The sequence below is a fragment of the Sinohyriopsis cumingii genome, chromosome 3, assembly GCF_028554795.1.
Source record: "Sinohyriopsis cumingii isolate HCF-2022 chromosome 3, ASM2855479v2, whole genome shotgun sequence".
Lineage (NCBI taxonomy): Eukaryota > Metazoa > Mollusca > Bivalvia > Unionida > Unionidae > Sinohyriopsis > Sinohyriopsis cumingii.
Window position 1 is genome coordinate 13,785,324 of NC_142963.1, and position 72,089 is coordinate 13,857,412.

Genomic DNA, 72,089 nt, shown 5'->3' on the forward strand with positions numbered 1-72,089 from the left:
GCTTCTTGGAATCCTGTCGTCTGTGCTAAAGATGAACTCCCTCATCGCCAACCTAAAGACCATCAAGCTTACGTGATCAACACGGACGACAGTCATCTCCCAGGAACCCACTGGGTAGCCGTCTACTTTCCTCAAGAAGGATGTGTGGAATATTTCGAATCGTACTGATTGTCCCCTTTTGAAGACGATATCATTGACTTTATGAGAAGAAATGCTCAGACCACCCGATTCAATAATGTGAAATTACAAGGCACAGATTCCTTGGTGTGTGGACAGTACTGTGTGTATTTTCTGCATCATCGCAGCCTTGGCTATTCCTTAGAACATTTAGTGACTCATGTTGATCCTCGTTCTTCTTCAAGAAAAGATGTGAAAGTAGATAGATGGTTTTGTGACCATTATGCTTATCTTTTGTCTCAAGCTAGGAAACGTAGTGTCCATCAATGGCCTAATGACTTCCAACAGTGGAAATCACAATTTCATTCACAACGTTGTCAGCCCTGTTTAAGGTAGATTGTCAATTGAGAAAAAAATGTTTGTCATTTGAAGAAAAAATGGTTTGATGTTATGATGTTGGATTATTGTTTAAAAAGTTGTTGTTTAGTGTTAAGTGATTTTTGAATAAAAAATGTTGTGTTTTGAAAAAAATGCCTTTGTCTTTTGTTTAGGTATAAGAATGTTTGATTGATGCTCTTTGACTTCTTACTATCCCTCTCATGACACTCATTGAACGTTGCGACTCGAAAACCGTGAAGGGGATGTTTTCCTTCACGTCCACGCTTTGACTTTAAGAACCGGGGTTGTTTCCAGTCTTAACTTCCATTGTCGACTCATCCTCCTACGAAGATGTGCTCCAAACTAGCTAAGCTCAACGAAGCCTACGTGAATTTGTATAGGGTCAGACACAGTCTGATACCGAAGCCAGAAGAAATAGAGAATGTGAGAATGTTATAAATCACGGAAGACCTGATAGAAGAGCTCTTCAGAGAAGAAGTGAACAGTGAAAAAGAAGAATGGACAGAGAAGTACAGACTTCAGAGACAGCAGCAACAGCAGCAGCAGCAGCAACAACAACAACAACAGCAGCAACAATCTGAACCTGACAGAGGCTTTGTCGATTGTCGTATCGACACCAAAGAGTTCTTCTTCTCTTTCCGAAGAAGCAGACCTATCGCCAGAAAGTCTATCCTCAGAGGACATCGCATTCTTAGAAACTAAAAAAGATTGCCATAGCAAACAAAAAAAAAAAAACCAGCCCTTTTCAGGGCTAGCCAATACTCTAGAAAAGAAATAACGATCCATTTGCCAATGTGTGTAGGTAGAGTAGTGTGAAAATAAACACTAACTCTTTTTTAAAAAAAATGTGAGGGTATGTGTTTGTGAATAAGATTGTGTGTTTGTAAGTGCTCACGTAAGTTGGTGTGGATAGTAGATTAAGATGATGTTAATTTTTTTTTTTTTTGCTGTTTGAGGTTTGGGGAGAGTAGATTTGGGGGTTTGATTTTATTGCTTTGCGTATGTGAATAGTCTATTGAAGTGATTCATGAAAAAAAATTTTTAGAATAGTGATGAGCAGTATAAAAAAAGTGAGTGTTTCTTTTAGGTCTGCGCGTTGTTTTTTGGTCATGATCTAGGTAAGATCAATTCTATGTTTTTAGGGGGATGTTTTCCTTAACGTCCGCACTTTTAGTATAAATTGAAACTCGTTCGGCAGTCCAGCTACCCTTGTTGATTGATCAGCACCAAAATGAACACGAGACTGGCGAAACTGTTGGAACTTCATGTGCATCTGGAATATGCCAGGCGCCTGTTGAATGAACTGGCCGCGGAAGCCATTGTGGAAGACGGAAGGATGAGAGAGGAGGAAAGAAGAAACAAAGAAGAGGAGGAAAGAAAATACAAAGAAGAGGAGAGAAGAAACAAAGAAGAGGAGGAGGAGGAAAAGGATAGAAGAAGAAGAAATTTCAGAATCCCAAAGAGAGAAAATTGGGATTCTGAAGCCACATATCCTGCCTCTGCTCTATCCCCCCAAAAGGTAAAAAGTAACTGGGGGACAAGATGTGTATGCGGCGCCAGGCCTGGAAGGTGCCCCCATTAACCAGGTGTCCATGAAGTTCCGAACAAAAAAACAGCCCTTTTCAGGGCTACCCCAATACTCTAGAAAAGAAATAACGATCCATTTGCCAATGTGTGTAGGTAGAGTAGTGTGAATATAAACACTAACTCTTTATTCATAGTGTGAGTGTATGTGTTTGTGTGTTTGTTTGTAACGGCTCGCGTACGTTTGTGTGAATGGTAGATTATGGGTTTTTTAACTGTTTCTTAGCGTATGTGGAGAGTATAGTTAGGGTTTTATTATATGAAATGAGAAAGTGGGGGATGTTTTCCTTCACGTCCGCGCGTTGCTTGGTCATGATCTAGGTAAGATCAATTTTATGTTTTAGGGGAATGTTTTCCATCACGTCCGCGCTTTCACTAGAAGAACCACGTTCGTCGTTGGAACCATTCTACGGAATAAAGACAAGGAAGATGGTAGCTGTAACAGAATTGTTTAACCAGTTGTAAGACATTTGGTATTGGATGATGGATGGAGCTTATGCAGTGGAAAGGATTGAACGAGAATGGAAACATGAACTTACCCGAGATTTTGTCAGAAGACAAGTGACCAACCTGAAATTAGCTATGGATCTGGTGAAAGAGATGATAGAAGAAGAAGTAAAAAGACTAAGAGGCTTTACAGATCCAGAGTATGTAAAGATTGGTCACTTAAAGGAAGCCATGGATAATGTGATAGAAGTCAGGTGCTTTTTGGAAGACGTAATGGAATGGACAGAGTGGTCCTTTGTCAAAAAAGGTCTAGACCAACTTAAGAAATCGGAACAACTTATGAGAAAAGTAATGGAGGAAGAAGTGAAAAAGATCAAAGACAAGTAGAATAAAGAACGAAAGGATAAGGAAAACTTAAAGAAAAAAGAGGCCTTTGACAAATTCAACAACAATTGGATCAAGATACAAGAGAAGTTCAGGGCTATGGGTCACCCAGACTGGTTACCTGAAAAAGAAAAAAGGAAGAACAAAGGAATTTGGGGAAAGATTAGGGGATGGATGAGGAAATGGAGGAAATAGAAGAAGAAGAAGCAGAAGAAAGCCAAAGGCCCTTTTCAGGGCCAGCCATATTTCTCGAAAAGAGAATGACTTTTCAATTGCCTACCCCTTTTTTTTAATTTAAATTTAATTTTTTTTTTTAAAAAAAAATCCCATATTCAATTTCCCTTGTCGCTAGAGTGACCCAACAATTTTCCCCATGTTAATTTCCCTTGTCGCTAGACAGACCCACGATTTATTCCCATGTTAATTTCCCTTGTCGCTAAAGTGACCCACGATTTTTCTCCATGTTAAATTTCCATTGTCGCTAAAGTGACCGGGGGGGGGGTCTGTAATGCTAATTCCCATTGTCGCTAAAGTGACCCCTTTCACTACTAACGGCCGTATGCGCCAGTCCCGAGTTTGGAATGTTTTCGTCCTAGCCCTTCCGCTCCGGCGGCCCAAGTGGTTAGAGGTCCGCCTCGGATGTGTGAGGTCTCGGGTTCGAATCTAGGTCTAATCATGCCAAAGACTTATAAAAGTATCGCACTAACATCTGCCTTGTTAGGTACTCAGGATTAAGAGGTTAGTGTTAGGACTGGTCGGCCTGGTGTCAGGATAATGTGAATGGGTGGGACATGATGCTACATGTCTGCGGCATGATGGCTCAGTGCTAGACATCACGATAATCTGCCAGGATGCAGATATTGTAGCAATATGACTGAAACATTGCTAAAGCTACGTTAAAACCACACACACACACACACACAGACACACACACACACACACACACACACAAACTCGTCCTAGCCCATCTAAACTACTTAGCTACTGCCACATGCGATCATCCAGTTTGTCAAATGTCTAGGCATTGTTGCGCTCGTTTGCATCACTGTTGCTTTCAAATTCATTCATTAGGATTCCATATTCTTTAGAATTGTTTTAAACAGTAGAAGTCCACATGCCAAATGTTTCATCTAATTTCTACTAGGTAGATTCTGGCATAATTTCATACTCACTAATTAGATCAATTTTATCCTGTACGGATGGTCATTCGGACTACTACATAAATACATGTATATAATATAGATCAGGTTACATGTTAATAATGGTGGTACTTAGACCAGGTTACTTGTTAAGTATGGTGGTACTTAGATCAGGTTACATCTTTGGTATGGTGGTACCTAGATGAGGTTACATGTTAAGTATGGTGATACTTAGCTCATGTTACATGTTAAGAATGGTGATACTTAGATCAGGTTACATGTTAAGTATGGTGGTACTTATATCAGGTTACATTTTAAATATGGTAATACTTAGCTCAGGTTACATCTTAACTATGGTGGTACTTAGATCAGGTTACATCTTTAGTATGGTGGCACCTAGATCAGGTTACATGTTACTTAGTATGGTGATACTTAGCTCATGTTACATGTTAAGTATGGTGGTACCTAGATCAGGTTACATTTTAAGTATGGTGATACTTAGATCAGGTTACATTTTGAGTATGGTGATACTTAGCTCAGGTTACATCTTTGGTATGGTGGTGCTTAAATCAGGCTACATGTTAAGTATGGTGGTGCTTAGATCAGGTTACATGTTAAGTATGGTGGTGCTTAGATCAGGTCACATTTTAAGTATGGCGGTGCTTAGATCAGGTTACATGTTAAGAATGGTGATTCTTAGATCAGGTTACATGTTAAGTATGGTGGTACTTATATCAGGTTGCATTTTAAGTATGGTGATACTTAGCTCAGGTTACATCTTTGGTATGGTGGTGCTTAGATCAGGTTACATGTTAAGAATGGTGATACTTAGATCAGGTTACATGTTAAGTATGGTGGTGCTTAGATCAGGTTACATGGTAAGAATGGTGATACTTAGATAAGGTTACATGTTAAGTATGGTGGTACTTAGATCATGTTACATGTTAAGTATGGTAGTGCTTAGATCATGTTACATGTTAAGAATGGTGATACTTAGATCAGGTTACATGTTAAGTATGGTGGTACTTATATCAGGTTACATTTTAAGTATGGTGATACTTAGCTCAGGTTACATCTTAACTATGGTGGTACTTAGATCAGGTTACATGTTAAGTATGGTGGTACTTAGATCAGGTTACATATTTGGTATGGTGGTACCTAGATCAGGTTACATTTTGAGTATGGTGATACTTAGCTCAGGTTACATCTTAACTATGGTGGTAGTTAGATCAGGTTACATGTTAAGTATGGTGGTACTTAGATCAGGTTAAATGTTAAGTATGGTGGTACTTAGATCAGATTACATTTTAAGTATGGTGATACTTAGATCAGGTTACATTTTGAGTATGGTGATACTTAGCTCAGGTTACATCTTAACTATGGTGGTACTTAGATCAGGTTACATGTTAAGTATGGTGGTACTTAGATCAGGTTACATTTTTGGTATGGTGGTACCTAGATCAGGTTACATGTTAAGTATGGTGATACTTAGCTCATGTTACATGTTAAGTATGGTGGTACTTAGATCAGGTTACATTTTGAGTATGGTGATACTTAGCTCAGGTTACATCTTTGGTATGGTGGTGCTTAGATCAGGTTACATTTTAAGTATGGTGGTGCTTAGATCAGGTTACATTTTAAGTATGGTGGTACTTAGAACAGGTTACATCTTAGGTATGGTGGAACTTAGATCAGGTTACATCTTAAGTATGGTGGTACTTAGAACATGTTGCATGTTAAGTATGGTGGTACTTAGATCAGGTTACGTTTTAAGTATGGTGGAACTTAGATCAGGTTACATCTTAAGTATGGTGGTACTTAGAACATGTTGCATGTTAAGTATGGTGGTACTTAGATCAGGTTACATTTTAAGTATTGTGGAACTTTGATCAGGTTAGTTTTAGTCAAGCTCAACAATTCATTGCTAACATTCTTGCATATTCCAGACAAAATTAAAGAATGTCTGATAATTACCGCTTTTAAAGATGGAATTTTAAAAAATGATATTAGAACAAGTATTAGGTATTAGGCGATGAACTTCCTCCAGTTATTTATAACCTTTGTGAAAAGATTTTTGAAAGGTCACATACTAATTTAAAATATTCTAAATTATTCAATTAATTTATGAGGGATGGGAGTAACTTTCAGAAGGATCTGGGTTACAAATATTATTGGTTTTCGAATTAGTAATGATAACCAAAGCGAATTGAACGGCGTTTTTCTTGATAATGAGAAAGCTTGTGACACTGTGTGGCATAATGGCATATTATTTAATTTAGTTTCGATCTGTATTGAACGGCGCTTTTCTTGATAATGAGAAAGCTTGTGACACTGTGTGGCATAACGGCATATTATTTAATTTAGTTTCGATCCGTATTGAACGGCGCTTTTCTTGATAATGAGAAAGCTTGTGACACTGTGTGGCATAACGGTATATTATTTAATTTAGTTTCGATCCGTATTGAACGGCGCTTTTCTTGATAATGAGAAAGCTTGTGACACTGTGTGGCATAACGGTATATTATTTAATTTAGTTTAGATCTGTATTGAACGGCGTTTTTCTTGATAATGAGAAAGCTTGTGACACTGTGTGGCATCACGGTATATTATTTAATTTAGTTTCGATCCGTATTGAACGGGGCTTTTCTTGATAATGAGAAAGCTCGTAACACTGTATGGCATAACGGTATATTATTTAATTTAGTTTCGATCCGTATTGAACGGAGCTTTTCTTGATAATGAGAAAGCTTGTGACACTGTGTGGCATAACGGTATATTATTTAATTTAGTTTCGATCCGTATTGAACGGCGCTTTTCTTGATAATGAGAAAACTTGTGACACTGTGTGGCATAACGGTATATTATTTAATTTAGTTTCGATCCGTATTGAACGGCGCTTTTCTTGATAATGAGAAAACTTGTGACACTGTGTGGCATAACGGCATATTATTTAATTTAGTTTCGATCTGTATCAACTACAGAACATTATAATGAAAAATGTATCTAAATGAGTTTATAGGATCGTCCATACTTCAATGTTGATTCTCAGTCACAAACCCTGGAAATGGATTGTTAAATGCGTTATCCGATATCCGTACATTAAAATACTTAGAAATGTAGATTTACTGAAGACGCATCATTTAATTGATTTCAAAGTTACTGCTTCATGGCAGTTTGATTCTCTCTGTACTATGAGAATCAGCTAAACGATTTCCACCCTGTCTTGGTTCATATCTAATCAGTAATGTAATTAAATCTGTTTTATCTGTGGATGATGTTTATTTTGTATTTATCAAACAGTTTATATATCTATCTTTGATCATTTCATTGCTGTATGTGGTTTTCTTACACCAGACCGTGACAAGTTTTGGTACCATGTTAGTGATGAATTCCGTGTGCATGTTTACACGAACTATTTTTTACACCATACCGTGACATGGTTTGGTGCCATATTGTAATAAATCTAGGGTACGCCCCGTTTATACATACATCACCATTTTACAGATTTATTAGATTGTAGTGATTAGTTATTTGATTATGGAGAGTCGATGTTGCGGAAAATATTTCTCACCTCTAGTAAATAGCCATTTTCTAGTGGCAAACGTCACAGAGTGCAGTATTGACGAGATGTTATGATAGCATGGTTTAGTTTCGTATTTCAGTTCATGTCAGAGCCAGATCAACGGGCCATTAGCCAAGTCGCTCCTATTCAAATTTAAAGGTGTTGATTGGCCATGTGTTTCCATGTGAACATTTGTGATAGGGACTGATACTTTGTACAATGGATTAATTGAGAAGCGGTTGTTTTTATTGTTGGCTTGGTGGTAAATGGTGTGTAAAGCCACATGTAAAATGAGACTCAAAATCATTGAGGTTCGGCTGAACCGGGATAGAGTAAGAAAATAGTTAACTGTATTGGGTGTTTGAGTTGTAGTTGTCTTTTGATGATGTGAAGTGTTGGCTGTATGCTACGGAATCCTGTCAAGGAGAAGCCATGCTATTGAGAAGTGATATTAGTGGTCAGTGATTGATGAGAGGGTAATTATTTATCGACTTGGCGCGTTATGAGAACGTCCAGTTGAAAACGACTGTTGTCTTGATAAAAGGGGGCAACGAACTTCGAGTAAAACTTTATTTATTGTTTGATATAGATTTTGTCACTTTTGGGAATGACGACCCGTGATTTGCTAGTTTTTATTAGTAATTAATGGTACTCTGTATTGGAAGTTTGATATTACTAATATTTGTACTCTTCAACTCTTCATTATATATATATATATATATATATATATATATATATATATATATATATATATATATATATATATATATATATATATATATAGAGAGAGAGAGAGAGAGAGAGAGAGAGAGAGAGAGAGAGAGAGAGACTTTCGTCACATCTCCATGCCACAGGCACAGTTTCTACCTCATGACCAACGTACCGGTGACCTAGTGGTTAGAGCGTCCACCTCGGAAGCGGAAGATCGTGGGTTCGAATCCTGGCCGAGTCATCCAAAGACTTACAAAAATGGTACTAACAGCTGCCTCGCTAGGCGCTCAGCTTTAAGAGGCTCGTGTTAGGACTGGTCGGCCTGGTGTCAGGATAATGTGACTGGATAAAACATCATGCTACGTGTCTGCAGCATGATGCCCCAGTCTAGACATCACTATAAACTGCCACAATGCAGATATCGTAGTGATAAGACTGAAAAACTGTTAAAGCTATGTTAAAAATCCTAATCACACACACACACTCTACCTCATGACCCATCCATCCAACCAGAACTTTCTCAAACCTCATAGACAGGATTATTGTTGTAAACACTTATTTATAGCTTATTTATAGCTTGTTGCCATTTATAAGCAGGACTAATTTAGATATGATCTTGTATTTTCTTTTCCTACCAAGGATTTATATTTCTTAACCATGATTTTGAAAATTATAGTATTGCCTAACGTCCGATTAATTATTTTGCTGTGACTTAGTTTAAAATATTATAAAGTTCCTGATGGCCGTGATATAAGACTTCTAGATAAAGAAGGTGTTACGAGTCTGTGATCTTCAAGTTAAAAATGCGAAACTAACAAGTGAAGTTAAATTCAACGAACAATTTATTTCCCTATAATACAAAGTGAAACTTTAAACAGAACTTACAGCAATGTGAATTAAATCCAAAATAATCGTAAAAGATCTATCGCATGTACAAAAGTATAGAGTGTTCCGAATGAATTCCGGCATTGAACGTGCTGAACTTCTAGTAGCCTTGAATGTATCGAGCTGCTAACAGTCATGTTGAATCACAATAACATAATCCAGAAAGTCTTTCAATGAGTTCACAATTTTCCCAATATGGTGATTAAGTACAAAAGTCAGTAAACACTTTGTAATTCCAATGAATAATTTAAATAAATTGATCCTCTCAAATTATAACTGATCACAACAAAAATTGATTGCGCAAAAGCTGATTTTAAAATAGGAATGAACACTTTTGATGATCACAACAATAATATATAAAATAGACAATAAAACAACCAGGCTGTGAGCAATTTTTCCATCAAATTTCTAAGCAAGTCCGCTTCTAGTACATTCTAAATTTCTAAAAAGAAACTAAACCTTAAACCAAACATCAGTAAACAACCTATTTATAGTTTACAAGGAAGACAAAAGCCAGGCACACCTTCTAGAATCTTCTGCAGTCAAAAGTCCGTGTGAATAAATTCCGGCATTGAACGTGCTGAACTGCTAGTAGCCTTGAATGTATCGAGGTGCTAACAGTCTTGATGAATCACAATAACATAATCCAGAAAGTCTTTCAGTGAGTTCACAATTTTCCCAATATGGTGACTTAGTACAAAAGTCAATAAACACTTCGTAATTGGAATGAATAATTTAAATAAATGGATCCTCTCAAATAATAACTGATCACAACAGAAATTGATTGCGCAAAAGGATGATGTTAAGATAAGAATGAATAATTTTGATGATCACAACAATAATATATAAAATAGACAATAAAACAACCAGGATGTGAGCAATTTTCCCATCAATTTCTAAGCAAGGCCGCTTCTAGTACATTCCAAATTTCTAAAAGGAAACTAAACCTTAAACCAACATCAGTAAGCAACCTGTTTATAACTTACAATGAAGACCAAAGGCAGACACACCTTCTAGACCCTTCTGCAGTCAAAAGGCCATGTCAACATATTTACAATATATTTACGTACAATCTACAATTCAAACAAGGACACAATTTAGCTATGTAATATGCTGTTTACACAATATTGAGATACATAGCAAATGAGAATCCCCAGTCACTACGATAGAGTGGCACACTAATGAATCGTTTCCACCCAATCAGTACTCTAGAATGACACACTACTGACATTTTTTGCACCCACTCAGTACGCTAGAATGACACATTATTGAATGGTTTCCACCCACTCAATACGCTAGATTGGCATAATATTGAATGGTTCGTACCCACTCAGTACATTTGAATGAAATACTATTGAATGGTTTCTACGCAGTCAGTACACTTTAATGACACACTTTTCAATGGTTTTCAGTGGAAATCCTGCTTACTTTCGAATCAAGTGTTTTCACACCAATCCATTTCATACTTGTAACTGGTGGCGATTTTGTTGGAAGTCTTGTAGAAAGTTTCCTCTCGAGTTATTGGCTGATGTTCTTTTTGAAAGCCTATTCGTCTATAGGTACTGGTATCTTACAGCTGCATACCCATGGTTGTTTCTGCTCCTTGCAGGATCGAGTTTAGCTGATTTAATGGATGTTGTAAACAGGGCAAGGAAGATTTGTCTCTTTGGTATTGACTCGATGACTTTGAACTCGAAGGCATTTGAGCAAGAATTGAAACTTGCCGGGGCTGCATACTTTGAACTCTTTCCTTGCTCTGTCTTCTATTAATTGTGTCTCTTATAACTTCAGTGGTCAACAGCAGTACGACTCCAACCACAATAGTAACCGGTCCTATGACACGGAAGGTTTGCTGCTCTTTCCAGAACACTGTACCCTCCCCTAGTCCTCTGATTGTGCTACAGAACGTGATGGAAACTCCAACTAACCAAACTATCACTGTTAGGACACGGAGAAAACGAAAAAATCTGGGCTTTTTCCGGCGTAGCTTTCGATTTAGTTTTTTCCTTAGGCGTCTGGACGCGTATTCCTTCTCCTTTCGAATCTCCTCTTCAATTTGAAATAGAATGTACTGGTTTAATCTTTCCTTCTTTGCTTTAGCTTTGATTTTGTTGCTTTTTCTCTTCGTATACCAGCAGTCACTCTTTTCGACACCACGATGTTTCTCACACCTTGAAAAATAATAATAATAATAATAATAATAATAATAATAATTTATTTGAAGCGGCTCCCCAAAATGTCGTTGATGAACAACACTACTGCTAGAACAAACCGCCTGACCCCGGGGTCAGTCTTGTGTTCATTTGGTATCAGTTTGACAGTTGCGTTCAATTTGGACGAGATAAATATTCAGATACACAGACCGGATGGCTCATTTTGCTTATAGTGCCATATGTCGTACTTCTTATTATTTTTCAAAATCCTCTTTGTGTCAAAGGACTAAATTCCCGAAATGGCGTCTTGCATCAATCAATGTAAGGTGTCGGTACCGTTTGGAGAGAAATATTGTTTAAAGTGCATCTTTGGTAAGTTATATTTTTTGGTTCACATTAATTGAAAAGGGAGGGCGGACTCTTCCGACGGTAACGGATAGGACGACACTATTGATAGTTTATATAAGGTAATGCAAACAATTATTCATTTCCTTGTGGTTCAATATCTTTTAACTGATTCAATTTATATTATTATATTTTTGTCTCTATAGAATGACGACAAATCACACTTGTTCACCCGTCTAGAGAGAGAGAGAGAGAAAGGGCACATTCTTTGTACATTTTTGACACAAGGTTTGTTATCGAAAGTTGCCAAGTGCATTAATGGAGAAGAAAATTCTAGCCGTGTGTTTCAATCTCACTCACCCCACCTACCCATTATTCCGGACTAAATCAGTTCCATTCAGATTAATTTGTATATGCTGCATGTGCAGTCTTGTTCTCAAAACTGAATACAACATGAATATGTACAACACAGACAACACTAAGGATGCAGATACAACGTACAAAATGCGGTCCAAATATGCAGCTGCCTGCTTGTAAATAGAAGGTTTGCTCATTTGCCACTTTAATGTTTGTATTTTTAATAAATGTTTTAGTCAAGAAACTTTACAATCATTTTGGTCGCTGGCAAAGTAAGTACTTCAGTTTCACTCGATGTATTTTAGAGGCACTTTACTTCAGTCTGACTCACTGTGTTTCAGAGGCATTTTACTTCAGTCTGACTCAGTGTGTTTTAGAGGCACTTTACTTCAGTCTGACTCAATGTGTTTTATAGGCACCTTACTTCAGTCTGACTCATTGTGTTTTAGAGGCATTTTTCTTCAGTCTGACTCACTGTGTTTTAGAAGCACTTTACTTGAGTCTGACTCATTGTTTCAGAGGCATTTTACTTCAGTCTGACTCACTGTGTTTTAGAGGCATTTTACATCAGTCTGACTCACTGTGTTTTAGAGGCATTTTGCTTTAGTCTGACTCATTGTGTTTTAAAGGCACTTTACTTCAGTCTGACTCACTGTGATTTAGAAGCATTTTACTTTGGTCTGACTCACTGTGTTTTAGAGGCACTTTACTTCAGTCTGACTCACTGTGTTTTAGAGGCATTTTACTTCAGTCTGACTCATTGTCTTTTAGAGGCACTTTACTTCAGTTTGACTCATTGTGTTTTAGAGGCATTTTACTTTAGTCTGACTCATTGTGTTTTAAAGGCACTTTACTTCAGTCTGACTCGTTGTGTTTTAGAGGCATTTTACTTTAGTCTGACTCACTGTGTTTTAGAGGCATTTTACTTCAGTCTGACACTGTGTTTTAGAGGCATTTTACTTCAGTCTGACTCATTGTGTTTTAGAGGCATTTTACCTCAGTCTGACTCATTGTATTTTAGAGGCACTTTATTTCAGACTGACTCACTGTGTTTTAGAGGCATTTTACATCGGTCTGATTCACTGAGTTTTAGAGGAACTTCGCTTCAGTCTGACTTATTGTGTTTTAGAGGCACTTTACTTCAGTCTGACTCAATGTGTTTTAGAGGCACCTTACTTCAGTCTGACTCACTGTGTTTTAGAGGCATTTTACTTCAGTCTGACTCATTGTGTTTTAGAGGCACTTTACTTCAGTCTGACTCATTGTGTTTTAGAGGCACTTTACTTCAGTCTGACTCACTGTGTTTTAGAGGCATTTTACTTCAGTCTGACTCACTGTGTTTCAGAGGCATTTTACTTCCGTCTGACTCACTGTGTTTTAGAGGCATTTTACTTCAGTCTGACTCATTGTGTTTTAGAGGCACTTTACTTCAGTCTGACTCATTTTGTTTCAGAGGCATTTTACTTTAGTCTGACTCATTGTGTTTTAGAGGCACTTTACTTCAGTCTGACTCATTGTGTTTTAGAGGCATTTTACTTTAGTCTGACTCATTGTGTTTTAAAGGCACTTTACTTCAGTCTGACTCGTTGTGTTTTAGAGGCATTTTACTTTAGTCTGACTCACTGTGTTTTAGAGGCATTTTACTTCAGTCTGACTCACTGTGTTTTAGAGGCATTTACTTCAGTCTGACTCATTGTGTTCTAGAGGCACTTTACTTCAGTCTGACTCATTGTGTTTTAGAGGCATTTTACTTCAGTCTGACTCATTGTCTTTTAGAGGCACTTTACTTCAGTCTGACTCATTGTGTTTTAGAGGCATTTTACTTTAGTCTGACTCATTGTGTTTTAAAGGCACTTTACTTCAGTCTGACTCGTTGTGTTTTAGAGGCATTTTACTTTAGTCTGACTCACTGTGTTTTAGAGGCATTTTACTTCAGTCTGACTCACTGTGTTTTAGAGGCATTTACTTCAGTCTGACTCATTGTGTTCTAGAGGCACTTTACTTCAGTCTGACTCATTGTGTTTTAGAGGCATTTTACTTCAGTCTGACTCATTGTGTTTTAGAGGTATTTTGCTTCAGTCTGACTCATTGTGTTTTAGAGGCACTTTACTTCAGTTCTGACTCATTGTGTTTTAGAGGCATTTTACTTTAGTCTGACTCACTGTGTTTTAGAGGCATTTTACTTCAGTCAGACTCACTGTGTTTTAGAGGCATTTTACTTCAGTCTGACTCATTGTATTTTAGAGGCACTTTACTTCAGTCTGACTCACTGTGTTTTAGAGGCATTTTACTTCAGTCTGACTCATTGTGTTTTAGAGGCACTTTACTTCAGTCTGACTCATTTTGTTTTAGAGGCATTTTACTTTAGTCTAACTCATTGTGTTTTAGAGGCATTTTACTTCCGTCTGACTCACTGTGTTTTAGAGGCATTTTACTTCAGTCTGACTCACTGTGTTTTAGAGGCATTTTACTTCAGTCTGACTCATTGTGCTTTAGAGGCACTTTACTTCAGTCTGACTCATTGTGTTTTAGAGGCATTTTACTTCAGTCTGACTCATTGTGTTTTAGAGGCATTTTGCTTCAGTCTGACTCATTGTGTTTTAGAGGCACTTTACTTCAGTCTGACTCATTGTGTTTTAGAGGCATTTTACTTTAGTCTGACTCATTGTGTTTTAAAGGCATTTTACTTTAGTCTGACTCATTGTGTTTTAGAGGCATTTTACTTCAGTCTGACTCACTGTGTTTTAGAGGCATTCTACTTTAGTCTGACTCACTGTGTTTTAGAGGCATTTTACTTCAGTCTGACTCACTGTGTTTTAGAGGCATTTTACTTCAGTCTGACTCATTGTGTTTTAGAGGCACTTTACTTCAGGATGACTCACTGTGTTTTATAGGCACTTTACTTCAGTCTGACTCATTGTGTTTTAGTGGCACTTTTCTTCAGTCTGACTCACTGTGTTTTAGAGGCACTTTACATGAGTCTGACTCATTGTTTTAGAGGCATTTTACTTCAGTCTGACTCACTGTGTTTTAGAGGCACTTTACTTCAGTCTGACTCATTGTGTTTTAGATGCATTTACTGCAGTCTGACTCACTGTGTTTTAGAGGCACTTTACTTCAGTCTGACTCACTGTGTTTTAGAGGCAATTTACTTCAGCCAGATTCAATGTGTCTTAGAGGCACTTTATTTCAGTCTGACTCAATGTGTTGTAGAGGCGCTTTACTTCAGTCTGACTCATTGTGTTGTAGAGGCATTTTACTTCAGTCTGACACACTGTGTTTTAGAGGCACTTTACTTCAGTCTGACTCAATGTGTTTTAGAGGTATTTTACTTCAGTCTGACCCACTATGTTTTAGAGGCATTTTACATCAGTCTGACTTAATGTGTTTTAGAGGCATTTTACTTCAGTCTGACTCATTGTGTTTTAGAGGCATTTTACTTTAGTCTCACTCATTGTGTTTTAAAGGCACTTTACTTCAGTCTGACTCATTGTGTTTTAGAGGCATTTTACTTTAGTCTGACTCACTGTGTTTTAGAGGCATTTTACTTCAGTCTGTCTCACTGTGTTTTAGAGGCATTTTACTTCAGTCTGACTCATTGTCTTTTAGAGGCACTTTACTTCAGTGTGACTCATTGTGTTTTAGAGGCACTTTACTTCAGTCTGACTCATTGTGTTTTAGAGGCATTTTACTTCAGTCTGACTCATTGTGTTTTAGAGGCACTTTACTTCAGTCTGACTCATTGTGTTTTAGAGGCAATTTACTTCAGTCTGACTCATTGTGTTTTAGAGGCATTTTAATTTAGTCTGACTCATTGTGTTTTAGAGGCGCTTTACTTCAGTCTGACTCATTGTGTTTTAGAGGCATTTTACTTCAGTCTGACTCACTGTGTTTTAGATGCATTTCACTTCAGTCTGACTCATTGTGTTTTAGAGGCATTTACTTCAGTCTGACTCACTGTGTTTTAGAGGCACTTTACTTCAGTCTGACTCACTGTGTTTTAGAGGCATTTTACTTTAGTCTGACTCATTGTGTTCTAGAGGCATTTTACTTCAGTCTGACTCCTAGTGTTTTAAAGGCACTTTACTTCAGTCTGACTCACTGTGTTTTAAGGGCACTTTACTTCAGTCTGACTCATTGTGTTTTAGAGGCACTTTACTGCAGTCTGACTCATTGTGTTTTAGAGGCATTTTACTTCATTCTGACTCACTGTGTTTTAGAGGCATTTTTGTTTAGTCTGACCCATTGTGTTTTAGAGGCATTCTACTTCAGCCTGACTCACTGTGTTTTAGAGGCATTTCCTTCAGTCTGACTCATTGTGTTTTAGAGGCATTTTACCTCAGTCTGACTCATTGTGTTTTAGAGGCACTTTACTTCAGTTTGACTCATTGTGTTTTAGAGGCACTTTACTTCAGTCTGACTCACTGTGTTTTAGAGGCATTTTACTTCAGTCTGACTCACTGTGTTTCAAAGGCATTTTACTTCCGTCTGACTCACTGTGTTTTAGAGGCATTGTACTTCAGTCTGACTCATTGTGTTCTAGAGGCACTTTACTTCAGTCTGACTCATTGTGTTTTAGAGGCATTTAACCTCAGTCTGACTCATTGTATTTTAGAGGCACTTTACTTCAGACTGACTCACTGTGTTTTAGAGGCATTTTAGATCAGTCTGATTCACTGTGTTTTAGAGGAACTTCGCTTCAGTCTGACTCATTGTGTTTTAGAGGCACTTTACTTCAGTCTGACTCATTGTGTTTTAGAGGCACTTTACTTCAGTCTGACTCACTGTGTTTTAGAGGCACTTTACTTCAGTCTGACTCAATGTGTTGTAGAGGCGCTTTACTTCAGTCTGACTCATTGTGTTTTAGAGGCATTTTACTTTAGTCTGACTCATTGTGTTTTAGAGGCATTTTACTTCAGTCTGACTCACTGTGTTTTAGAGGCATTCTACTTTAGTCTGACTCACTGTGTTTTAGAGGCATTTTACTTCAGTCTGACTCACCGTGTTTTAGAGGCATTTTACTTCAGTCTGACTCATTGTGTTTTAGAGGCACTTTACTTCAGGATGACTCACTGTGTTTTATAGGCACTTTTCTTCAGTCTGACTCATTGTGTTTTAGTGGCATTTTTCTTCAGTCTGACTCACTGTGTTTTAGAGGCACTTTACATGAGTCTGGCTCATTGTTTTAGAGGCATTTTACTTCAGTCTGACTCACTGTGTTTTAGAGGCACTTTACTTCAGTCTGACGCACTGTGTTTTAGAGGCAATTTACTTCAGCCAGATTCAATGTGTCTTAGAGGCACTTTACTTCAGTCTGACTCAATGTGTTGTAGAGGCGCTTTACTTCAGTCTGACTCATTGTGTTGTAGAGGCATTTTACTTCAGTCTGACGCACTGTGTTTTAGAGGCAATTTACTTCAGTCTGACTCAATGTGTTTTAGAGGTATTTTACTTCAGTCTGACCCACTATGTTTTAGAGGCATTTTACATCAGTCTGACTTACTGTGTTTTAGAGGCATTTTACTTTAGTATGACTCATTGTGTTTTAGAGGCATTTTACTTTAGTCTTACTCATTGTGTTTTAAAGGCACTTTACTTCAGTCTGACTCATTGTGTTTTAGAGGCATTTTACTTTAGTCTGACTCACTGTGTTTTAGAGGCATTTTACTTCAGTCTGACTCACTGTGTTTTAGAGGCATTTTACTTCAGTCTGACTCATTGTGTTTTAGAGGCACTTTACTTCAGTCTGACTCATTGTGTTTTAGAGGCACTTTACTTCAGTCTGACTCACTGTGTTTTAGAGGCATTTTACTTCAGTCTGACTCATTGTGTTTTAGAGGCACTTTACTTCAGTCTGACTCATTGTGTTTTAGAGGCAATTTACTTCAGTCTGACTCATTGTGTTTTAGAGGCATTTTACTTCAGTCTGACTCATTGTGTTTTAGAGGCGCTTTACTTCAGTCTGACTCATTGTGTTTTAGAGGCATTTTACTTCAGTCTCACTCACTGTGTTTTAGATGCATTTTACTTCAGTCTGACTCAATGTGTTTTAGAGGCATTTACTTCAGTCTGACTCACTGTGTTTTAGAGGCACTTTACTTCAGTCTGACTCACTGTGTTTTAGAGGCATTTTACTTTAGGCTGACTCATTGTGTTCTAGAGGCATTTTACTTCAGTCTGACTCCTAGTGTTTTAAAGGCACTTTACTTCAGTCTGACTCACTGTGTTTTAGAGGCATTTTACTTTAGTCTGACTCACTGTGTTTTAACGGCACTTTACTTCAGTCTGACTCAGTGTGTTTAAGAGGCACTTTACTGCAGTCTGACTCATTGTGTTTAAGAGGCATTTTACTTCATTCTGACTCACTGTGTTTTAGAGGCATTTTTGTTTAGTCTGACCCATTGTGTTTTAGAGGCATTTTACTTCAGCCTGACTCACTGTGTTTTAGAGGCATTTTACTTTAGTCTGACTCATTGTGTTTTAGAAGCATTTTACTTCAGTCTGACTCATTGTGTTTTAGAGGCACTTTACTTCAGTTTGACTCATTGTGTTTTAGAGGCACTTTACTTCAGTCTGACTCACTGTGTTTTAGAGGCATTTTACTTCAGTCTGACTCACTGTGTTTCAAAGGCATTTTACTTCCGTCTGACTCATTGTGTTCTAGAGGCACTTTACTTCAGTCTGACTCATTGTGTTTTAGAGGCATTTTACCTCAGTCTGACTCATTGTATTTTAGAGGCACTTTACTTCAGACTGACTCACTGTGTTTTAGAGGCATTTTAGATCAGTCTGATTCACTGTGTTTTAGAGGAACTTCGCTTCAGTCTGACTCAATGTGTTTTAGAGGCACTTTACTTCAGTCTGACTCACTGTGTTTTAGAGGCACTTTACTTCTGTCTGACTCAATGTGTTGTAGAGGCGCTTTGCTTCAGTCTGACTCATTGTGTTTTAGAGGCATTTTACATCAGTCTGACTCACTGTGTTTTAGAGGCATTTTGCTTTAGTCTGACTGATTGTGTTTTAGAGGCACTTTACTTCAGTCTGACTCACCGTGTTTTAGAGGCATTTTACTTCAGTCTGACTCACTGTGTTTTAGAGGCATTTTACTTCAGTCTGACTCACTGTGTTTTAGAGGCATTTTACTTCAGTCTGACTCATTGTCTTTTAGAGGCACTTTACTTCAGTGTGACTCATTGTGTTTTAGAGGCACTTTACTTCAGTCTGACTCATTGTGTTTTAGAGGCATTTTACTTCAGTCTGACTCATTGTGTTTTAGAGGCACTTTACTTCAGTCTGACTCATTGTGTTTTAGAGGCAATTTACTTCAGTCTGACTCATTGTGTTTTAGAGGCATTTTAATTTAGTCTGACTCATTGTGTTTTAGAGGCGCTTTACTTCAGTCTGACTCATTGTGTTTTAGAGGCATTTTACTTCAGTCTGACTCACTGTGTTTTAGATGCATTTCACTTCAGTCTGACTCATTGTGTTTTAGAGGCATTTACTTCAGTCTGACTCACTGTGTTTTAGAGGCACTTTACTTCAGTCTGACTCACTGTGTTTTAGAGGCATTTTACTTTAGTCTGACTCATTGTGTTCTAGAGGCATTTTACTTCAGTCTGACTCCTAGTGTTTTAAAGGCACTTTACTTCAGTCTGACTCACTGTGTTTTAAGGGCACTTTACTTCAGTCTGACTCATTGTGTTTTAGAGGCACTTTACTGCAGTCTGACTCATTGTGTTTTAGAGGCATTTTACTTCATTCTGACTCACTGTGTTTTAGAGGCATTTTTGTTTAGTCTGACCCATTGTGTTTTAGAGGCATTTTACTTCAGCCTGACTCACTGTGTTTTAGAGGCATTTCCTTCAGTCTGACTCATTGTGTTTTAGAGGCATTTTACCTCAGTCTGACTCATTGTGTTTTAGAGGCACTTTACTTCAGTTTGACTCATTGTGTTTTAGAGGCACTTTACTTCAGTCTGACTCACTGTGTTTTAGAGGCATTTTACTTCAGTCTGACTCACTGTGTTTCAAAGGCATTTTACTTCCGTCTGACTCACTGTGTTTTAGAGGCATTGTACTTCAGTCTGACTCATTGTGTTCTAGAGGCACTTTACTTCAGTCTGACTCATTGTGTTTTAGAGGCATTTTACCTCAGTCTGACTCATTGTATTTTAGAGGCACTTTACTTCAGACTGACTCACTGTGTTTTAGAGGCATTTTAGATCAGTCTGATTCACTGTGTTTTAGAGGAACTTCGCTTCAGTCTGACTCATTGTGTTTTAGAGGCACTTTACTTCAGTCTGACTCATTGTGTTTTAGAGGCACTTTACTTCAGTCTGACTCACTGTGTTTTAGAGGCACTTTACTTCAGTCTGACTCAATGTGTTGTAGAGGCGCTTTACTTCAGTCTGACTCATTGTGTTTTAGAGGCATTTTACTTTAGTCTGACTCATTGTGTTTTAGAGGCATTTTACTTCAGTCTGACTCACTGTGTTTTAGAGGCATTCTACTTTAGTCTGACTCACTGTGTTTTAGAGGCATTTTACTTCAGTCTGACTCACCGTGTTTTAGAGGCATTTTACTTCAGTCTGACTCATTGTGTTTTAGAGGCACTTTACTTCAGGATGACTCACTGTGTTTTATAGGCACTTTTCTTCAGTCTGACTCATTGTGTTTTAGTGGCATTTTTCTTCAGTCTGACTCACTGTGTTTTAGAGGCACTTTACATGAGTCTGGCTCATTGTTTTAGAGGCATTTTACTTCAGTCTGACTCACTGTGTTTTAGAGGCACTTTACTTCAGTCTGACGCACTGTGTTTTAGAGGCAATTTACTTCAGCCAGATTCAATGTGTCTTAGAGGCACTTTACTTCAGTCTGACTCAATGTGTTGTAGAGGCGCTTTACTTCAGTCTGACTCATTGTGTTGTAGAGGCATTTTACTTCAGTCTGACGCACTGTGTTTTAGAGGCAATTTACTTCAGTCTGACTCAATGTGTTTTAGAGGTATTTTACTTCAGTCTGACCCACTATGTTTTAGAGGCATTTTACATCAGTCTGACTTACTGTGTTTTAGAGGCATTTTACTTTAGTATGACTCATTGTGTTTTAGAGGCATTTTACTTTAGTCTTACTCATTGTGTTTTAAAGGCACTTTACTTCAGTCTGACTCATTGTGTTTTAGAGGCATTTTACTTTAGTCTGACTCACTGTGTTTTAGAGGCATTTTACTTCAGTCTGACTCACTGTGTTTTAGAGGCATTTTACTTCAGTCTGACTCATTGTGTTTTAGAGGCACTTTACTTCAGTCTGACTCATTGTGTTTTAGAGGCACTTTACTTCAGTCTGACTCACTGTGTTTTAGAGGCATTTTACTTCAGTCTGACTCATTGTGTTTTAGAGGCACTTTACTTCAGTCTGACTCATTGTGTTTTAGAGGCAATTTACTTCAGTCTGACTCATTGTGTTTTAGAGGCATTTTACTTCAGTCTGACTCATTGTGTTTTAGAGGCGCTTTACTTCAGTCTGACTCATTGTGTTTTAGAGGCATTTTACTTCAGTCTCACTCACTGTGTTTTAGATGCATTTTACTTCAGTCTGACTGAATGTGTTTTAGAGGCATTTACTTCAGTCTGACTCACTGTGTTTTAGAGGCACTTTACTTCAGTCTGACTCACTGTGTTTTAGAGGCATTTTACTTTAGGCTGACTCATTGTGTTCTAGAGGCATTTTACTTCAGTCTGACTCCTAGTGTTTTAAAGGCACTTTACTTCAGTCTGACTCACTGTGTTTTAGAGGCATTTTACTTTAGTCTGACTCACTGTGTTTTAACGGCACTTTACTTCAGTCTGACTCAGTGTGTTTAAGAGGCACTTTACTGCAGTCTGACTCATTGTGTTTAAGAGGCATTTTACTTCATTCTGACTCACTGTGTTTTAGAGGCATTTTTGTTTAGTCTGACCCATTGTGTTTTAGAGGCATTTTACTTCAGCCTGACTCACTGTGTTTTAGAGGCATTTTACTTTAGTCTGACTCATTGTGTTTTAGAAGCATTTTACTTCAGTCTGACTCATTGTGTTTTAGAGGCACTTTACTTCAGTTTGACTCATTGTGTTTTAGAGGCACTTTACTTCAGTCTGACTCACTGTGTTTTAGAGGCATTTTACTTCAGTCTGACTCACTGTGTTTCAAAGGCATTTTACTTCCGTCTGACTCATTGTGTTCTAGAGGCACTTTACTTCAGTCTGACTCATTGTGTTTTAGAGGCATTTTACCTCAGTCTGACTCATTGTATTTTAGAGGCACTTTACTTCAGACTGACTCACTGTGTTTTAGAGGCATTTTAGATCAGTCTGATTCACTGTGTTTTAGAGGAACTTCGCTTCAGTCTGACTCAATGTGTTTTAGAGGCACTTTACTTCAGTCTGACTCACTGTGTTTTAGAGGCACTTTACTTCTGTCTGACTCAATGTGTTGTAGAGGCGCTTTGCTTCAGTCTGACTCATTGTGTTTTAGAGGCATTTTACATCAGTCTGACTCACTGTGTTTTAGAGGCATTTTGCTTTAGTCTGACTGATTGTGTTTTAGAGGCACTTTACTTCAGTCTGACTCACCGTGTTTTAGAGGCATTTTACTTCAGTCTGACTCACTGTGTTTTAGAGGCATTTTACTTCATTCTGACTCACTGTGTTTTAGAGGCATTTTACTTCAGTCTGACTCATTGTCTTTTAGAGGCACTTTACTTCAGTGTGACTCATTGTGTTTTAGAGGCACTTTACTTCAGTCTGACTCATTGTGTTTTAGAGGCATTTTACTTCAGTCTGACTCATTGTGTTTTAGAGGCACTTTACTTCAGTCTGACTCATTGTGTTTTAGAGGCAATTTACTTCAGTCTGACTCATTGTGTTTTAGAGGCATTTTAATTTAGTCTGACTCATTGTGTTTTAGAGGCGCTTTACTTCAGTCTGACTCATTGTGTTTTAGAGGCATTTTACTTCAGTCTGACTCACTGTGTTTTAGATGCATTTCACTTCAGTCTGACTCATTGTGTTTTAGAGGCATTTACTTCAGTCTGACTCACTGTGTTTTAGAGGCACTTTACTTCAGTCTGACTCACTGTGTTTTAGAGGCATTTTACTTTAGTCTGACTCATTGTGTTCTAGAGGCATTTTACTTCAGTCTGACTCCTAGTGTTTTAAAGGCACTTTACTTCAGTCTGACTCACTGTGTTTTAAGGGCACTTTACTTCAGTCTGACTCATTGTGTTTTAGAGGCACTTTACTGCAGTCTGACTCATTGTGTTTTAGAGGCATTTTACTTCATTCTGACTCACTGTGTTTTAGAGGCATTTTTGTTTAGTCTGACCCATTGTGTTTTAGAGGCATTTTACTTCAGCCTGACTCACTGTGTTTTAGAGGCATTTCCTTCAGTCTGACTCATTGTGTTTTAGAGGCATTTTACCTCAGTCTGACTCATTGTGTTTTAGAGGCACTTTACTTCAGTTTGACTCATTGTGTTTTAGAGGCACTTTACTTCAGTCTGACTCACTGTGTTTTAGAGGCATTTTACTTCAGTCTGACTCACTGTGTTTCAAAGGCATTTTACTTCCGTCTGACTCACTGTGTTTTAGAGGCATTGTACTTCAGTCTGACTCATTGTGTTCTAGAGGCACTTTACTTCAGTCTGACTCATTGTGTTTTAGAGGCATTTTACCTCAGTCTGACTCATTGTATTTTAGAGGCACTTTACTTCAGACTGACTCACTGTGTTTTAGAGGCATTTTAGATCAGTCTGATTCACTGTGTTTTAGAGGAACTTCGCTTCAGTCTGACTCATTGTGTTTTAGAGGCACTTTACTTCAGTCTGACTCATTGTGTTTTAGAGGCACTTTACTTCAGTCTGACTCACTGTGTTTTAGAGGCACTTTACTTCAGTCTGACTCAATGTGTTGTAGAGGCGCTTTACTTCAGTCTGACTCATTGTGTTTTAGAGGCATTTTACTTTAGTCTGACTCATTGTGTTTTAGAGGCATTTTACTTCAGTCTGACTCACTGTGTTTTAGAGGCATTCTACTTTAGTCTGACTCACTGTGTTTTAGAGGCATTTTACTTCAGTCTGACTCACCGTGTTTTAGAGGCATTTTACTTCAGTCTGACTCATTGTGTTTTAGAGGCACTTTACTTCAGGATGACTCACTGTGTTTTATAGGCACTTTTCTTCAGTCTGACTCATTGTGTTTTAGTGGCATTTTTCTTCAGTCTGACTCACTGTGTTTTAGAGGCACTTTACATGAGTCTGGCTCATTGTTTTAGAGGCATTTTACTTCAGTCTGACTCACTGTGTTTTAGAGGCACTTTACTTCAGTCTGACGCACTGTGTTTTAGAGGCAATTTACTTCAGCCAGATTCAATGTGTCTTAGAGGCACTTTACTTCAGTCTGACTCAATGTGTTGTAGAGGCGCTTTACTTCAGTCTGACTCATTGTGTTGTAGAGGCATTTTACTTCAATCTGACGCACTGTGTTTTAGAGGCAATTTACTTCAGTCTGACTCAATGTGTTTTAGAGGTATTTTACTTCAGTCTGACCCACTATGTTTTAGAGGCATTTTACATCAGTCTGACTTACTGTGTTTTAGAGGCATTTTACTTTATATGACTCATTGTGTTTTAGAGGCATTTTACTTTAGTCTTACTCATTGTGTTTTAAAGGCACTTTACTTCAGTCTGACTCATTGTGTTTTAGAGGCATTTTACTTTAGTCTGACTCACTGTGTTTTAGAGGCATTTTACTTCAGTCTGACTCACTGTGTTTTAGAGGCATTTTACTGCAGTCTGACTCATTGTGTTTTAGAGGCACTTTACTTCAGTCTGACTCATTGTGTTTTAGAGGCACTTTACTTCAGTCTGACTCACTGTGTTTTAGAGGCATTTTACTTCAGTCTGACTCATTGTGTTTTAGAGGCACTTTACTTCAGTCTGACTCATTGTGTTTTAGAGGCAATTTACTTCAGTCTGACTCATTGTGTTTTAGAGGCATTTTACTTCAGTCTGACTCATTGTGTTTTAGAGGCGCTTTACTTCAGTCTGACTCATTGTGTTTTAGAGGCATTTTACTTCAGTCTCACTCACTGTGTTTTAGATGCATTTTACTTCAGTCTGACTCAATGTGTTTTAGAGGCATTTACTTCAGTCTGACTCACTGTGTTTTAGAGGCACTTTACTTCAGTCTGACTCACTGTGTTTTAGAGGCATTTTACTTTAGGCTGACTCATTGTGTTCTAGAGGCATTTTACTTCAGTCTGACTCCTAGTGTTTTAAAGGCACTTTACTTCAGTCTGACTCACTGTGTTTTAGAGGCATTTTACTTTAGTCTGACTCACTGTGTTTTAACGGCACTTTACTTCAGTCTGACTCAGTGTGTTTAAGAGGCACTTTACTGCAGTCTGACTCATTGTGTTTAAGAGGCATTTTACTTCATTCTGACTCACTGTGTTTTAGAGGCATTTTTGTTTAGTCTGACCCATTGTGTTTTAGAGGCATTTTACTTCAGCCTGACTCACTGTGTTTTAGAGGCATTTTACTTTAGTCTGACTCATTGTGTTTTAGAAGCATTTTACTTCAGTCTGACTCATTGTGTTTTAGAGGCACTTTACTTCAGTTTGACTCATTGTGTTTTAGAGGCACTTTACTTCAGTCTGACTCACTGTGTTTTAGAGGCATTTTACTTCAGTCTGACTCACTGTGTTTCAAAGGCATTTTACTTCCGTCTGACTCATTGTGTTCTAGAGGCACTTTACTTCAGTCTGACTCATTGTGTTTTAGAGGCATTTTACCTCAGTCTGACTCATTGTATTTTAGAGGCACTTTACTTCAGACTGACTCACTGTGTTTTAGAGGCATTTTAGATCAGTCTGATTCACTGTGTTTTAGAGGAACTTCGCTTCAGTCTGACTCAATGTGTTTTAGAGGCACTTTACTTCAGTCTGACTCACTGTGTTTTAGAGGCACTTTACTTCTGTCTGACTCAATGTGTTGTAGAGGCGCTTTGCTTCAGTCTGACTCATTGTGTTTTAGAGGCATTTTACATCAGTCTGACTCACTGTGTTTTAGAGGCATTTTGCTTTAGTCTGACTGATTGTGTTTTAGAGGCACTTTACTTCAGTCTGACTCACCGTGTTTTAGAGGCATTTTACTTCAGTCTGACTCACTGTGTTTTAGAGGCATTTTACTTCAGTCTGACTCATTGTGTTTTAGAGGCACTTTACTTTAGTCTGACTCATTGTGTTTTAGAGGCACTCTATTTCAGTCTGACTCACTGTGTTTTAGAGGCATTTTACTTCAGTCTGACTCACTGTGTTTTAGAGGCACTTTACTTCTGTCTGACTCAATGTGTTGTAGAGGCGCTTTACTTCAGTCTGAGTCATTGTGTTTTAGAGGCATTTTACATCAGTCTGACTCACTGTGTTTTAGAGGCATTTTGCTTTAGTCTGACTGATTGTGTTTTAGAGGCACTTTACTTCAGTCTGACTCACCGTGCTTTAGAGGCATTTTACTTCAGTCTGACTCACTGTGTTTTAGAGGCATTTTACTTCAGTCTGACTCATTGTGTTTTAGAGGCACTTTACTTTAGTCTGACTCATTGTGTTTTAGAGGCACTCTACTTCAGTCTGACTCACTGTGTTTTAGAGGCATTTTACTTCAGTCTAACTCACTGTGTTTTAGAGTCATTTTACTTCAGTCTGACTCATTGTGCTTTAGAGGCACTTTACTTCAGTCGGACTCATTATGTTTCAGAGGCATTTTACTTTAGTCTGACTCATTGTGTTTTAAAGGCACTTTACTTCAGTCTGACTCATTGTGTTTTAGAGGCATTTTACTTCAGTCTGACTCATTGTGTTTTAGAGGCACTTTACTTCAGTCTGACTCATTGTGTTTTAGAGGCATTTTACTTTAGTCTCACTCATTGTGTTTTAAAGGCACTTTACTTCAGTCTGACTCGTTGTGTTTTAGAGGCATTTTACTTTAGTCTGACTCACTGTGTTTTAGAGGCATTTTACTTCAGTCTGACTCATTGTATTTTAGAGGCACTTTACTTCAGTCTGACTCACTGTGTTTTAGAGGCATTTTACTTCAGTCTGACTCATTGTGTTTTAGAGGCACTTTACTTCAGTCTGAATCATTTTGTTTTAGAGGCATTTTACTTTCGTCTAACTCATTGTGTTTTAGAGGCACTTTACTTCAGTCTGACTCATTGTGTTTTAGAGGCATTTTACGTCAGTCTGACTCACTGTGTTTTAGAGGCATTTTACTTCAGTCTGACTCACTGTCTTTTAGAGGCATTTTACTTCGGTCTGACTCATTGTGCTTTAGAGGCACTTTACTTCAGTCTGACTCATTGTGTTTTAGTGGCATTTTTCTTCAGTCTGACTCATTGTGTTTTAGAGGCACTTTACTTCAGTCTGACTCATTGTGTTTTAGAGGCATTTTACTTTAGTCTGACTCATTGTGTTTTAGAGGCATTTTACTTCAGTCTGACTCACTGTGTTTTAGAGGCATTCTACTTTAGTCTGACTCACTGTTTTACAGGCATTTTACTTCAGTCTGACTCACTGTGTTTTAGAGGCATTTTACTTCAGTCTGACTCATTGTGTTTAAGAGGCACTTTACTTCAGGATGACTCAATGTGTTTTATAGGCACTTTACTTCAGTCTGACTCATTGTGTATTAGTGGCATTTTTCTTCAGTCTGACTCACTGTGTTTTAGAGGCACTTTACATGAGTCTGACTCATTGTTTTAGAGGCATTTTACTTCAGTCTGACTCACTGTGTTTTAGAGGCACTTTACTTCAGTCTGACTCATTGTGTTTTAGATGCCTTTACTTCAGTCTGACTCACTGTGTTTTAGAGGGAATTTACTTCAGGCATATTCAATGTGTTTTAGAGGCACTTTACTTCAGTCTGATTCAATGTGTTGTAGAGGCGCTTTACTTCAGTCTGACTCATTGTGTTTAAGAGGCATTTTACTTCAGTCTGACTCACTGTGTTTTAGAGGCACTTTACTTCAGTCTGACTCAATGTGTTTTAGAGATATTTTACTTCAGTCTCACCCACTGTGTTTTAGAGGCACTTTACTTCATTCTGACTCATTGTGTTTTAGATGCATTTACTTCAGTCTGACTCACTGTGTTTTAGAGGCAATTTACTTCAGGCATATTCAATGTGTTTTAGAGGCACTTTACTTCAGTCTGATTCAATGTGTTGTAGAGGCGCTTTACTTCAGTCTGACTCATTGTGTTTAAGAGGCATTTTACTTCAGTCTGACTCACTGTGTTGTAGAGGCACTTTACTTCAGTCTGACTCAATGTGTTTTAGAGATATTTTACTTCAGTCTGACCCACTGTGTTTTAGAGGCATTTTACATCAGTCTGACTTACTGTGTTTTAGAGGCATTTTACTTTAGTCTGACTCATTGTGTTTTAGAGGCATTTTACTTTAGTCTCACTCATTGTGTTTTAAAGGCACTTTACTTCAGTCTGACTCATTGTGTTTTAGAGGCATTTTACTTTAGTCTGACTCACTGTGTTTTAGAGGCATCTTACTTCAGTCTGACTCACTGTGTTTTAGAGGCATTTTACTTCAGTCTGACTCATTGTGTTTTAGAGGCACTTTACTTCAGTCTGACTCATTGTGTTTTAGAGGCACTTTACTTCAGTCTGACTCATTGTGTTTTAGAGGCATTTTACTTCAGTCTGACTCATTGTGTTTTAGAGGCACTTTACTTCAGTCTGACTCATTGTGTTTTAGAGGCAATTTACTTCAGTCTGACTCATTGTGTTTTAGAGGCATTTTACTTTAGTCTGACTCATTGTGTTTTAGAGGCGCTTTACTTCAGTCTGACTCATTGTGTTTTAGAGGCATTTTACTTCAGTCTGACTCACTGTGTTTTAGATGCATTTTACTTCAGTATGACTCAATGTGTTTTAGAGGCATTTTACTTCAGTCTGACTCACTGTGTTTTAGAGGCACTTTACTTCATTCTGATTCACTGTGTTTTAGAGGCATTTTACTTTAGTCTGACTCATTGTGTTCTAGAGGCATTTTACTTCAGTCTGACTCCTAGTGTTTTAAAGGCACTTTACTTCAGTCTGACTCACTGTGTTTTAGAGGCATTTTACTTTAGTCTGACTCACTGTGTTTTAAAGGCACTTTACTTCAGTCTGACTCATTGTGTTTTAGAGGCACTTTACTGCAGTCTGACTCATTGTGTTTTAGAGGCATTTTACTTCATTCTGACTCACTGTGTTTTAGAGGCATTTTACTTTAGTATGACTCATTGTGTTTTAGAGGCATTTTACTTGAGTCTGACTCACTGTGTTTTAGAGGCATTCTACTTTAGTCTGAATCACTGTGTTTTAGAGGCATTTGACTTCAGTCTGACTCACTGTGTTTTAGAGGCATTTTACTTCAGTCTGACTCATTGTGTTTTAGAGGCACTTTACTTCAGGATGACTCAATGTGTTTTATAGGCACTTTACTTCAGTCTGACTCATTGTGTTTTAGTGGCATTTTTCTTCAGTCTGACTCACTGTGTTTTAGAGGCACTTTACATGAGTCTGACTCATTGTTTTAGAGGCATTTTACTTCAGTCTGACTCACTGTGTTTTAGAGGCACTTTACTTCAGTCTGACTCATTGTGTTTTAGAGGCATTTACTTCAGTCTGACTCACTGTGTTTTAGAGGCACTTTACTTCAGTCTGACTCACTGTGTTTTAGAGGCAATTTACTTCAGCCATATTCAATGTGTTTTAGAGGCACTTTTCTTCAGTCTGATTCAATGTGTTGTAGAGGCGCTTTACTTCAGTCTGACTCATTGTGTTTAAGAGGCATTTTACTTCAGTCTGACTCATTGTGTTTTAGAGGCATTTTACCTCAGTCTGACTCATTGTATTTTAGAGGCACTTTACTTCAGACTGACTCACTGTGTTTTAGAGGCATTTTAGATCAGTCTGATTCACTGTGTTTTAGAGGAACTTCGCTTCAGTCTGACTCAATGTGTTTTAGAGGCACTTTACTTCAGTCTGACTCACTGTGTTTTAGAGGCACTTTACTTCTGTCTGACTCAATGTGTTGTAGAGGCGCTTTGCTTCAGTCTGACTCATTGTGTTTTAGAGGCATTTTACATCAGTCTGACTCACTGTGTTTTAGAGGCATTTTGCTTTAGTCTGACTGATTGTGTTTTAGAGGCACTTTACTTCAGTCTGACTCACCGTGTTTTAGAGGCATTTTACTTCAGTCTGACTCACTGTGTTTTAGAGGCATTTTACTTCAGTCTGACTCATTGTGTTTTAGAGGCACTTTACTTTAGTCTGACTCATTGTGTTTTAGAGGCACTCTATTTCAGTCTGACTCACTGTGTTTTAGAGGCATTTTACTTCAGTCTGACTCACTGTGTTTTAGAGGCACTTTACTTCTGTCTGACTCAATGTGTTGTAGAGGCGCTTTACTTCAGTCTGAGTCATTGTGTTTTAGAGGCATTTTACATCAGTCTGACTCACTGTGTTTTAGAGGCATTTTGCTTTAGTCTGACTGATTGTGTTTTAGAGGCACTTTACTTCAGTCTGACTCACCGTGCTTTAGAGGCATTTTACTTCAGTCTGACTCACTGTGTTTTAGAGGCATTTTACTTCAGTCTGACTCATTGTGTTTTAGAGGCACTTTACTTTAGTCTGACTCATTGTGTTTTAGAGGCACTCTACTTCAGTCTGACTCACTGTGTTTTAGAGGCATTTTACTTCAGTCTAACTCACTGTGTTTTAGAGTCATTTTACTTCAGTCTGACTCATTGTGCTTTAGAGGCACTTTACTTCAGTCGGACTCATTATGTTTCAGAGGCATTTTACTTTAGTCTGACTCATTGTGTTTTAAAGGCACTTTACTTCAGTCTGACTCATTGTGTTTTAGAGGCATTTTACTTCAGTCTGACTCATTGTGTTTTAGAGGCACTTTACTTCAGTCTGACTCATTGTGTTTTAGAGGCATTTTACTTTAGTCTCACTCATTGTGTTTTAAAGGCACTTTACTTCAGTCTGACTCGTTGTGTTTTAGAGGCATTTTACTTTAGTCTGACTCACTGTGTTTTAGAGGCATTTTACTTCAGTCTGACTCATTGTATTTTAGAGGCACTTTACTTCAGTCTGACTCACTGTGTTTTAGAGGCATTTTACTTCAGTCTGACTCATTGTGTTTTAGAGGCACTTTACTTCAGTCTGAATCATTTTGTTTTAGAGGCATTTTACTTTCGTCTAACTCATTGTGTTTTAGAGGCACTTTACTTCAGTCTGACTCATTGTGTTTTAGAGGCATTTTACGTCAGTCTGACTCACTGTGTTTTAGAGGCATTTTACTTCAGTCTGACTCACTGTCTTTTAGAGGCATTTTACTTCGGTCTGACTCATTGTGCTTTAGAGGCACTTTACTTCAGTCTGACTCATTGTGTTTTAGTGGCATTTTTCTTCAGTCTGACTCATTGTGTTTTAGAGGCACTTTACTTCAGTCTGACTCATTGTGTTTTAGAGGCATTTTACTTTAGTCTGACTCATTGTGTTTTAGAGGCATTTTACTTCAGTCTGACTCACTGTGTTTTAGAGGCATTCTACTTTAGTCTGACTCACTGTTTTACAGGCATTTTACTTCAGTCTGACTCACTGTGTTTTAGAGGCATTTTACTTCAGTCTGACTCATTGTGTTTAAGAGGCACTTTACTTCAGGATGACTCAATGTGTTTTATAGGCACTTTACTTCAGTCTGACTCATTGTGTATTAGTGGCATTTTTCTTCAGTCTGACTCACTGTGTTTTAGAGGCACTTTACATGAGTCTGACTCATTGTTTTAGAGGCATTTTACTTCAGTCTGACTCACTGTGTTTTAGAGGCACTTTACTTCAGTCTGACTCATTGTGTTTTAGATGCCTTTACTTCAGTCTGACTCACTGTGTTTTAGAGGGAATTTACTTCAGGCATATTCAATGTGTTTTAGAGGCACTTTACTTCAGTCTGATTCAATGTGTTGTAGAGGCGCTTTACTTCAGTCTGACTCATTGTGTTTAAGAGGCATTTTACTTCAGTCTGACTCACTGTGTTTTAGAGGCACTTTACTTCAGTCTGACTCAATGTGTTTTAGAGATATTTTACTTCAGTCTCACCCACTGTGTTTTAGAGGCACTTTACTTCATTCTGACTCATTGTGTTTTAGATGCATTTACTTCAGTCTGACTCACTGTGTTTTAGAGGCAATTTACTTCAGGCATATTCAATGTGTTTTAGAGGCACTTTACTTCAGTCTGATTCAATGTGTTGTAGAGGCGCTTTACTTCAGTCTGACTCATTGTGTTTAAGAGGCATTTTACTTCAGTCTGACTCACTGTGTTGTAGAGGCACTTTACTTCAGTCTGACTCAATGTGTTTTAGAGATATTTTACTTCAGTCTGACCCACTGTGTTTTAGAGGCATTTTACATCAGTCTGACTTACTGTGTTTTAGAGGCATTTTACTTTAGTCTGACTCATTGTGTTTTAGAGGCATTTTACTTTAGTCTCACTCATTGTGTTTTAAAGGCACTTTACTTCAGTCTGACTCATTGTGTTTTAGAGGCATTTTACTTTAGTCTGACTCACTGTGTTTTAGAGGCATCTTACTTCAGTCTGACTCACTGTGTTTTAGAGGCATTTTACTTCAGTCTGACTCATTGTGTTTTAGAGGCACTTTACTTCAGTCTGACTCATTGTGTTTTAGAGGCACTTTACTTCAGTCTGACTCATTGTGTTTTAGAGGCATTTTACTTCAGTCTGACTCATTGTGTTTTAGAGGCACTTTACTTCAGTCTGACTCATTGTGTTTTAGAGGCAATTTACTTCAGTCTGACTCATTGTGTTTTAGAGGCATTTTACTTTAGTCTGACTCATTGTGTTTTAGAGGCGCTTTACTTCAGTCTGACTCATTGTGTTTTAGAGGCATTTTACTTCAGTCTGACTCACTGTGTTTTAGATGCATTTTACTTCAGTATGACTCAATGTGTTTTAGAGGCATTTTACTTCAGTCTGACTCACTGTGTTTTAGAGGCACTTTACTTCATTCTGATTCACTGTGTTTTAGAGGCATTTTACTTTAGTCTGACTCATTGTGTTCTAGAGGCATTTTACTTCAGTCTGACTCCTAGTGTTTTAAAGGCACTTTACTTCAGTCTGACTCACTGTGTTTTAGAGGCATTTTACTTTAGTCTGACTCACTGTGTTTTAAAGGCACTTTACTTCAGTCTGACTCATTGTGTTTTAGAGGCACTTTACTGCAGTCTGACTCATTGTGTTTTAGAGGCATTTTACTTCATTCTGACTCACTGTGTTTTAGAGGCATTTTACTTTAGTATGACTCATTGTGTTTTAGAGGCATTTTACTTGAGTCTGACTCACTGTGTTTTAGAGGCATTCTACTTTAGTCTGAATCACTGTGTTTTAGAGGCATTTGACTTCAGTCTGACTCACTGTGTTTTAGAGGCATTTTACTTCAGTCTGACTCATTGTGTTTTAGAGGCACTTTACTTCAGGATGACTCAATGTGTTTTATAGGCACTTTACTTCAGTCTGACTCATTGTGTTTTAGTGGCATTTTTCTTCAGTCTGACTCACTGTGTTTTAGAGGCACTTTACATGAGTCTGACTCATTGTTTTAGAGGCATTTTACTTCAGTCTGACTCACTGTGTTTTAGAGGCACTTTACTTCAGTCTGACTCATTGTGTTTTAGAGGCATTTACTTCAGTCTGACTCACTGTGTTTTAGAGGCACTTTACTTCAGTCTGACTCACTGTGTTTTAGAGGCAATTTACTTCAGCCATATTCAATGTGTTTTAGAGGCACTTTTCTTCAGTCTGATTCAATGTGTTGTAGAGGCGCTTTACTTCAGTCTGACTCATTGTGTTTAAGAGGCATTTTACTTCAGTCTGACTCACTGTGTTTTAGAGGCACTTTACTTCAGTCTGACTCAATGTGTTTTAGAGATATTTTACTTCAGTCTGACCCACTGTGTTTTAGAGGCATTTTACATCAGTCTGACTTACTGTGTTTTAGAGGCATTTTACTTCAGTCTGACTCATTGTGTTTTAGAGGCATTTTACTTTAGTCTCACTCATTGTGTTTTAAAGGCACTTTACTTCAGTCTGACTCATTGTGTTTTAGAGGCACTTTACTTCAGTCTGACTCATTGTGTTTTAGAGGCACTTTACTTCAGTTTGACTCATTGTGTTTTAGAGGCATTTTACTTCAGTCTGACCCATTGTGTTTTAGAGGCATTTTACTTCAGTCTGACTCATTGTGTTTTAGAGGCACTTTACTTCAGTCTGACTCATTGTGTTTTAGAGGCATTTTACTTCAGTCTGACTCATTGTGTTTTAGAGCCGCTTTACTTCAGTCTGACTAATTGTGTTTTAGAGGCATTTTACTTCTGTCTGACGCACTGCGTTTTAGAGGCACTTTACTTCAGTCTGACTCACTGTGTTTTAGAGGCATTTTACTTTAGTCTGACTCATTGTATTTTAGAGGCATTTTACTTTAGTCTGACTCATAGTGTTTTAAAGGTACTTTACTTCAGTCTGACTCACTGTGTTTTAGAGGCATTTTACTTTAGTCTGACTCACTGTGTTTTAAAGGCACTTTACTTCAGTCTGACTCATTGTGTTTTAGAGGCACTTTACTTCAGTCTGACTCATTGTGTTTTAGAGGCATTTTACTTCAGTATGACTCACAGTGTTTTAGAGGCATTTTTCTTTAGTCTGACTCATTGTGTTTTAGAGGCATTTTACTTCAGTCTGACTCATTGTGTTTTAGAGGCACTTTACTTTAGTCTGACTCATTGTGTTTTAGAGGCACTTTACTTCAGTTTGACTCATTGTGTTTTAGAGGCATTTTACTTCAGTCTGACTCACTGTGTTTTAGATGCATTTTACTTCAGTATGACTCAATGTGTTTTAGAGGCATTTTACTTCAGTCTGACTCACTGTGTTTTAGAGGCACTTTACTTCATTCTGATTCACTGTGTTTTAGAGGCATTTTACTTTAGTCTGACTCATTGTGTTCTAGAGGCATTTTACTTCAGTCTGACTCCTAGTGTTTTAAAGGCACTTTACTTCAGTCTGACTCACTGTGTTTTAGAGGCATTTTACTTTAGTCTGACTCACTGTGTTTTAAAGGCACTTTACTTCAGTCTGACTCATTGTGTTTTAGAGGCACTTTACTGCAGTCTGATTCATTGTGTTTTAGAGGCATTTTACTTCATTCTGACTCACTGTGTTTTAGAGGCATTTTACTTTAGTATGACTCATTGTGTTTTAGAGGCATTTTACTTGAGTCTGACTCACTGTGTTTTAGAGGCATTCTACTTTAGTCTGAATCACTGTGTTTTAGAGGCATTTGACTTCAGTCTGACTCACTGTGTTTTAGAGGCATTTTACTTCAGTCTGACTCATTGTGTTTTAGAGGCACTTTACTTCAGGATGACTCAATGTGTTTTATAGGCACTTTACTTCAGTCTGACTCATTGTGTTTTAGTGGCATTTTTCTTCAGTCTGACTCACTGTGTTTTAGAGGCACTTTACATGAGTCTGACTCATTGTTTTAGAGGCATTTTACTTCAGTCTGACTCACTGTGTTTTAGAGGCACTTTACTTCAGTCTGACTCATTGTGTTTTAGAGGCATTTACTTCAGTCTGACTCACTGTGTTTTAGAGGCACTTTACTTCAGTCTGACTCACTGTGTTTTAGAGGCAATTTACTTCAGCCATATTCAATGTGTTTTAGAGGCACTTTTCTTCAGTCTGATTCAATGTGTTGTAGAGGCGCTTTACTTCAGTCTGACTCATTGTGTTTAAGAGGCATTTTACTTCAGTCTGACTCACTGTGTTTTAGAGGCACTTTACTTCAGTCTGACTCAATGTGTTTTAGAGATATTTTACTTCAGTCTGACCCACTGTGTTTTAGAGGCATTTTACATCAGTCTGACTTACTGTGTTTTAGAGGCATTTTACTTCAGTCTGACTCATTGTGTTTTAGAGGCATTTTACTTTAGTCTCACTCATTGTGTTTTAAAGGCACTTTACTTCAGTCTGACTCATTGTGTTTTAGAGGCACTTTACTTCAGTCTGACTCATTGTGTTTTAGAGGCACTTTACTTCAGTTTGACTCATTGTGTTTTAGAGGCATTTTACTTCAATCTGACCCATTGTGTTTTAGAGGCATTTTACTTCAGTCTGACTCATTGTGTTTTAGAGGCACTTTACTTCAGTCTGACTCATTGTGTTTTAGAGGCATTTTACTTCAGTCTGACTCATTGTGTTTTAGAGCCGCTTTACTTCAGTCTGACTAATTGTGTTTTAGAGGCATTTTACTTCTGTCTGACGCACTGCGTTTTAGAGGCACTTTACTTCAGTCTGACTCACTGTGTTTTAGAGGCATTTTACTTTAGTCTGACTCATTGTATTTTAGAGGCATTTTACTTTAGTCTGACTCATAGTGTTTTAAAGGTACTTTACTTCAGTCTGACTCACTGTGTTTTAGAGGCATTTTACTTTAGTCTGACTCACTGTGTTTTAAAGGCACTTTACTTCAGTCTGACTCATTGTGTTTTAGAGGCACTTTACTTCAGTCTGACTCATTGTGTTTTAGAGGCATTTTACTTCAGTATGACTCACTGTGTTTTAGAGGCATTTTTCTTTAGTCTGACTCATTGTGTTTTAGAGGCATTTTACTTCAGTCTGACTCATTGTGTTTTAGAGGCACTTTACTTTAGTCTGACTCATTGTGTTTTAGAGGCACTTTACTTCAGTTTGACTCATTGTGTTTTAGAGGCATTTTACTTCAGTCTGACTCATTGTGTTTTAGAGGCATTTTACTTCAGTCTGACTCATTGTGTTTTGTAGGCATTTTACTTCAGTCTGACTCACTGTGTTTTAGAGGCACTTTACTTCAGTGTGACTCATTGTGTTTTAGAGGCACTTAACTTCAGTCTGACTCACTGTGTTTTAGAGGCACTTCATTCATTCATGGGTAGGATATGAAAAAATGTAGATTTAATCTATCATATTATGAAATTCTCCATTAATTTACATGAATGAATGACTGTTTTCATGGTCTCAATTAATATAACCAAATAAATGGCTGCCAACACGTTTAAATTTATAAGATAACCGTATGGAGTAGTTTCATAGTTTATCTTGACTTTAATTGTTATTTACCACGTCCCACGGGCTGTGCTAGAAATTGGCTATATAATCTATTTCAGGGTTTATTGATTTTAGTTTCAACGTATATTTTATTATCTTAGACGTAAAACGTTTCTAATTTTCTGGAGTTTTGAATTGATCTTTTAGAAAATAAATGCAGATAGAGAATTCGTTTTCCGTTGTGTGTTGTAAATTACAGAAATCAATTGTAAATCATCAAAAGTGATTAAATTGTCGTATGAGACTTGAAAAATACAACGCAGAAAACAAATTAAATAAAGAAACAGACGAAAAATATGTATTTATTTTGGATATACTTTAAAAAAATATTACAATTCAGTGATCTTAAAATATACAACAAGAAAGAGCAAAAACCAATAAATTTTGCATAACTGAAAATGAAATTTGTTTCCTAGATACAAAGTGAAAGAATTAAAACTAACTTACAGTATGTTTAAATGAATTCCTAAAGTCCAAAATGTCCCTTCATTTCCAAAAGTTTCGAGTAATCAGAACGATTTTCAAAGGTGTTCCAAATGATAGTCTGTATTGTAATCATTTATCAACAATCACTATGCTATAATCCCAAAATATCTTTAAATGAATTCACAGTTAATCCGTTCAGCCAATTAATCCTGATAGTCTTGAAATAAATATTTTCCTATGAGAGAGATGCATTATGCTAAATCTAAAAGTCTTTTGTACAATAATCCACTTTTATCACAGCGTTCTAAGATTCTTTAATTTTCTCAAGAAAAATATAGTTTCAGTTCTTTGCTAATATGAGAAAAATTCGTAAATTTGTTATGCGGTATAAAGCTATAAATATACTTATTGAAGATTTTGTAGTTCTTTTGAATTTGGACATAATTTCTATCTTCCCAAAATAATAAACAATCCACTGGAAAACTCGTCTGTCTGTTTGTCTGCCTATATGGATGAATGTTTGTATATATGTATGTACGTATGTATGCATGTATGTATGTATGTATGTATGTATGTATGTCTGTCTGTCTGTGTATGTATGTATGTATTTGTGTTTGTGTGTGTATGAATGTATGTATTGCTATGTATATTTAAATTAATTGTTTGTCTGTTAGTTTTAAAATATTTATATTCCATTACATGTTATTGTAATATAATATTGTTTACTGGTCTTGATTTTTTTTTATAATTAAGTTCAGTTCTGTTTGACCTGATTGACTTTTGTTTATTATTTCATTGATGTAACAGATTCAGCCAATGTAAGTATGTGAGAAAGCATGCCAGTAGCTTCTCGTGGGTCGGTGGTTCTTTCCGGGGTTTTCCCGGGTTCTTCCTCCACCATTAATACTGGCCGCCATATATAGCATATCGTGTGCTGAAAAATGGCGTTAAACCCCACAAAAACAACAACAACAATCATTGATGTAAATACCTAACAATAGAAACATTGTATCTAGTTGCTGACCTTAAAATCAGTTACAGTTCTGGTAAACAACTTTTTCAATTTTTAAAAAAAATCTTTCTCAGAGTAAGAATCTTTGAGCTGAGTCATTGTCACCCCCGGACCACGTGACGTGAGGCACTTGTTTATTTGTAAACAAACTCCTAATTTTTCCAGAAGTATGAACACTTGGACACCATCCGGGAATTTTTTGGCGTTTTAGTTTTCTTATAACTGATGTTATTATAAGAATTTTATCAGTCGTGCCTTAACACGTGAGAAATCAAGTTGTTTTATGTTGTGACTTGTTTGGGGCTGAATTTGCATTTTCTTCAAATTATTGAATTTCAAGTGATTGTTTTCCCTGGAAATACTGAAGAGCTCTGATAATTCTTGGACAAAGATATTTACCGGAATTTATACCGAATTCAAAAACTGGAATAATACAAGAAACAGGATGCGAAGATTAACACAACCAACCGAAAGTAAATAAACACTAAGATTTATGTGTATGATTTGGGTTTTTAAAGTAGCTTTTAACAGTTTTAGTTATATCGTTACGATGTCTACAGTGTGGCAGTTTATAGTGATGTCTAGCAATGGGGCATCATGCTGCAGACATCATGTCCCACCTAGTCACATTATGCTGACACTAGGCCAGTCAGTCCTTACACTAACCTCTTAATGCCTAGCGCCAAGCGAAACAGCTGCTAATATCATTTTATAAGTCTTTGGTATGACTCGACAAAGGGTTCGAACCCGAGATCTCCCGCATCTGTTGTGGACGCTCTAACCACTTAGGCCACCACTAAGAGATGAATATAAACCCATCCTACCAAAGGTAAATAAACGTGAACCCCTCCAACCAAACATAAATTAGTAACAGGAGGTGAAGATAACATCTTCAACCAAAGGTAAATAAGCATCAAGTAGTAAATAGAAATCTCAGCTGCCAAAAGTAACCAGGCATAAGAGGTAACAATAAACCACTGCAACCGAATGTAAATAAGCTCAACGAGATGACAAAAAGTAAATAAGCACCAAGAAACGAAGATAAAAACCTCCAATAAAAAGTAAAAGGTTTTCGATAAATCCGTCCAACGAAACTTGAATAAGCACTGAGAGGTAACCACTAACCCCTTCAGTCAATATCAAGCACCAAGAAGAGGAGATAAACCCATGCAACCAAAAGCAAGTAAGCACCAAGGGGTTAAGATAAATCACTGCATCAGAGCGTAAATAAGCCTTTGGTGGTTAACAAAGCTAGATAAGCACCATAAGGAGAAAGTAAATTTCTCGAACTAAATATAAAAAAGCAAATGAATATTTTCAAAAATGTTAAATAGGCACTCAAAGTACAGAAGCACAAAGAGGTGAAAATAACCCCCATCCATGCAAACGTAAAAAAGCACAAAGGATGTGACCGAATTTAAATAAGCACCAGCAGGTGCAGATAAACCCCTCCAACCAAAAGTAAATACGCACCAACAGGTGAAACAAACCCCGCCAATCAAAAGTAAATAAGCACCAACAGGTGAAGATAAACCCCTCCAACCAAAAGTAAATACGCACCAACAGGTGAAATGAACCCCGCCAATCAAAAGTAAATAAGCACCAACAGGTGAAGATAAACCCCTCCAACCAAAAGTAAATACGCACCAACAGGTGAAATGAACCCCGCCAATCAAAAGTAAATAAGCACCAACAGGTGAAGATAAACCCCTCCAACCAAAAGTAAATACGCACCAACAAGTGAAATAAACCCCGCCATTCAAAAGTAAATAAGCACCAACAGGTCAAGATAAACCCCTCCAACCAAACGTAAATACGCACCAACAGGTGAAACAAACCCCGCCAATCAAAAGTAAATAAGCACCAACAGGTGAAGATAAACCCCTCCAACCAAAAGTAAATACGCACCAACAGGTGAAATAAACCCCGCCAATCAAAGGTAAATAAGCACCAACAGGTGAAGATAAACCCCTCCAACCAAAAGTAAATACGCACCAACAGGTATAGATAAACCCATCGAACTAAAATCAAGTAAGCACCTACAGGCGTAGGTAACCCCTTTGAACTTTAAGTAAACAATAAGCACCAACAGGTGAACATAAACCTCTCCAATTAATAGTAAATAATCACAATTATGTCACTGAAGATAAATATGTAAAAGTAAAATAAGCACCGACAGGTGAAGATCAGACAAAAGTAATTAAGAACCAGGAGGTGAAGATAAACTCCACCGACGTAGTTAATCAGCATGGGATTAAGATAACCCCAAAAACCAGAAAGTAAATAAGTACCAAAAGATCAGATAAACCCATCATACTAAATGCAAATAAGCGCCAAGAGGCAAAGATAAACACCATCAACTAAAACTAAATACGCACCTAGATATGACCAAAAGAAAATAAGAACCATGAGGTGAAGATAAAACCTACCCCCCCCCCCCAAAAAAAACCCCGAACCAACAGATAAAGATAAACACTTCCAACCAAAAGTAAATACGCACCAACAGGTGAAAATAATTCCCTCCAAGTAAAGTGAGAAAATAAACGCCAAAAAATGAGACTACAACCAGACATAAATAAGCGTTAAGAGGTGAAGATAAACTGCTTCACCGAAAAATATATATGGACCAGGAGGTGAAGATAAACCCATGCAACCAAACGTAAATAAGCACCATGAGGTGATCATAAGTAATTAAGTACTAGGAAATGAAGATAAACCTATTAAACTAAAAGAAAATTGCACCAAACGATAAGGTAAACCTCTCCAACAAAACGTGAATAAGCACCAAGTGTTAAAGACAAATCCCTCCAACTAAAAGCGAAGTAGCTCCAAAAAGTTACACGTTGCAACCTAAAGTAAATAAACATCCGGAGATGAAATAACTAAATAAGCCCTATAAGATGCAGGTAAATCTCACCAACTTAGAATAAATTAGCAACATGAGGTGCCGATAAGCTCTTCCAACCAAAAGACTAAATTAAGTACCAATATATGAAGGGAAGCCACTCCAACCAAAAGACGAAATAGGCACCAACATATGAAGGGAAGCCATTCCAACTAAAATATTAAATAGGCACCAAGATATAAAGGGAAGCCACTCCAACTCAAAGTAAAGAAGCACCAGCAGGTGAAGATAAACTCTTCCAAGCAAAAGTTAAAAGGCACCAGGAAGTGACCACAGGTAGTTGTTGTTGTTGTTATTGTTGTAGGGTTTAACGCCATTTGTCAACATACAAGGTGGCCAGTATAAATGGTTGAGGAAGAACCCGGGAAAACACCGAAAGAACCAACAACTCATGACAAGCTACTGGCAAGCTTTATCACATACCCACATTCGCCGAACCCGATGCTTGAATCAACGCAGACAGAGGTGAGATGGCAGTGATCCACCCAGCCACTCGGTGACCACAGGTAAAAAAGCACTAGGGGGTGAATATAAACTCCTCAAATCAAAAGTAAATAAGCATCAAGATGTGAAGATAATCACCTCCAACGAAAAGCAAACAAGATAAACCCATCCAATCAAACGTAAATAGGTCCCAGGAGGTAAAGTTAAACTCCTCCAACCGAAAGTAAATAAGCAAAAAGATATGCAGTTAAACTCCTCCAACAGAAAGATAAGATCAGAGAAGATAAGATAAGATAAGATAAGATAAGATAAGATAAGAATTCTTTATTTCAGACTACAAAGTCCATCTAAATTAAAATATAATTATAAAGTAAAAATATTGTAAACATGAAAGAACATATATATCATTCATACCAGTACACTGAATGACATTAAATGGCACATTTAAAGAGTAATTAAGCAAAAAGATATGAAGGTAAACTCCTCCAAGTAAAAGTAAACACGCACCTGGAGGTGAAGCTAAACCATCCAAGTAAAAGTAAACACGCACCTGGAGGTGAAGCTAAACCATCCAAGTAAAAGTAAACACGCACCTGGCGGTGAAGCTAAACCATCCAAGTAAAAGTAAACACGCACCTGGAGGTGAAGCTAAACCATCCAAGAAAAAGTAAACACGTACCTGGCGGTGAAGCTAAACCATCCAAATAAAGGTAAACACGCACCTGGCGGTGAAGCTAAACCATCCAAGTAAAAGTAAACACGCACATGGCGGTGAAGCTAAACCATCCAAGTAAAAGTCAACACGCACCTGGAGGTGAAGCTAAACCATCCAAGTAAAAGTAAACACGCACCTGGAGGTGAAGCTAAACCATCCAAGTAAATGTAAACACGCACGTGGTGGTGAAGCTAAACCATCCAATTAAAAGTAAACACGCACCTGGAGGTGAAGCTAAACCATTCAAGTAAAAGTAAACACGCACCTGGAGGTGAAGCTAAACCATTCAAGTAAAAGTAAACACGCACCTGGAGGTGAAGCTAAACCATCCAAGTAAAAGTAAACACGCACCTGGAGGTGAAGCTAAACCATCCAAGTGAAAGTAAATACGCACCTGGTGGTGAAGCTAAACCATCCAAGTGAAAGTAAACACGCACCTGGAGGTGAAGCTAAACCATCCAAGTGAAAGTAAACACGCACCTGGAGGTGAAGCTAAACCATCCAAGTAAAAGTAAACACGCACCTGGAGGTGAAGCTAAACCATCCAAGAAAAAGTAAACACGTACCTGGCGGTGAAGCTAAACCATCCAAGTAAAAGTAAACACGCACCTGGAGGTGAAGCTAAACCATCCAAATAAAGGTAAACACGCACCTGGCGGTGAAGCTAAACCATCCAAGTGAAAGTAAACACGCACCTGGAGGTGAAGCTAAACCATCCAAGTAAAAGTAAACACGCACCTGGAGGTGAAGCTAAACCATCCAAGTAAAAGTAAACACGCACCTGGAGGTGAAGCTAAACCATTCAAGTAAAAGTAAACACGCACCTGGAGGTGAAGCTAAACCATTCAAGTAAAAGTAAACACGCACCTGGAGGTGAAGCTAAACCACCCAAGTAAAAGTAAACACGCACCTGGAGGTGAAGCTAAACCATCCAAGTGAAAGTAAATACGCACCTGGTGGTGAAGCTAAACCATCCAAGTAAAAGTAAACACGCACCTGGAGGTGAAGCTAAACCATCCAAGTAAAAGTAAACACGCACCTGGAGGTGAAGCTAAACCATCCAAGTAAAAGTAAACACGCACCTGGTGGTGAAGCTAAACCATCCAAGTAAAAGTACATAAGCGTTAAGAGATGAATCTCTCCATCCAAAAACAAAAAAGCAACAGAAGGTGAAAATAAATCGCTCCAAAAGTAAATAACACCAAGAAGTGAAATTAAACCCATCCAATGAAAACTAAATAAGCACCAGGCGGTAAATATGAAGCTCCAACTATATGCACTGTTCTCTCTCTCTCTCTCTCTCTCTCTCTCTCTCTCTCTCTCTCTCTCTCTCTCTCACTTCCTTACCTGCAATCTCGATAGTTTCTTATCTGTTTATAAAATAGTGCTTGACGGTGTTCCTTATAGAATATATTTCCGAGATTTGGGTTCGAAACTGCCATTCTAAGCAACTTGATACATATATTTCATTGTTGAAACAAACTTTTTACCCTATAGTAATCCTCTAATAAGAATGTCGCAAATAATACGTCCAACTATGCCATACCATTTAGAATGATGTTCTCTTGGCTGTCAAGTTGATGTTTTGTCACAAGACCGAAATAACATAGGAATTGTCCTAGCTCAGTGGTTATGTCGGGTAATTAAATCATACATATTTGTTACATTGTCGGTTACGCATCCAGATGCGTTACATGAGTCTCCAGAAATGTTTTATCAAGGCGGAAAACGAAGCAAGACGTATCTAGCTCCATCATGTTCATTTTGATTGAGAACTTGTGTGTTTTGTATGCCTTCATCTTTACGTTTAATACGGTGTTTTGATGCACTGAATTTAACATTTTTTGCAATATACTGTTACGTTTTTTGAACTTACCCATTTGATGGCACACCATAACCACTTTAGTGCCGATGTGACGTAAAACACTAATATATATGGCACAGCGAAGTTAAGATAGAATATTTGATTTAATCAACGGTAGGTAGTAGATTCAAGCAATTTGATCCATTTGCAAACAACCTTCTAACTGGAGAGGCGGAATCGGGAACTCTGCCTTAAATTAAATGAGGAAAATGAAAACGATTATTAATGGTATGACTGGTTCTACTGCCATCTATGAAGAAATAACAAACTTCCTGGACGTAAATATTAACATTTTCCACACTATTTGCAAATTGAAAGAAGAATGAGTATTACTAAAGCGAAAATTCCTTTCGATAAAATTATTTTTTCTTTGATTTTATTTTAATAGATGGGGAAAAGTGCTGTTTAGTGGGTATAACACATTTTTTCAGCACATGATATGCTACACATAACGGCCAGTATATCTGGTTCTAGAAAGAACCTGGGAAAACATGTATTGGGTTCACTCAACCTGGACACGGTCTACACAACTCTGCTTTCTGACTTTTCGCCAATATATCATAATCTACGATGCTCTCTCTCTCTCTCTCTCTCATCCTATTATAGATGTGGATCTTGGTCATTTTCGTTCGAGCGCGTTATACACAAATAAACACAGTACTACCAAGTAACTATCCATAACAAGGTAAAAACAGGGTAAAAAATATCACGAACTTTTTTTGGAATCTTGTGACAACTCATCGCCTAATTTCAGTTTTCTTTATGGCTTATTTCCAAAGAACCCAGGTCGGTCTCGTAATCCAATGGTCGCGGGTACGATACCGTCATTTGCAACATTTGGTCAAGTGCCTCGGTATTCTTGGTAAAGGCACTTAGTTCTGTTTCCTCTGCATGACATGGCCAATAAGGTCTATAAAATCCAACAGGAACTACTTTAACAAAATAAAATAAAAAAATTGTCATGTTTCTAGGCCATGTAACAAGTTCAGCAGACCGTCAATACAATATACGACGTCTTATACTTGTAGTGTTGTAGTTGCGTTAAGCGCTAAATGAACGTTATCACTGTTATCTAACCTTTTCAACATGGCGTGGGAACCTAATGCGTATTGACTGATATCATGTTATAAAGGGACTCTGACAAGTTAACCTCAATGCACAGCAAACAGAGATTGATTTGGGATCAATCAGCTGTATCGCTTTGTGTAAGGTGGTTAATACAATCAATCGGCTGATCAGATATCCTGATTAGGAGCCGCTTACATCTGTGACAGTTAAGTCTAACCAACACCTCCCCACCCCGACTTTTATAATTGTCAGGTCCCGGCCTTAAAGAATAAATAAATAAATAAATAAATAATGCAAGAAACATTATCCCGATTAGCGCACTGATGGAAAAACAGTTGAATAAGAAAAACATTGTACTAGTACGGGTCTATCGAGTTTCTCATATGGTGTGTTTATTGTACGCCTTTCAGACCAATACGTATATCATGAATTCCTAAACAACACCAGTCAGAATAATACGTAGTGTGCCTCCTGCAGTATCGGCCTATATGGTATATGATCTATGGGGTTAGCTGATTAATATTGTGACATGAATCACCTATACGAATAGATATATTGTTATGTATATTTAATATGCATTGCTTGTTATGGCTTTTGTTTTAATTAAATTATTTCGTTACATGCTTTTGTAATGTAACATTGTACGTTGGATTTGACCTAATCCAAATCTGAGTTCTGTTTCTGCTTGACCTGAACTGACTTTGTTTTGTAAATAACTAATACATAGCTAAAATATTATCTCTGTGTATGGGCTTAATATCAGGATCATTATTAATATAACAAGTAAATATGTTTATTTGAGTCTGTGTCTATGTCTTGGCATTTCCTTAGTGTACTTGATATAGTCCAGCACATTAGCAATATGTCTCGAATAATAACTAACATTTCTAGATTTGTTTTCTCCATTAGGTAATAGTTTATATATAATGTTAATTGTGACCTGAGGTCAAGCAGAGAACTATATAAGGTTTCCATTAAAAGGATGTTTCAGTCGTGCTTTAAGATTTAGCACTTTCAAGTTTATTTCTCAAATTATTGAATTAAAGTGATTTTGTTTTCTCTGGAAATACAAAAGTGCTTGGACAAAGACATTCACTGGAATTTATAGTGAATTCAAACCTGGAATTATATTACTGTGGTTCAACAAAAGACTGTTGGCACATCAACACACTACAAAGTTCAACAGATACATCATCACCTTTAGTTTTCGAATTATTTTGGACTTCTACTAAATTTTATTCAGGTCTTTAAATTATTCGGACTTGTGTCTGTAATTATATGATTATTTTGGGATTTAATTCGCAATACTGTAAGTTCTTTTTTTTTAAATTTCAGTTTGTATTAAAGGGAAATAAATTAATTGTTGAATTTTACAAAGCTTGTTGCTTTCCACTATTTTCTATTACTTATTCAAGTACGCGTGTGTGTGTGTGATTTGGATTTTTAACGTAGCGTTTAACAATTTTTCAGTCATAACGCTACGATGTCTGCAGTGTAGCCGTTTATAAAGATGTCTAGTACTGGATCATCATACCGCAGACATATAGCATGATGTCCCACCCAGTCATATCATAGTGATACCAGGCCGACCGGTCCTAACACTATCATCTTAATGCTGAACACCTAGCGAGGCAACTGCAAGTATCATTTTTAAATGTCTTTGGTATGATTCTGTTTAAAGAGCATATACTCGTAACTTTATATATATATATATATATATATACATGTATATATATATATATATATATATATATATATATATATATATATATATATATACACAATAATCTGACCAGTGTAAAACCTGTATCTAAGTAGCTTGAGCGCTTTCGACTCTTAATGAGTCTTTTTTTAAAGGCGAATGCAAAACATAGAAAAGACAAACAATTAAAACACAACAACCGTTGTGTTTACAAAACTTTACATGGCTGTTGCTACAGGAATTAAACCTTTAAATTCATTATATTTCAAATAGTTTATTTCAACTTGTTGCGGATGCTGGATAATATTTTTATTGACTTAGAAATCGATGAGCCATAACGATATCTGTTGTTTTATTTAAATGTATGTAATTACAAATTATATCCCGGAAAATTCATGGTTATATTAGTAATTATATGTCATTATGCAAATTTAGAGAATTATTTAAAAGAAAATGGGTCGGCTTTAAAAAGTAATTTCATTTGTCCATGGCTGTCTTTTTCTAGTCTTTTTGGTTTCAACCGCTTGGTTTCAATGTTCTAAGGCGGCGTATCCTGTAAGACTCCTTTTCTTTCTTGGTTTTGGGAACTCCATTTGGGATTGTGAGCATATTCAATAAGTGTTATATCACTGAAAGAGTGGCCAGGGGAGGAGTAGTGTTCTGCGTCCGGACTTCTGTACAGCTGCTTTGTCATCCAATCAGATCTACGAAGTTTGATCCTTTTGTGTAGATGCAGTGTCAGCAGTCTCTTGTTAAATCACAGAAAATATTCCATTTTTTAAAATTTAAATTCTGTATAAATTTCGATAAATGCCCTTTTCAATGAATTAATTTAGAGCACTAGTATTTCCAGGGAAAAGAATCACTTTTCTTTAAATTAAAATAAAATAATTAGCCCAACACTAGTCACAACGTAAAACACTTTGACTTCTCAAGTGTTATGGCAAGCATAATTATTATTTCTCAAAACATCAGTAATAAATCTCGCTACAACGCAAAACAGATGCTCGGATGTGGGTCAATCCTCTGGAAAAACAGAGTTTGTAACAATTGCTACATGCTATTTGCCACGTATGCCAAATATGACCTAGATTCCACTTTATAAATCTTACTCTGAGAAAGAATTAAAAAGTTGTTTACTACAACTCTCACTGGTTCTGAATCAAGGTCAGGAAGTAGGACAGCATTAAATACAAAGTTTCTGTTATTAGTTAATTATAAAAAAACAGTCAGGTAAAACTAAACTGAATTTCTGGACAATGTCAAATCTAGTAAAGAAAGGTTACATTACAATAGCAAGTAATGGATTAAAAAAACTAAAACTTACAAACAAACAATTAAATTAGATCAAATATAAATTGAATCAAATATACATAACACCTCCCCCCACAAAGAGAAAGAACGATTTATATAATAAAGCTTTTTTTTGTACCATAGATTAATTATATATGAGGTTTAAAAAATAACATAGGAAGAAATCTTATGAATGATACACAAAATAAATGAAATAATACATACTATACAAGGGAAAGAGCATCTGCTTTTAAGTTATCATTTCCCTTGATGTACCTGATGTCAACATTATATTCCTGTAACAACAAACTTCACCTTAGTAGTCTTTGATTTTTATTTTTCATCTTGCTGATGAAAGTAAGGGGGTTGTGATCACTAAACACAATAATCGAATAAGGAGCTATACTAATGTAAATATCAAAGTGTTGTAATGCCACTATCAAAGCCAAACATTCCTTTTCGATTATTGGATAATTTCGTTGGTGTTTATTGAATTTCTTAGACAAATAGCACACTGGATTATCAACACCATTTTTATATTTTTAAATCAATACTGCTCCAAACCCAACATCACTTGCATCAACAGACAGTTTAAATGATTGGCTGAAATTCGTATCAAAAGCGTCCTGATATTTTTCAGTCCAATGAAACTTGGTTTTCTTGCTTAATAAATTTGTAAGGGGTTCAGCAATTATAGAAAAATTGGAACAAAATTTCCGATAGTATCCTGCCGTACCTAAAAATCGCATCTGTTGCTTTTTAGTAACAGGCACAGGGAATTCATAGATAGCACTGACCTTAGCATCTATAGGTTTAACTTGCCCATGTCCCACGATATGTCCTAGAAGTGTTACACAAGCACGGCAGAACTCACTTTTGGATAGATTAATTGTCAAACTTTCATCAGTGAGTCTGTCAAAAAAATTCCGAATTGATGCTAAATGTTCCTTCCAGATGTCATTGCAGATGATGACATCATCGATATATGCATCACAATTATCTAGACCAGAGGTAATCATATTCATCAGACGTCGAAAAGTACTTGGCGAGCCTTTCATCCCAAACGGCATCACTTTATATTGATAAAGTCCATCTGGAGTCACGATTGCCAAAATTTCCTTTGCTCTTTCCGCCAGTGGAATTTGCAAAATCCTTTCAGAAGGTCAAATTTGGAGACATACTTGGCATTTGCGATTTTATCAATGCAGTCATCGATTCTTGGTAATGGAAATGAATCTGTTTTAGTCACACTGTTAACCTTCATATAATCAGTGCACATATGCAAAGTTTTATCTGCTTTCGGAACAAGTATGCATGGTGAACGCTAGTCACTTTTACTGGGCTCTTTGAAATCTTTTTCCAGCAAATACTGAATTTTATTTTTCAAGTATTCCTGTTTGAAAGGGCTCATCCTGTACGGGTGTTGTTTCACAGGTGTGGAATGTACAATTTCAACGTCATGAAAAATTGTTTTTGCTTTTGTAAGTGCATCTGGAACTAAGTGCTCATATTCAAATAAAAACTGTTTAAGTTTATTCCTTTCCTGTTGCTGCAAAGGTAAACAGTTCTGGTCCAGGCTATTCATAATATCTGAATTCCGAAGATTTGTCGCTCTAAAATCAGTTGAGTCCAATGGTATTTCTTCACTTAAATCTTCAATGAGTTGGACAGATACAACTAAATTAATTGTACGTTTAATCTGGATATCTCTCTCAAAATACTCCTTTACCATGCGTATGTGGTAAAGCTGTTTTGGTTTTCGTCTCCATGGAGTATTTATGATGTAATTTAAATCATTTACTGTCTTTTCAACTGTGTAGGGACTATAATACTTGGCCTGAAGATGATTTTGTGTTATGGACAAGAGAGCCAGAACTCAATAACCAGGCCCTTTCCTTTGAGTTTTTATCATACCTTAATTCCATTTTTGACTGAGTAGAATGCAGATTCGCTCTTATAACCTCACAAGCTTTTGACAACTTATACCTAAAACTGGAAATATAACCGAGAAATTAATGTCAGTATCTAAATAAGAAAGAAGTTTCTCTTTCAATAACTTCAATGGTTCACGAACAGTGTGTCCAAAAACCAGTTCAAAGGGACTGAAGCCTAAAGATTCTTGAACTGATTCCCTAATACCAAACAACAGTAAATGAATGCCTTCATCCCAATCCATACCCGTATCAAAACAATATGATCGAATCATATTTTTCAATGTCTGATGAGATATTTCTAAAGCACACGGGCTCTCAGGGTGATAGGTAAAGGATTTGAATTGTTGGATGCCTAATTCGTACATAACTTGCCGGAAATTTCCAGACATGAAATTTGACCCTTCATCAGATTGGACAGATTTGGAAAGGCCAAATTGAGTTATAAAAAAAAAAACTTTATCAAAGCTGTTACTATTGTTTTAGATTTAATATTCCTCAAAGGAATTGACTCTGGAAACCTTTTGATGCACACATTATGTTCAACAATTATTGGTTACCTGTCTTGGTCTTAGGTAAGGGACCAACAAAATCTACCATTATCCTGCTAAATGATTCGTCAAATGCAGGAATAGGCTGCAGATGATCCTTAGGTATCTTCTGATTGGGTTTTCCTACCATTTGACAAGTGTGACATTATCTACCGTATTTACAAACATCACTTTTGATTTTGGCAGCAGAAGTGAGTCATGATCTTGTGAAAAGTCTTATTAATTCCTAAATGACCAGCGAAAAGAGTTTCATGTGCCAGACTAAGTATTTCTGTTTGTATGATTTTTGAACTACAGTTTGATAGTTCACTGACCACTCGTCACCAGCAGGTACCTCAGGAGGTCTCCATTTTTAATGAAATAGCAGACAGGTACTTCAGTGGCTTCAGTTTCAATAATGGCCATTTGAAACAAAATGGAGATCTCAAGATCTTTTTCCTGTTCGACGACAAGTGATTGATGCTTATCACCCTGATTAGAATAAAGAGAATATAAAAGAGGATTACTGTGATCAAAACAAGAAGTGAAAGTGACTTCATCAAAACCTAACCAATACACGTGTCAGCAAAAGGAATAATTTCCTGACCAACATCATTCTCAAGAGCTTTCTTTATAATAGCTTTAGTAACTGCACAAGCTGGGTAAAACTCGAATTATTTTTCAATAGGATCGACTTTCGGATCCAAACAAGGCTTGTCAATTACAAATGGATTAACCACAGTCTTGTCTACAGATAGGTCGTTGCCTAGTAATACATGAATGCCCTCAGCGGGTAAAACAGAGACTGTTCCGACTATCACGGGTCCTGAGACTAAGCCTGATGACAAATGTACAAAGTGGAAAGGAACATTAATAACGCTGCACTCTACTCCCTTAATAAGAACATTCTCATTAGAAGAAGACTTCTCAGAAAAGGAAAAGTACCTGACAAGAAAAGACTCTGAGAATCTCTTGTGTCCCTTAAATTTTAGTACTGATGGGATTGCCAGAATCACCCAAGAGTGATATAGAACCATTCGACATAATGGTTCATAATTCTCCCTAGTGTGGTATCAGACCCTACAAATGCTTTGCTTTCAATACATGACAGTGACCTTGACCTCTTAGGAATAAGAGCATTTAGAATAGGTCTGTCCTGGTTCTGATGCTTAATTTTCAATTTGTAACAATCAGAAATAATGTGTCCTTTCTTCTTGCAATAGGTACACATATGAAGAGACAAGGAGTGTTGAGCACGCTGATGAAAGGCTTGACTTCTAAACGTTGTAAATGTAGAAGGGCTTGTATTAAGCTGAAATACTTTCTACCAGAAGACTGCTGAGTGGAAGTCTTATTTGCAAAAGAAACTTTAGAAATACTTGTCACCTGTACGAACACCATTTTCCAAAGTTTCGACCTTATAGTATACTCATCAAGATAAGTCTTAATGTCAAATATGGACCAGTTCTTGAACTTCTCAAGTAATACAAGTTGTCTGAGATTTCTGTAATCTTGATCAACTTTCCTTGCTAAGCAGCATTGGTCAAATAATTACACTTTTTCTCTTGCACATACGACATGAGTTTGTCTAGCTCCCTCCTTATAGTTCCTGAATTTTCGCCGATAAACCTCAGAGATTAACTCGTAACCTTTTAATATGCATTCCTTAACCAGATCGTAGTCAGCGCTTTGCTGTAGTGACAGTGAATTGTAAATATCACTAGCTTTACCAGTAAATGCAAATTGTATAAAGCAATTTGACATACCAATAATATTGGTGTATCAAAATGTAATCCTCCCATAGCGCAATAATTCGCATATATAAACATTCTCGCAACCGTGTGCAGTTGATTTTAGATCAATGATCAATTTCCACACATCAATCATTAGTGACGTATACAAGTAACGAGAAAAATATTAATAAATCCCGTTTTCTAAATAAATTTAAGATGGTGCACATTTTCATCGCAATTCTTTCCGCTTTATGTTCCCCCTCCCCTCCCATGCATAACGGACAAACTATGCAGAAATGTGGAGTGAGAGAGATAAGGAATTTGGGCTGGACTAAAACCTTGAAATAGAATACACCAAGTAACCTACAGTAATATGGTTTGCGTAATGATATGTGTGCACTTTCCTTCGGATTTGTCAACAGTGTTTATGATACAATGTTGCAAACCATGTCGACATTATACAGTAAATTTCCCGGTTACGTGGTACTCATACTGTGATGTATTTAATGTTTTGTTATAGTCTTTGTTTCTTAAACATACTATAATGTTCTGACACTATTATAATTAATTAAATATGAAAAATGTCCAAATGTTTCTCTCTCTTTCTGGACCATCGTAGCAAGATACGGGGTAAAATCTGTGAAATGACAAGCGTAGCAGATTTTCGTTTAGACCATCCCACGATGTCTTCTCTGAACGTATGACTGATGGTAAAAGTTAATTCAAACCGACCAAAGGATGAGAGAGAGTTTTAAAGTTAAACCGACTTTGAGAGAGAGAGAGAGAGAGAGAGAGAGAGAGTATTATCGTCGGTAGTACTGTTACTAAAGCAGAAAAATGACTAAGATCAACTGTAAATATATTAAAATAATTTAATTACCTCTTGTTGGTTTGTCTGTTCGCTTAGTTTCTATTCCACATTAATTTCTATGCACCGGTACGTGAATGGCTGAACTTACATGTGAATGGTGTAGCTAACCATGTGTTCATAGTGCTCTGTCTTCTTCAGTAAAGCCGTCTGTCATGTTATAAGTCTGTATTATTTTGATTTGTGACGAAAAATAGAAACTAACCAAAGAATACAATCAACTTATCAATATGCAGAGGTGATTGTGAATAGGCACAAAAGGAATAGAACTACATTTTGTAGCGAACACACACACACACACACACACACACACACACACACACACAAAATAATATCATACAGGTTAGAGAATTTTTAATCCTTACTCTACGGAGATTCAAACCCGGATCCGCAGTTGAACGGCTCTCATCGCCTTGCCTGCACGTACCAGCCCATATTTCATCGCGACTAAAAACACATCACCAAAATATGATGTTCGTGCAAATAACACCGATTAAATAACATCATTTTCATAAACCGCTTAGGTACAAACCGTATAATAGATACAGAATTATATTGGATGCGTCACCTCGTATTTGTACAAAAGTCTATTAAATGCAGGAACGCGTTTTTGTACAAAAGCCAATTAGATATGTCAACTTTTTTTGTACAAAACTCTTTTAGATGAATCAACTCGATATTGCGTAAGAGTCTATGAGATACATCATCTTATTTTGTTCAAGAGTGTTTGCACGAATTCTTATTAGATTCAAAATCTCGTTCTTATACATAGGTCTATTAGATGAATCATCTAGGTTTTGTAAAGGTCTATTATATGCATCAAATTTTTGTTGTTGAAGAGTGTATTAGATGCATCAACTCGTTCTTGTGCACATGTCTTTAAGATACATCAACTCGTTCTTGTGTATATGTCTTTTAGATACATCAACTCGTTCTTGTGCACATGTCTTTAAGATACATCAACTCGTTCTTGTGCACATGTCTTTTAGATACATCAACTCGTTCTTGTGCACATGTCTTTTAGATGCATCAACTCGTTCTTGTGTATATGTCTTTTAGATGCATCAACTCGTTCTTGTGCACATGTCTTTAAGATACATCAACTCGTTCTTGTGCACATGTCTTTTAGATACATCAACTCGTTCTTGTGCACATGTCTTTAAGATACATCAACTCGTTCTTGTGCACATGTCTTTCAGATGCATCAACTCGTTCTTGTGCATATGTCTTTTAGATGCCTCAACTCGTTCTTGTGCACATGTCTTTAAGATACATCAGCTCGTTCTTGTGCACATGTCTTTAAGATACATCAACTCGTTCTTGTGCACATGTCTTTTAGATACATCAACTCGTTCTTGTGCACATGTCTTTTAGATGCATCAACTCGTTCTTGTGCACATGTTTTTAAGATACATCAACTCGTTCTTGTGCACATGTCTTTTAGATACATCAACTCGTTCTTGTGCACATGTCTTTAAGATACATCAACTCGTTCTTGTGCACATGTCTTTTAGATACATCAACTCGTTCTTGTGCACATGTCTTTAAGATACATCAACTCGTTCTTGTGCCAACGCCTATTGGATGCTGTTACGGTGTGGGGAAAATTTGCTTATGTTTCATCTTTCATGCCTCACGTACACACATATTATAGTTAATTCATAATGAACACCTTGGGTTATGTAAATACGTATTATGTACGATTATGACTTTAGATCCCGATTCTAGACACAAAGAAAGTGCCTGTCTGTTGTTTAACCATTACGCAACGACCCATTAATAGTAAATTCGAAATAAATTCTACCACCAGGCCGACAAAGTAGAGATTCTTATATTTGTTTGCAATCAGTCAGTGATGTCATGACCGGCTTGGAAGGAATTTTGGGCTTTGGGGACCGGAAACCCGAGATACAAAAGTGAGTGATAAATTATCACAGGGCAGTTTTCAAAGAGACCAGATCGTATCCAATCAAATCTGAGATATTCAAATGTAGGGAGCAACCGCTTATGTTTCGACTAAATCCATTTTTAAATCAGTACATGAGTGAACCTCGAAAGGGGTGGATCATATAGAAGTCGAGAAGCATCATACTGTACTCCGAGTTGTGCGCTCGTTAAAAGGCGGGAAGGAACTCTAGCGAAATTCTAGGTTTGGGTTTGAGATAACATATCTTCGCCCGAATTCGTCTTTCTTTCATAACTAGGTGATTTAAGACTGATGCATTATTATGTACATTTAATTTATTAGGAAGGGAATCTTCCATGTATAGTTAAATAACACCATATCGTAACATAGCGTATAGCGAAGTATTAACATGCAAGATTTACGTATGTAGATTGCTAGACTGGAATCAAAGTGGATTGTGTAATTTGCTACTATGTTGCATCGTAATGCATAACTGAATTTATTACAGGATTATATTAGAACTTGTACTTGCTTTATCAGTATATGATTATATAGATTGTAAATTATGCAGAGTTAGTAATTGTTGGACTTATGCTTAGGTATTTGTATATTTGTATGTGTCTTTTATAATTCATAGAGAAGGAAATACATATAATTGCTACTGATGATGATAGTTAATATATCGAGAGGCTGATAATTAAGGATATGTATGCATGTATTAGAACGTGTTGATAATAGTATTGTTATTATTGTTGCACGATTATTACAGAAAAAAGCGTGCATGGAATATTTAGATGTGAGTGCGTGAGTTGACCTGCTAATTTATTCGCCATTATTCAGATGAAAGGTCCGTGAGAATGTGGTTCATTCTCCTGCAATTAGAGCAAGGAGACAAGGATATACGTTCCTTCTAATTCCACAGGAAGATTTCAGGGTGGATGTTAGAGTTGACATCCAAGGATCGGAGACGATGGAAGATATGTGGAGAGCACGTGGTAATGTGCCTCAGCAGTCTGTGTGGAGGCGCAATGCCGGAAGGAGTACGTGATAGAGAGTACCGGAGGTGTCAGAAGGACGGATCCGGAAGTGCCAGGAGAGCACGAAATCAATGGTACCGGAAGTACCAAAGAGAAACGAGAGGCGGACAGTGATTGACAGATGAATAACAGAGACAACACTGAAAGGAAACACTCTCACTTAAGACATTTAATTCATATGATAAAATAGTAACTGGCAGTTGTGAATAGGTCATTGATTGTATTCGAAAGAAATTGTGATTGAGATATTTGTCGACGAAATTGTTGAATACAATTGATATATTTGATTAAATTGTTATACCTTTCACCTTGATTTATTTATACACCTAGACCGTCGGCATTGCTGTCTATTCACCTTCTCTGGTATTAGAAATAATACCGCATGAAGCACGTGACAGATGCACCAACTCTTGTTTGTACAATCGTCTTTAAGATTCGTCAACTCGTTTGTGTACAAACGTCTTTGAAATACATTAACTAGCAGCAGAGGGGGCGAATCCGACATTTTGTCCAATCGTCATTTGGCTTAATTATTACTTTCTGCACTCAACGATCTAGTGTCGTCAGCGCCTGGTAAAAAAAAAACGACGTCGTCGTCGAGGGGATCGTCCGGACGTCATTTGGTTTAATTAATACCTTCTGCGCGCCGATCCCAGCGTCGTCAGCGTCCGGTAAGCACATCGACGACCGCGTCGATGTCATCACCCCCTCTGCTGCTAAGTAGTTATTTACAATGAAAATTATTTACAACTAACCGAATATTTGGTCAAGTCCGATACGATATCGTGTCCGAGGATCATGTAAATTTATCGTTACGAATCCATGTGGGGTCGACTGAGCATGACTAAAAAAGTTTCGAAAAACATTAAAGTCCATGTCACCGCCGCACCATGTCTGCCAAATATTTCGTAGCGTGTGTGTATCAACGCCGTTGAACACAGCAAGAATATTACAGTTGTCTCTAATTACTTTTGGAATCTGAGTGTATCGTTGAGTGACATATATCACGTCAGTGTTTTTATGCCTGCCTCTGGAAAATATCCTAGCTGGGTTTTTTTGATTGTCTAACATAACATCATCGTACACGACTAGATTGTTAACGTCGCCATCAATATCATCAATACCCGGTGCATCATTGATATCCGTAATAAACTCAATAACATTTTTTTTAGCGATCGCTGATGCATTCTCGTTGAAATCTTTCAACACCTCGTAGCATCGTTGATCATCTACGCTAGGGGCGATTAAATACAACTTATCCCACTTCATCCATCTCATTATTAAATTGAGTAACAATTGCGTCTTGCCGGATCCAGATGGTCCGATGATAATCATCCGGATCGAGTTTGGTAACGCTGCAACATGCTTAACTGGTTCTCTTGTTTTAGTCGCCGAAAAATCAATTATATTCATATCTCTATACATAAATTATGGATCTATATTGTGTGAAGTGTAGAGTGCGTACTGGCACAAATGATATGACAACCGCTACAACAAGAAATAACAGATCGGCGCTTACTGGTAAGTGTGTACAATGCGGTACAAAGAAATTTAGATTTATTTCTATTAGACCCGGAGATGTTTTAAAAAAAAGCGAGGAGGTGACATCGCAGCCAAATTGGCAAAACTCCCCGGAACACCGTGGGCAAAGTATCCAGGAGAAAAGCACCTTCCAGGATATAACTACTGTGGCCCCGGAACACGATTAGATATTAGACTCGATGATCAAAATCAGCCCAAACCCGGTGAGTATCCAATAAACGCTATCGATAAGGCGTGTCATGCTCATGATGTTGCTTACAAAAGTAGCGATCTGCAACAGCGTCATATCGCGGATGTAAAATTAATTCACGCATTAAATGCTATTCCTGATCAATCCGTCAAAGAAAAATTAGCCTCATGGTTGGTAAAATCGGCTATGAAAGGTAAATTAATGATTGGAAGCGGAGCTTCTGGCGCTGGTAATTGAAAACGATAGCGTTTATAATAACAACATGGATTCCATCTATTATTCTCCGAGAGGATACTGGAAGGGGAAGGCCGCAATTGGTAAGCTTGCAAGCGCTGCAAAGGTAACAAAGACCACTGCGGCTAATTGGTTATCCAAACAGGCTATATGGCAAATCTATCTACCACCGCCTAAACAAATCAACTTCTCGCGCTTTGATGTCAGCGTACCTAATGAAGTTCATCAGGCTGATATACTATTTCTGCCGCATGACAACGGTTACAAATACGCGCTAACCGTAGTTGATGTTGCGAGTCGATACAAACAAGCGGAGCCGTTAAAAACAAAGTCGGCAACTGAAGTAGCCGCTGCGTTTGAAAGAATTTATCGAAGAGGCCCTCTGCGCTGGCCAAATCTATTACAAGTTGATCCCGGTAGTGAATTTCGCGGCGCTGTTTTATCAACGCTGAAACATCATAGCGTCGCGATACGACGAGGTCATACTGCGCTACATCGTGATCAGGCAATTGTTGAACGATTCAATCGGACTCTTGCTGAACGGTTATTTGGATATCAATACGCGAAGGAATTCATCCAAGAAAAACGATCTCGTGAATGGGTTAAAAGGTTGCCAGGTGTAATTGCAGCGTTAAATAACGAGATTACCCGAGCAATCAACATGAAGCCCAGCGACGCGATTAAATACGAGTATATACCCGGAAAATCAAAAATAAATAGCGTTTCCAAGCCGATTCTCGGCGATGTCACTGTTAGATATCTGTATGAACCAGGAGAGCTTGAAGGCGGTAAAAAAAGGGCTACTGATCCTATTTGGAGTGTTACCACACATAACATATCAACGATAACACGATCAACTGGTAGATCACCGATCTATAGACTGGATTCAACTGCTCCTCAGCGCGGATTTACACGCGAGCAACTACAAGTGATACCTAACGATACTCAATTGCCACCACGTGGTCTTAACTAGCGCCGTTGCGTCTATTGCACTCAAGACAGGTCAACCTCACATTGTTTTTGACATGACCGAGACTGTTATCGATCCTATCCACGGTAAATTGGCGAGTGTCTTTATCCGAATAACGCCAACTCATTATACAATTGCAACTCGCGCAGTGATTATTCTGTTGTTGTCGTAGCGAGATTATTAATTCGGCATCAATATCAAAACGCCGCTGTTTTTTTTTATCCTGTTGGCGGTAACCCGAGAGTTTTCTATCAATGACGCTTGCATCGATGGTGACTTTGTCGCCGGCTTCGTCAGTGACTCCGTCACCGGCTCCGTCAATAACAATTCTTCGAAGCTGATTTATCCTTCGTACTCTGGACACTGCAAGATAGACTAGATTCGACCATTCGATGCGATTATCAACTATCCAAACAATTGTGTCCGTGATGGTTAGTCCCTGCGAGGAATGTATTGTTGTTGCGTATCCTAGCGTCCACGGGGATTTATCAGCACGTAGCGCGTCCTCGACGACACCGATATCAACGAGCACGATATCATTCAGCACGAGAATTTGTTTTTCTGTCCGGCCTGGAATTTCAACTTCAATGTTCTGCCGCCGTGTGTCCGCGGGTCTATAACATAATGGCACTGGACGCGTTGGAAACTTTTCCTTATGCAACGTAAACAACTTCCGCTGAAGTGTGTCTCTGACTATCTTTCTACTCGCTACAATCAAATCGTTTGGTCTCCATGTTTCCCAGAATTCATTCAACGGCGTTTCCGGAATTACCTCGCGGATTATTTCACACTGAACTCTATCCGGCTGTAATCTGATTAGTTTTTTAACCTCGCGCAGTTGTTCATCAAGTGCTCGGTAATCAGTATCGGTTTCTTCATAATAGTCCACAAAACCCCTTAACCAATCATGTGGACCCTCGCCGACAAATGGTGGTGGTTGGCCATGATCTCCACACATGATTACCGCTGTAATCGCGCGCAGCAACCACTCAAGAAACATTTGTAAAGTATCTAACGAAACAGTACATATCTCATCCCAGATGATAATGTCGGGAATAAATTTTTCACCCATTCGATCAGGAGTCCACTCACCGCCGCTGTATCGAAAAAAGCTGTGATAAGTAACGGCGTCAACATTTCGTTGTTTTATCTCTCGCGCTAGTCTATGGGTCGGTGTAAGCACGATTATACTTGCCCGCGTTCGAAATAATTCAATTGCCCGAGTCGTCTTTCCTGACCCGCCACAGCCGCTTAAATAAACCGTCTTGTGTCTACAAATTGGATCAGAACACGATGGTGCATTAGACCATTCTGACAATTTATCACCGCGTAAGTAGTTGTTCTCAACGGTGACATCTGCTGACGGGGAATAATCGCGTCGTATTTCATTTTTAATTCTCCATGTACCCCAACTCTCGTCCGGACTAGTAAACTCGGCTACGTTTCCCTTATACGCTACGTCAACATAAAATGAATCAACGGCTACTCTAACCGCGGTATCGGGGAATCTATTTATCATCGAGAATAAATTGATAGCGGCATAACCCAGCATAGACGCCCTCAAATGTGGATACGCCGGGCTGTCTCCATCGCTGTAGGTAACAACTGTACCCAACCTCGTTCCATTGGACAAGAAAGCTGTTTTGCAGTTCACGTATCTATTTTTTGCCACTGCGTCCTTGATTACGAAATCATATTCTGCGTCATCTATAATCAGCCGTGAGCAATATCGTTTGTAGTCGTGGTTTTTTCCACCTTGTGTGAACTTACCAATTATTCTTCTACCGAGATCTTTTGCCTCGCGGTTTCGTTGGTTAAATATCCTCCTGGACCATTCGATGATATATTCCTCGTCGGCATCAATGTTTTTTCTGGACTCGTCAATTATGCTATCTAGACGCTCCGGTTCTGGTAACCAGACTTCAGTCTGTGCCCGGTATGATATAATCGCGTCACTGACAATCAACGAAACTAGCATGCTACAATCAATCATATACCGTAGCAGCGCTATTGGCAGCCACTTCTTTTCAGCCATGTGTCTACCGATCCAAATATAGCAACAGCGATGGAGTCCTGCCGCGAATTCAAATGATACTATGCGAGCGAATCCGGTTAAATCAAAATCAGGCAGTGGTCCATTAATAGCAACACGAGTCATTTCATGACTGGGGTGTCCAAATCGTCTAAAGTACTCAGCGGCGGATCCATACCCGAGAAAACTCGCTGGATAACAGGCAACCATATCAACCGAGATCATAGCGTCGCGGTTGTATTCAGTGTTCCATAGTCCACCGTGATAGTATTCCAAACAACTGGATTGTACATCCGGTAGAAATTCCCTGCGCGTTGGTCTCCACGCATTTTTCCTTGCTGCAACACGAGCTACAACCGATGGAATTGTAAAACAATTTGTTAGCAGTTGTTCATCATGCTCTTCAAATTCCATGGCGGTTTTTTTCATCCTGTTGTGAAATGCTTCAGTGCGATATAATTCGCCGTTTGGTCTTACAAACTGATCAAAGGTATCCGCATCGTTTTCAGCGCTGCGAAGTAACCACACTGATACAGGGTCGTTTTTACACAAGTAGGCAATAGCATCAAATAGTTTCCTCTCCGCGAGAAAACCGTCCTTGGAGAATTGTTCTCCCAGGAATTCTTCGGGTATATACCTTACTGTTCTATCCCGTGGAAACACTGTGATCGCGGGCGTCCATGCGTGTTCGTTATGATCAATAATTTTGATTGGGGTCCCATTTGATTTGTACTTTGATTCGTATAATACTTCACCGGTTATTGTTGTAACGGTTATTGGAAATCTCAACGACGTTTCTAATCTCGCTATGTCGCTGATGGTTGCTCCACGCTCTTTTACGGTTAGTTCCCACTGGTTGATTTTGCTACGTCGTAAATCAGTCAATTTGTTTCCTCGACATGCATTTGTAAAATGCTCTATTATTCGTTCTGCTACACAATTTATCCCAGTTGACTGTTTCATCGGTTTCAGTTTTCGGATATCAGGTTTCTTATTTAACGGGTATATTCCATAAACAACTGCTGTTTCAGGATACGCTCGTTCATAGTATGGTCTGTCAATTCCGGTTAACAACCCCGGCTTGGAGTCGCGGCTGACAGTGACTGTTTTCTTGTCGCTGAGAACTGGTTCAAATTTATCACGCATGATCCAATCGCCTGATTCCACCCGGACAATGAATTTTACTCTGAAGAAATACCTTTTACCGTCAAGTTGTGATATTATCGTTGCTGCGCGGTTGTCGTTCATGGTAGCATCAACAACACCATCAATTCGAAATGTTGACCAACTATGAGATGCACCATCACGCTTGAATTCATTGATACAATCGCGTATTTTACTCAACAGGGTTTTATCGTTTATTAACGCTTTTGGTGTGTCCTTGAGGACTCTATCGAGATTGAACTTAATATTTTTCCAGGGCTTAATTACTGCTAATCTCTCAAACTCATCCATATAATTAAAACAAGTATTTAAATAAAAGAATATAGTATAATGAATAAATGCAAATGGTTGATGATTGGGTCGACAACCCCGTGCAATAAATCATGCAGAGGTGAATTCTGCGGGTATCATTTACAAAGCGTTCGTAATGGCTCTCTTGGCCCCCTCCCGTGCTTGGTTTGCCACGTTGGTGTAAGAGGAAAATCGCAGTTGTGTATCAATTGTGGCGGAAAGCGATACAGGGAACTAAAACGCTATTACGATAAACGAATAAAAAACGCCGTCATCGACCCCACCGCCGACAAAATCATCAAAACTCCTCAAGACTACATTGAAAGGTTTATAATTAAACCAAATAATGAATTAGACAAGTAGTATTATTATACAAATGGACCAAGAGTTCAGACCTCACCCTGTGTTTGTTAATTACGAGGCATCTCGCGACGGCGTTGTTAGAAATTGTAGACTGAAGAAGCCGGTTGGATGGAAAAATAATCAGGGATATTTGATGTTTGGTGCCGGAAAAAAGAAGTATTTTGTTCATAGGGCGGTATTTGAAGCATTTAACGGATTAATCGAGAATGGGTTTGTTATTGATCATATTAATAATAATAAGACTGATAATTCTCTTACAAACTTGCAAGCTATCTCGCAAAGTCAAAATACCAAAAAAGGGGAAACTGGTAAATACTCAAAGAAAGCAAAACCCGTAAAGTCATTTGATACAACAACTCACGAGGAAAAAATATTTCAGTCGATGAATGAGGCAGGAAAATATTTTGACATTTGTATCGCCTCAATACGAAGAGTAGCAGAACGAGTATATCAAACAGCGATCTCAAAAAAGACGAGTCACAGAATTCGATTTTCATATATAACATCAAAGGGAGATAACTCGTTTTGTGATAGCGTCGCATGACAAGAGTTACGTCCCTTGAAGTCCAATTAATGTTGCGATTAATTAATCATTTTACGATGAAAACTAATGAAATACACGCTGTTATCTAACAGCTGTATTCTTTTTTTTAATGTTTTATTTGAGTATTTGGTTTCATTTAAATGCCGTGAAACACCATTAATAAGTATTTAAGGATTCAACGATTCAAGGGAATTCAAATTAACACACACCTTGTGACTGACGCCGCTGTATTAGTCACTTTATATATAAGTTGACTCGTTATAAGCCTGGGGCTTTCGAAAGCCAATTCAACTAATCAAAACTAACCCACGCTCTTGACCCGGGCGTGTGGTTGTCTTTTGTTCACAATCATGCAACCGGGTTAATTTAATTGGGTTGCTTTTGATTGGTTGAATTGGCCGTAGAGTTCCGCCCCGCCGTTTTATGTTTGTGCTGTCTTGTGTCGTCCCATCATCCATCAATCATTTCATTGTAAATATATTCATCCTTAATTAAGTATATGTATATGCCTGCAATCTGCCACAACACTCGAGTGGAGATCTACGGCATTGTACTGTCCATGTATGCCTGCAATCTGCCACAACACTCGAGTGGAGATCTACGGCATTGTACTGTCCATACAAAAAACGGGGTCAAAAATGACCCCAATAATTTTATTAAACTTAAATTTTATTAAATTTTAACTTAAATTTTATTAAAATTTTTGATATTAGAAATAAGATGTTTATAAGAATATGGATTCCCAAGACATCAATAATATATTAACTGAGATTTCAAAATTAAAAAATCAAGGAATTGAATTATCTGATGGTCTCGACAGTGAAAAAATATTATCCGATTATGAGATTATTAACGAACAGTCGAAACGGGGGCGTTTTACCCTGGCCCGCGAGTACTTTTTTATAAAACGATTACAACATACGATTAATGAGAACCTGTACCACAATGACGCAAATGCATTCATTGGACTATTCACTGCCGTTGAAATAATACGAAAAAAACTCGGACGTGTTTATGAACGACGCCGGGAGATTTCTAGTAAGATCAAAAACATTAGAAGGATTATAGACGAAAACTCCGTGGAGCTCCCGATGGTACACTCGGCGGAAAATTAGAAAATTGCGGATCAATTTACAATAATGGTAGGTGAATCACTTACTACTCGGCTAGCCAGAGAGCGGCTAGCAGCGCTTAGAAAGTTTATACCGTTACGAGACAGAGTGAGAGAGAAACTTCAAACGCGACAACAAATGCAAACTGATTTTACTGTTGGAAGTGAACAGTTATTTGCCCCGGTAACTAAAGCGACTAAGGATGTTACAGCTGCAACAGAACGAGCAATATACGGGGATATTCCTAAGGAGGGCGAACGGAAAGAGGCACCTCTTCTTCCTGTACTTGAAAAGATAGCAGCAGAGACAGAACAAACACAGCAACGGATAAAACAACTTTCCAGTGATATAAAAACCCAACGAGAATATGAACGATTAGCTGATATTGATGATTCTGAACAGGGTGATGTTGGTGAACTTCAAAAAATTTCCACTCAAAAAGGAGTCCCCTTTATAGATAAACTCACTGAAGGGGCTATAGCACAAATAAAACGACCTCAATTACTGAAATCCGACGAGTATAGGGTTTTTGGTAATTTTGCCGCTCAAAGCTATCATTCAAGAAAAAACTTTTTAAAAGACGAGTATAAAAACAGTAATATAAAACGAGATGACTGGGTTAATTGGTTGTATAAAACGAATAAAGAGATTGATCGCTTGGATACAAAAGAATTGGGATACAAAGAATTTAAAAAAGGAATTGATGATTATGATATACGACAACAACAAGAAATACTACAACAGCAAAAAGAAGAAGTCCGAGAAAAACGTCAAAAAAAAGCTGGTTCTAAAAAAACAAGCGGAGAGGGGTATTCAAGTGGTAGTGGTCTAGTTGAAAACGCTAGTGTTACCTGCCCTAATAGTGTTCTCAGTGATATATCACGGCTGGAAGTACTAATCGGAGGAAAACGAGCCGGAAATAACTCTACGGAAATAATCAATGAGGCCGCTGATATTTGCAAGCGGTTATTTACAGGCGGTATTATGGACATTAATGCATATCGAACGCTCATAGACGAGCTCGTGGATGATTAATTGGAAAACTGGTGTTTTTAATAAGGATGATCATACACTACAACCATGATAAACCAGTACTCGTCTACGTGGTAAACTCGCGATTGCCTGTTTACCGCGCGTACTATGGAGATGGTCTCGGTAGCACCATTGCGGGGTTATTTACAAGAATGGCTCCAAAAGTAGCGCCGTTAGCCAAACAATTAGGAATGAAGGCTATTGATGTTATTCGTGATAAGGGTATTAGTGCTATTGGAGATGTTGCCGGAAAGGCGCTTTCAGCCGCGCGGGACAAACTAATGTCATTGGTGAAATCCAAGAGATTTTCAAAAAGAAAACAGATGCCATCAACGATAGTGATGCCTGCAAATGTCAGTAAAGTAATAAATAACGCCGTGGAAGAAAAATTAGAGTCGTTGGCGACGACTCAGTCGTTGGCGACGACTCCGTCGTTGGCGACTTCGCCATCAGCCGATGCGGCAACCAACGCGCTCATGAACGCGATAGCGGGGAGTGGTCTACGACGAAAACGACGTTGATGGATTTCAATTGAAAACACCGACATGAATAATAATAAAATGTTTGCGCGAACCGCTGACCCCGCGTTTGATATGGACGCCCCAGTGCGCAGGGATGATTCTGTCCGTGATTATCAATTTTATTCTTATTATGCAGCGCAACCTGACCTACGATCGCGAATTGAACTTCAAGTCCAAGATACCAGTAGATACTTTCTGCCGTGTGAAGCGTTTATCGAAATTGAGGGAGAACTCGTGACAAATGCTGCCGATAATGCACCATACGCAGATGACCATCGTGTTCGAGTTGGCTTCGTCAACAACGGTATCATGGCGTTATTTGAGAGTGCCAGATATCTTATTGACGGGCGAGAAATTGAATCAATAGAACGCGAGGTTGATGTTGCAACGACGATAATTGGGTTAGCGAGATACTCGGATGATTATACAAGATCGGCGGGCCCATCTATAATGTTCGCAAAGGACACCACTAATAACGCTGATCATCTTCAGTACATCAACGTGCTGGTGGAAAGAGATACCGCAACTGACCCACAGGCTGAAGCAGCCAATCCAGACCGCAGAGCAAGACCGGACGCTGAGTTCAATATTATGAAAAGTCTTAACAATAATTACAATATGGGATTCGCAGCACGAGTAGGGATGTTGCAAGGACCACGCCGACAGTTTTCATGCGCGATTCCACTCCATCACATATTTGGATTCTGCAGAAATGTTAGAAAAGTTATCTATGGGGCTAAGCATACAATCGCGCTAACGCGAAGGGGCGATGATAACAATGCAATATGGCGTGCTGCTGGTGTCGCTGACGGTAAAGTCGTTTTAACTAAAATAGCATTGTGGATGCCGGTGTTGACTCCATCAGTTACCACGGAAACACGATTGTTAGCATTTATGGAACAGGGAGGAAAATCGTTGTTGAGTTGGCTAGCGGTAACAACTGATGCTAAAGAGGATAACGTCGCCGATACGTTTACATGGCACCTGGCATCAAAACAGGGTGTTTCAGCCCCGCGTCATATTTTTATAGCGCTACAGAATAGGGAACGATTGGGTAATCAAGAACACAGCCATATGATATTTGATCAATTAGGAGTCAGGGATGTTTCGCTGAGAATAAACGGACAACAGGAACCATCCGAGGATATACAGCTTAATTACGGCGACAACCATGTCGCACGTGTGTATCATCGATTGCTGTCATATATGGGTCGTGATCAAAACGTCGACACTGGTTTGCAAATATCACAACTTGATTTTAAAAAGCTGTATCCGATTTATTATTTTTCGTTGGAACATCTTGATTTAACGAGACAATCCGTCGTTGATATACACTTCCGAGCTCGTATAGCCCCGGGTGGTGTTAATTATAGAGCGGTTGCTGTCATTCTCAGCGATAAATCAATGCTGTTGGAAGGTGTTGGTGGACGAATGAGAATCGTTGATGCGCCAGTGGAAAACATGTAATTGAAAGCACAAACGCGTTTACAATAAATGTCGTATAGTGTCGTCAGTGTAGAGTTGACTGATGGTCAAGTCAAGAAATTACGATCAAAGTCGGCTAAACAATGCGGGACCACAATAACGCTGAAGCCGTCGCAGATGGCGGGTGGTAATCATAAGATATCGTTGACGGCGCGTCAAATAAAACATTTCAATGATGCGATGAAGAATAAAAAGGGTGTTCAAATAGATTTTTCAGCCGCAGCAATTAAAAACATGGAAAAGACCGGTGGGATATTTCCGCTGTTAGCCGCGATTCCAGCGTTGATTGCCGCGGCCGCACCAGCAGTGGCTAAGGCGGCGGCGTTAGGAGCCGTTGGTACCGCGGCGGGAATGGCATTGAAGAAGGCAACCGGGAAAGGCTACAAAAAAAAACGACCCGTGGCCGGAAAGGGTCTAAGACTACCGGGAACCCCGTATTCATGGTACTCGGGAAAGGGTCTAAGACTACCGGGAACCGTTTATTGACTCGGGAGTCTATGACTCCCATGTCTAATTTTGATTTAATAGACGCCGCAAACGCGCTAGCGATAAAAAACTTCAGAGGTGTTTTTATGAGGGATCAATTACCGGCGGCACCAAGAAATATTGAAACCGGCATAATTAACCTCGATGGGTCCTCCGAAGCGGGAACTCATTGGGTTGCGTACGCGATTGATCCGCGCGCGATCGTCTATTTTGATTCATACGGGTTAGCCCCGCCGAACGAGTTTATGCGGTATATCCGGACGTGTTCAGCCCGGGTTTTTTATTCCACGCTGCCAACACAGCAGTTAAGTGACCCACCGATATGCGGCCGTGAGGTATTGAACGTACTCGCGGCGATTTCATCATCGCGGAAACCACCTCATGTGGTTGTAAACGAATACACTAGTGGGGTCGTAGAGGCCCGGCGGGTTAATTAGAAACGCTGTTTTTTTTTACAATAATAATGATTGATATCTGGGGGCGACCGGTTTCGGCGCTGAAAGGATCCACGGAAACGCCCGCCACCGATGACATAAAAAAACTAATCGAGGATGAAATCGCTGATACGTTGAATTTAACCAGTGTTGACCCAGGCGAAATAGTTGTATTTCAAGACCGCCAGGGTAAATTGAAATCCGGTAATGTGTCGCTGGATGATGTTTTAACACGACAGCGTGACGCCGCCGAGGGCACTATCGCGCTGTATACCGGCGACGGACGACTCAAACCGGGTGAACATATATCGGCGGTAACATTAGTCAAAGACGGTTTTATAAGGTTGGATAGATCGGTGACCGAACTTGACGCGCAGGTGAAAAAATCTGCCACCGAGGTGAAAAAATCTATCACCGATATACAACTCACTACCGCTAGTTTTTTCGGGACCCCGACGGTAACCGAACCGAATATTACAACAATAAGGAATACTATTTTGGATTTTGCAACGCTGTCGGGCCAATTTTACACGTTGCGAAAAAATGTTAACAGGATCGATGACAACTTTGATAAATTCTTTGGTAAAAAAAATACCAAGCTGGATGAGATTACAACAACTATAAATGATATCACTGCGTATGGACAGGAAATAAAAACAATCAAAACTGATGTTGCAACAAACAAAAGGAGTGTAGACGCGCATGAACGGGAAATAGAAATAATCGGCGCTAATGTTGCAACGATCATAAATAATGTAGACTCGCATGGACGGAAAATAGAAACAATCAAAACTGATGTTACAACGATCATAAATAATATGGACACGCATACACAAGAAATAGGAATAATCAAAACTGATATTGAAGCGAACAAAAAGAGTGTAGACGCGCATACACAGGAAATAGGAACAATCAAAACTGATGTTGAAGCGAACAAAAAGGGTGTGGACGCGCATACACAGGAAATAGGAACAATCAAAACTGATGTTGAAGCGAACAAAAAAAATGTAGACGCGTATTGGCGGGGAATAGGATTAATCAAAACTGATGTTGCAGCGAACAAAAAAGGTATAGACGTGCATACATATGAAATAGGAACAATCAAACTTGATGTTGCAGCGAACAAAAAAAGTATGACCGAGAATACACGGGAAATAGAAACAATCAAAACTAATGTTGCAACGAACAAGAATAATATAGACGCGAATTTGCGGAGAATAGAAATAATCAAAACTGATGTTGAAGCGATTAAAGACGGACTACCGAGAATAACAGAGCAACTCGAAACTAATATTGAAGCGAACAAAAAAAATGTAGACGCGTATGGAGGGGAAATAAAAACAATCAAAACTGATGTTGAAGCGATTAAGGACAGACTACCTAGAATGACAGAGCAACTCGAAAAAATGAAAACACCTCATGGGATCATCGGCAGTGGCGTATACACGGTTCAATACGGATCATTCGATTGGACTCCTACGCGTAATGCAATAGATGTCACCGCAATTGTTAAGGGTATTTATCGATTGACATTGATTTCGGCGATGCAGTTCAGTATATCATCGCCGAGTTCATCCGGGTTTAACAATACAATATCAACAATCATCGACAAGGATACAATCGAACGGTTTATAATTAAAGCCGTTGATAGCAGTCTATTTAGGGCAAACATCACATGGTATGCGGAATTTGTAGTGGATCTAAGTAATTAAAAACACTAGCTCTTTTAAAATAAAAATGACCACCAAGGTAATTGAATCAGAGGTATCACCGACGTCACATCAATATCGATTCGATACCGCAAAAGAATTCTCCGCGAACTTAAAAACGCTTTCCGAACAATACCGTGCAAAAATAAAAAAATACCGTCGTAAAATAACCGCCATCGACGCGGTCGTGTACTCGGTGTCGGGTATAGTAGCTGGCACCGGTGTTATTTTATCCACGGTAACCACGATAGCCCCGATCGCTGTTCCAATCGCTATCTCCGCGATGACAACAATTGCTGGAGTCGCCAACGCAATCACTAAAAAGATATCATCGTGTTTTCAGAAAAAACTCAACGAGTATACAGTAAAACATCAAATAGTATCCGACGCGTACTCGAAATTATCCGGGTTGATCTCATTATCGATTGATAATTTGTTCGTATCCGATGTTGAATTCTCCGCGATGGTCCAGTTATATAGCTCCGCGATGTCAAAAATCGAGGATTTTTAACTGGAAGCCGGAACCACCTGGTTGCTGAAATTAGACACTAAAGACAACGAATAATAATAATGTCGCTGAACCCCGAAGGGTTTCAGTTGCTTCAGCGGATCGCGGAGAACACCACTCCGGTACAAACAAGTATGATATCAGTGACATCAACGAAACCCGAATTCAGTGTGAACTTTCCATCACCGGTTCCAGTGAAGGAAATAGCGCTGGCAAAATTGCGAATATATCACAGTTGGCCTAATATCCGAGCGGACGCATTTAACGGACAACAACCTAATAACTCGCTGGTTTTTGCATGGACAAATAAACCCGATGGAACCCCAGACTGGAAGGAGGTTACAATACCAACTGGGTCATACCAAATAGAACAAATCAATAAGGAATTTCAACGCAGGATAAAATCGATCACAGGAAAAGAATCAAAAATCGCTATTACGGTTCATGAACCGACGTTATCGTCGACGATTGAAATAAGCACACCGGGGTATATGGTTGATATTTATAACAGTTCAATAAGAACCACACTAGGATGGCCTAAGAATCCACCCGCGGACGCCCCCCCCATCAACTATCCTCAGATACGATAACGGAGATGGTGGTAGGCATATTGCTCCATACAACGTAAATATTGCATCGGTGATAGCAATCAATCTGGTGTGTGATGTTATCGAAGGGAGTTACCAGGTGGATA

The 72,089-nt window shown here is 38.2% G+C and overlaps 1 protein-coding gene across 1 annotated transcript; it reads right to left on the reverse strand.

Annotated features, from left to right (window-relative positions):
* Positions 1–8,823: 8,823 nt before the first annotated feature.
* Positions 8,824–45,254, reverse strand: LOC149802471 (uncharacterized). The gene is made up of 2 exons (XM_089951286.1): positions 44,194–45,254; positions 8,824–11,399 (listed from the first exon to the last, which is right to left on the reverse strand). Exons 1-2 carry the CDS (start codon positions 44,286–44,288, stop codon positions 10,799–10,801), a joined length of 696 nt encoding a protein of 231 aa, XP_089807412.1. The 5' UTR covers positions 44,289–45,254; the 3' UTR covers positions 8,824–10,798.
* Between the last annotated feature and the right edge of the window lie 26,835 nt (positions 45,255–72,089).

Coding starts and splice junctions, on each gene's coding strand:
- LOC149802471 (XM_089951286.1), bottom strand. CDS start 44,288: ATGGCAGTTTCGAACCCAAATCTCGGAAATATATTCTATAAGGAACAC. Junction 11,400..44,193: donor AGAAACTATCGAGATTGCAG/GTAAGGAAGTGA, acceptor TTATTTTTCAAG/GTGTGAGAAACATCGTGGTG.